General features: G+C 46.7%; 3 protein-coding genes across 3 annotated transcripts; all 3 read left to right on the plus strand.

The window, feature by feature from the left end:
* Window positions 1-4,115: 4,115 nt before the first annotated feature.
* On the plus strand, window positions 4,116-11,033 carry LOC117042164 (TNF receptor-associated factor 2-like). Its single transcript, XM_033141659.1, has 5 exons — window positions 4,116-4,332; window positions 7,069-7,123; window positions 7,952-8,050; window positions 9,802-9,918; window positions 10,057-11,033. The coding sequence occupies exons 1-5, from the start codon at window positions 4,184-4,186 to the stop codon at window positions 10,729-10,731; spliced, it is 1,095 nt and encodes a 364-aa protein (XP_032997550.1). The 5' UTR covers window positions 4,116-4,183; the 3' UTR covers window positions 10,732-11,033.
* A 1,396-nt stretch (window positions 11,034-12,429) lies between these two features.
* On the plus strand, window positions 12,430-16,575 carry LOC117042401 (uncharacterized protein K02A2.6-like). Its single transcript, XM_033141948.1, has one exon. It carries the CDS (start codon window positions 12,430-12,432, stop codon window positions 16,573-16,575), a length of 4,146 nt encoding a protein of 1,381 aa, XP_032997839.1.
* A 23,906-nt stretch (window positions 16,576-40,481) lies between these two features.
* TNF (tumor necrosis factor) lies at window positions 40,482-44,177 on the plus strand. The gene is made up of 5 exons (XM_033142592.1): window positions 40,482-40,697; window positions 41,481-41,511; window positions 42,140-42,142; window positions 42,612-42,677; window positions 43,583-44,177. The coding sequence occupies exons 1-5, from the start codon at window positions 40,515-40,517 to the stop codon at window positions 44,011-44,013; spliced, it is 714 nt and encodes a 237-aa protein (XP_032998483.1). The 5' UTR covers window positions 40,482-40,514; the 3' UTR covers window positions 44,014-44,177.
* The last annotated feature ends 26,972 nt before the right edge of the window (window positions 44,178-71,149 follow it).

A 71,149-nucleotide genomic window follows, 5' to 3' on the forward strand; every position in this document is an offset into this window, starting at 1 on the left:
ATACAATACAACATAACAATAATAATGTAACACAATAGCACACCTAAGGGACCGCCTCTCCTGGTATGTCCCGTGTAGGACCTTAAGGTCCTCAAATAATAATCTTTTGGAGGTCCCAAGCAACAAGGATGCTAGGTTGGCCTCAACTAGGGCCAGGGCCTTCTCGGTATTGGCCCCGACTTGGTGGAACAGTCTATCACAAGAGACCAGGGCCCTGCGGGATTTGGCATCTTTCCGCAGGGCCTGCAAGACGGAGCTGTTCCACCTGGCCTTTGGGTTGGTTTCTGTTTGATACTCATGCTTCATTCTTTTATTGGTGGGCTATTTGAAAATGAGACTGCAGTTTTAATTTTGAATTTGTATTTCAACCTGTATTTTTAAATTGACTGTTTTATGTTTTTGCTGTGATTTTAATTGGTGTTAGCTGCCCTGAGCCCGGTTTTTGGCTAGGAAGGGCGGGGTATAAATAAAATTTTATTATTATTATTATTATTATTATACCTCAACGTATATTGGAAGCAATTTTTTACGGAGCAGTGTTCATAAGAATATATAACCACTGCTGGTGGTTCTCAGGATTTCAGGAGCTAATACACGAAACAGTGTTAATACCAGATCACTGTCGGTTGTCTTACTGTTATTATATACAATATAAAAAATATACACCATTTTTATTGGCCGCCGTGGTGCTTGTTTTTGGTTTCTAGTTGAAAGATGTGGCAATGTGAAGACAACAAGGGGACCTGCTACTAGATTAAGGTTACCAGATTTTTTTCCAATGAATCCGGGACACTTTTCAACTTCAGTAGGAATGATTTTGTCAGTGGACTGATTTGTAAATCTGGAGACTGTCACTTATACTAGATATATCTTGTGATGGGGAGGCCAGAGGGCCGTAGCTCAGTGATAGAACATCTGCTTCTCAGGAAGAAGGTTGTGGGTTCAATCCCCGTTGCCTCTAGCAGGGGCGGAGCGAGGGAGGCGGGGGGGGGCGGTCCGCCCTGGGTACCGCCCTGCCCCCAAGATCGGGTCCTCCCTTGGCCTGCCGTCGACGCCTGCTTTCCTGCTGGCTTGGCGGAGGTGATGGACAGGTGGGGCCAGCGAGGAGGGTTGTCACCTCTCCCTCTCTGGCCCGCCCCTTGCTCTGCCCAGCGCCAAGCCGAGCGCTGAAAAAAGCTCTTTAAAAAAACGAGACTGTCTGTGGGCAGGTAGGGTCTCAGCCTGTGTACCAGATGGAGCTGGTAGACAGCCGCCCTGGATACAGAATTAACCTGCGCCTCCATGGACAGCTGTGAGTCCAAAATGACTCCCAGGCTGCACACCTGCTCCTTCAGGGGCACAGTTACCCCATTCAGGAATAGGGAGTCCTCCACACCTGCCTGCCTCCTGTCTCCCAAAAACAGTACTTCTGTCTCGTCAGGATTCAACCTCAATCTGTTAACCGCCATCCATCCTCCAACCGCCTCCAGGCACTCACACTGGACCTTCACCGCCTTCACTGGTTCTGATTTGAAAGAGAGGCAGAGCTGGGTATCATCCGCATACTGATGAACACCCAGCCCAAACCCCCTGATGATCTCTCCCAGTGGCTTCATATAGATATTAAAAAGCATCTGAAGTGTATCTGAAGAAGTGTGCATGCACACGAAAGCTTATACCAAGAACAAACTTAGTTGGTCTCTAAGGTGCTACTGGACAATTTTTTATATATATTTCACCTGATGTACATGACATGATTTGTTTCCCCGTGCCAACCTCCACTTCACCGAAGCTCTCATCTGCACACTTGCAAAAGCCACTTAATCACGACTTTTGTATTCTAATCAAAAGGATGATGGGTTGAGGGAAAGCGCATCCAACAGGAGAATTTTTCAAGAAGCTACAGGATACAGGTGGATTGTGGCGAATGTCATGTGTGAAAGTTTGCTGGAGCCATTATAAGCCACATTTGTGGCACGGAAAGTTGCTATTATTATTTATTAAATGGGCACACCGTCAATCATCCAAAGACCCCAGGGTAAAAATACAAAAGGAGAACACAAAACACACTTAACGCAACAAAGCAATAACCCCGGCTTCCACAAGCACATTTTAAAGGCCATAGGATGTGAATCAGCCGAAGGCTTGGTTATAGAGTTTTCACCCGGCATCTAAAGATACCTAACGAAGGTGCTAGCCAAGCCTCCCAGTGGCAAGATTTCAGCAGGAAGCAGCAAAACATACCCTGATCAGAAACTCAGAAGTACAGCCGCCCTGAAACTTTCTCAGGCGCAAACAAAGGTGCCAACTTGAAAAATATATTGAGGTGAGTGCATAGGTAAGTCCCGCCCTGCACAATCAATCACAAGACGTGGCACATGCCCCATCAACTGGAAGGGGGGCTGCCCCCTCAAATATATTATTGAGAGGGGGAATACCCCACCCATGGCCCCTAGAGTTGACTCTTCTGCGCAAAACAGTGCTTTTTCCCTTTTTCAAGGACGCGGGTGGTGCTGTGGGTTAAACCACAGAGCCTAGGGCTTGCCAATGAGAAGGTCGGCGGTTCGAATCCCCGCGACGGGGTGAGCTCCCATTGTTTGGTCCCTGCTCTTGCCAACCTAGCAGTTTGAAAACACGTCAAAGTGCAAGTAGATAAATAGGTACTGCTCTGACAGGAAGGTAAACAGTGTTTCCGTGCACTGCTCTGGTTCACCAGAAGCGGCTTAGTCATGCTGGCCGCATGACCCGGAAACCGTTCGCTGGCTCCCTCGGCCAATAAAGCGAGATGAGCGCCGCAACCCCAGAGTCATCCGCAACTGGACTTAATGGTCAGGGGTCCCTTTACCCTTCACCTTACTCAAGGATACACAGTATCAGCACCTTTTCTTTCAGAAGAAAAGCACTCATTACAAATAAACAGCATTGAAAGGTAGACCACTTGTAAGTGCCCTGATAATCCTCAAAAGATTCCATCAACAGCATCTCCAAAAAAAAATTACACATCACTTAGGAAGACAGGCAAACAAATGCCAGTGTACTGGAAGAAGCAAAGATCACCCGTGTTGAAGCGATGATTCTTCAACATAAACTTCGTTGGACTGGTCATGTTGCGCAGATACCTGACAATCGTCTTCCAAAGCAACTACTCTATTCTGAACTTAAAAATGGAAAGTGTGATGCTGATGGTCAACAAAAGAGATTCAAAGACTCTCTCAAGGCAAATCTAAAAAAATGTATAAACACTGACAACTGGGAAACACTGGCCTGGGAGCGCTCCAATTGGAGAACAGCCTTTGCCAAAGGTGTCATGGGTTTTGAAGATGCTCAAACTCAGGATGAAAGGGAGAAAAGTGCCAAGAGGAAGGCATGCTTGGCAAACCCTCACCGTGATCAACTCCCGCCCGGAAACCTAGGTCCCCACTGTGGAAGGATGTGTGGATCCAGAATTGGCCTCCACAGTCACTTACGGACTCATTGTTAAAACCGTGTTTATGGAAGACAATCTTCCTCGGCTACAAGCAATCGCCAAAGAAGAAGAACTTTCAGAATGGAAATTGTCATTACTGTATTACTATTTTTAAAAAGGGCACCTTGCAGTGTGTGAGTGCGCTGTAAATCTTTGTATAACTTGGCAAATCCTTCAAGCACCATATAAATAACACTTTCCCCTTAGCCCACGACGCTGATGCAGGTTACACCTGCATTTCTGGAAAGGCACCAGGCCAGCTGCTCTCATCACGGTTTTTCTTTCTTTTTCCCTTCCAGTAACAAATAATAATAATAACAGCAGTATTCTCCTGTGCAATTTCTCCTCACTGCGGCCCAGTTTGCCTTTTCCCCTCCTATCCCTCCCCTTGCGTTTTCGCAATCCCTTTCCGCGCTTTCCCTCCCTTCAGCCTCGCTCTCCTCAGGGGCATTTCCCGCGCGGAGCCAGCCGGGACCCGGCTCTCCTGGTTGCGCGCGTGCCCGCACAGAACTGCGTCACCGCGTTGACCCGCAGCTGGCACGTTCGGGGAGAATCTCTGATGACTCAGCGGCGGGATTCCCTCGCGCGCCCTTCGCTGACTCACGCCCGGCTCGTCCTATAAAAGCCTCGCGCCGGCTGCTGCCTGCCAGACCCATTTTTTCCCCCTTTCCTGGTCGCTTTTCGTGTGGATTTTATTCTCTCTCGGGACAGAAGCTAGAGCGAAGCCACTTGGCAAGGATGGGAAAGCTCCGGGGCTCCGTGATGCCCGTGGATCTGCTTGGCAACGCCGGATTGCTCTGCCAGGCGTGCGGGTTCCTCCTCTGCAACCCACAGCAAGCCGAGTGTGGGCACCGTTACTGCAGGGGATGCGTGAAGAGGCTGTTCAGGTCAGTGGCAGAAAAATAAAAATAAAAAGTGCTCCCGGGCTGTTAAAGGGCAAAGGCGGGGGATTCGCGATTCCCCCTCTCCATGATGTTGCTAGACTACAGGTCCCATCATCCGTGATCATTAGTCATGCTGGACAAGGTCTCATGGGAGTTGGAGTCCCCTAATCGTAGCTGGAGGCTTCTCAGATTTTAGGGTCACCTGTCCAGGATTCGTGGGGCTTAGAATAACAGAACCGTATAGTTGGAAGGGACCTGGGGGGGGGCATCATCTCCAGTGTTTCCCAACCTTGGGTCTCCAGCTGTTTTTGGACTACAACTCCCATCATCCCTAGCTAGCAAGACCAGTGGTCAGAGATGATGGGAATTGTAGTCCAAAAGCAGCTGGAGACGCAAAGTTGGGAAACCCTGATCTAGTCCAAGCTTCCTCAACCTCTGCCCTCCAGATGTTTTGAGACTACAATTCCCATCACCCCTGACCACTGGTCCTGCTAGCTAGGGATCATGGCAGTTGTAGGCCAAAAACATCTGGAGGGCCGAGGTTGAGGAAGCCTGATCTAGTCCATCCAGTAGCAAGGCAGGGGTCTTTTTCCCAACGTGGGGCTCGAACCTATGACCCTGAGATTAAGTCTCACGCTCTACTGACTGAGCCATAACTACATTCATTGGCATTTAATTGGCAAGCCAGAGCAGCTTCCTTCATTTCATTGGGTTAGCTGGATAAATTGATCTCCTATCTTCCTGCCTACCTTCTGGTTATGATGGGCATATAGAAACTGCCCCAATACCAGCTGTGAGGGAGTACCAGTGGGAGGGGTCTGCTGCCTTCCTGCCCCTTTTTGTGTGGGTCTCTGAAGCATCTGATTTTCCACTTTGGGAAATCGGAGGTCATAGAGCCTTGGCCTGACCCTGGCTATTCCTGTGTTTTGTATTTCCTGGGAACGAAGCACCCACTTTTATTGGAATTACAGTGTTTTTAGGCTGCAACCCTTAATTGGCCAGTTTCAATTGGCAATCACATATATGTGATGCATTCTAGAAATGTAATTTAAAAACAAGACTCGCTTTGTTTCTTTCAATAGGATCAGGGTGTGAGAGAGTCAGGTTCCTCTCCAGTTTGCAATATTCCAGTTTGCTTTTTTGTTTTCTCGGGGGGGGGGGGTAGATGCCAAGCCATATTGGCACAGCTGTGTTTATTCCTTGAGCACCTCAAATGTTGTTGTTGTTGTTGTTTGTTGTTGTTGTTGTCATATTCTGATTCAGCTGTGCTTGTGTGTAAGCAAGATGTTGACTCCGGGTAGTGTAGGAGGCCTGTGGCTCTGAATTATGCTGGCGGCACCTGCTGGCGCAGCGAGTGATTGCAGCATTTGTAAATCTGAGCTGCGCTAAAGTGTCTTGGGGAGCTGATTCCACCCTGCAGTGTCCATGAGAGCTTCTGAGCCCTCTGTCCTTATGCACCCCACTTCACCTCCTGCAAAACTGATCCGGGGTTCAAATGCCACTCAGTCATGAAGCTCACTTGGTGATCTTGAGCGACTCAGTTCAGCCGTAACTATCTTACATAATTGTTGCGGGTATAGAACAGGGGCCGAGATAGGGAACCATGACGCACGCTGCCCTGAGCTTCTTGGAGAAGTGCAGGATAGGAGTATAGCATCTAGATCAAGGGAAGTAATAGTACCACTGTATTCTGCTCTGGTCAGACCTCACCTGGAATACTGTGTCCAGTTCTGGGCACCACAGTTCAAGAAGGATACTGACAAGCTGGAATGTGTCCAGAGGAGGGCAACCAAAATGGTCAAAGGCCTGGAAACGATGCCTTATGAGGAACGGCTTAGGGAGCTGGGTATGTTTAGCCTGGAGAAGAGAAGGTTAAGGGGTGATATGATAGCCATGTTCAAATATATAAAAGGATGTCATATAGAGGAGGGAGAAAGGTTGTTTTCTGCTGCTCCAGAGAAGTGGACACGGGGCAATGGATTAAAATTACAAGAAAGAAGATTCCACCTAAACATTAGGAAGAACTTCCTGACAGTGAGAGCTGTTGGACAGTGGAATTTGCTGCCAAGGAGTGTGGTGGAGTCTCCTCCTTTGGAGGTCTTTAAGTGGAGGCTTGACAGCCATCTGTCAGGAATGCTTTGGTGGTGTTTCCTGCTTGGCAGGGGGTTGGACTGGATGGCCCTTGTGGTCTCTTCCAACTCTATGATTCTATGATTCTAGGATATAAATGTGACAAATGAGTATATAATGCACTATATCCACAAAACTAATGACTAACCAATGGATGGCATTAATCTTGATGATGAACGACTGCTTCGCATATGTGGGGTGGAAGAATAAATTAGCAGAGGACACAAGGAAGAGAAGATGGAAATAGTTATGTTTCAAATGTATCAAATATGTGTTTCTTTTATTTTCAATTGGTTTTTTTTAAATGCAGATGTGTTTTATTAATTATTATCATTTATTGAATTTATATGCTGCCCTATACCCTATTCCCTGGCAGGAAGGGTGGGATGTATATTTAATGAATAAAATTTGGAGGGGGTGTGTGTATGAAAGAGAGAGAGAGAAAGAGATTCAAAATGTACTTTTAAGAGGGGGAAGCCCATGTTAGTAGTCCCCTGCAGGAAAAGAGGCTTGTGGTGCCTTTAAAGACTAGAATATTTATTACGGCTTAAGCTTTCTGTTTCTCAGGGTTCATCCTGCTCAATTTCCTGTCCTTTTTCTCCCTCCCAGGGACACAGACAGGATGGCTTGCCGGACTTGTAAAAAGGGACTGAGCCCCAAACAGGTGAGTTGTAGTAACATGATGTTCTGGAACAAGAGTCGTTTGGGTTTTCCTGGGCTTTTGGTTCTTAAAGTTGTTGTTGTTGTTGTTGTTGTTGTTGCCATCTTGGCAAATCTCAGTCAATCACGGACTATATTCTGAAAAGAAATATGAACAAATTCCTATCCCCACAAATAACCCAGAGATGCATTTTAAATAAAAGGACACATTCTACTCGTGTAAAAACTCGCTGATTCTTGGACAGTCCACGGGCTGCATTTAGAAGGCATCTTAGTCATACTGGCCACATGACCCGGAAGTTGTACATCAGCTCCCTCGGCCAGTAAAGCGAGATGAGCGCCGCAACCCCAGAGTCGTCCGCGACTGGACCTAATGGTCAGGGGGCCCCTTTACCTTTATGAAGGCCAGAAATCTCGCCCTCCTGTCTACTAGGAACATGATGCAAGAGAGATATAGACAGCAAAACAAAAACAGAAACAGAAAAAAAAACACATGACGTCCCTTTGGAGTTAAGAGTGAATCCTGGGTTCAAAAGAGTTCACAACTGTCGCCCTAGGGAGGGAGATGGGAATCACAATTTGCGGTGGCTGCTTTTCAGCACTTTGCCATAATTTGAGGGCGATGTGTTTAAGGCAGACTTCGCCAACCTGGTGCCCGCCTGGTCTGCAGGGTCTGATGGGAGTTGTAGTTCGAAACGTCAGTCAGGCACCCGGTCAGCAAAGGATGGTTAGAGGTAATGTGTAGTGTATTGGTAGAGATAACCGTGACGGGTCAGAATCGGCGGCCAACATATTGACTCCTTCTTTACTTTCTCTCTCTCTCTCTCTCCAGTTCCACACTGACAAAGCGGCAGAGAACGACGCTCTAGCCACACAAGTCGCCTGCCCGAACTTTGACTGCGCTTGGACGGGGACCCTGAAATCGTACCAGGTACAGTGGTTTTAAATGAAGAGAATCGCTCCCCTCTGCCTGCCAGTACGCAGTGCAGAAGACCAGGGATGAAACGGGAGCACAAAGCTCTTAGGGTGCCCTCTTGCGGCAATTGCGGGCATTTGACAAAACATATGCAGAACAGTTGGAAGAAATTGTCACTGGGAGGAAAAGTGAAAGAGGAAAGGAGGAAAGGAGAAAGAAGCCCATAGTTGAGCTGCTCTGATATTATTGATCTGACTCTTCCTTCTGCGATCCTGTTCAGGGTTCTAGCCAGCCAGTCGCCCCAGTGGTCCATTTTTTTTCTTTCGCAACTTGCTGTTCTATTATGTTGTGAACGGATTTAATACAGATTTAATAAAAACAACCAAACAAATCATTCTGTGGGCAACTCAGCATATTCAGTGCAGCGGTACCTCTGGTTACAGATGCTTCAGGTTACAGACTCCGCTAACCCGGAAGCAGTACCTTGGGTTAAGAACTTTACCTCAGGATGAGAACAGAAATCGCACGGCGGCAGCAGCGGGAGGCCCCATTAGCTAAAGTGGTACCTCAGGTTAAGAACGGTTTCAGGTTAAGAATGGACCTCCAGAACAAATTAAGTTCTTAACCTGAGGTACCACTGTACTTCCATATTTATTTATTTATTTCGTAAAACCTCAGGGTTCTCCCACAGTGAGGCCATTTTGAGTACATTTCTGTCAGCAGCACTCACCACCTAAGTTTGCTTTTAGAGGGAATTGATGAGAATAATTATGATCGTTTTTGTAATTGAAAATTAATATTAATATATAATAATAATAATAATAATAATAATAATAATAATAATAATAATAATTGTGATCAGTTCACTGGGGACTCCAGTCAAACAACAGGCTGCAAACTGAATAAACAAAAAAACAAAACAGAAAATTGTATTAGTAAGACAATGATAATAATATAAGTAGTAGGGAGTTCTCTCCCCCCCACCCCTGTTTTATTCTCAATTATTATTATTTTGTTACAACCCAGTGTATATTTTATCAACAAACCAAAAAATAGAGCAGTTGAGCAGAATATTCCCTGAATGTTTTTCCCCCCATATACTGGTATCTCTGTAAGTAAAATGGCTGCAGACTTCCTCTTTTAAAAAAATCAAAATTTAGGAAAGCAACTTGGGTATGTGCACTAGATTTAAACAGGTTTATTGCTGCTTCCCTTGGAACTGTTGGGTAGTAGTAGTAGTAATAATAATAATAATAATAATTAGTAATTAATAACTAATAATGATAACTTTTATTATTTATACCCTGCCCATCTGGCTGCGTTTCCCCAGCCACTCTGGGTGGCTCCCAACAGAATTAAAAGCACAATAAAACATCAAACGTTAAAAACTTCCCTAAATTTCCTTGACATCTGAAGGGAGGGCGTTCCACAGGGTGGGCACCACTACCGAGAAGGCCCTCTGCCTGGTTCCTTGTAGCCTCACTTCTCTCAGTGAGGGAACCGCCAGAAGGCCCTCAGAGCTGGACCTCAGTGTCCGGGCTGGATGATGGGGGCAAGGGAAGCAGAGTTAGGAATTCCTAAAAAGCATATCTTACCACCCTCATCAAAATGCTGTTCCCAACAACAGAAAGTGATACAAAGCCAGTATGTTTTGTAGCATATAGATATGCCCTTTGCAGGGTTCAGAACATGAGGTAATCTAGGATCCTGTAGTCGGCAGCAAACAACCTTTGCTCATTTTCCCGGCCCTGTTCTTTTTGCTTTAGGAGCACGCTTGCCCCCCTGTGGCCCAGCCTGGAACTCCAAAGAAGGCTCCCTTGGCCCTTGGAGATCTAAACGTTGAGGAGAGAGAACCCTGCTGGAGTGTCAATAACACAGTCATGGTAAGTCATGTCAAGAGAACCTGCATGGCGAGGGTATATAAGCCAAGCTCAGGGCCCGTTATGGGGCTGCGCCCAGAAATGGAGGAATATGCCCTGGTGGGAAACCCTCCCTTTAAACTCTCCCCTCTCTCTCTCTAGGGTGGCCCTTCCATGAATGTGGAAGCCGTCCAGATGCGGGTGGAGGCGTTGGAGCTGACGGTGGTGTCTCTGCGCCGACAGCTGAATAGCCAGACGGCTGCGGTGAAGTCCCTCCAGCGCTGCTGCTCCCACTATGAGAAGCTCTTGAGGGTCTCTCAGGAAGTGTGCGCCATGCCGAAAGCGTCTGGAGAACAAGTGTCGCCGGAGCTGGCCAGCACCGACGGGACCTTGGTGTGGAAGGTGGAGAACTTCTCCAAACTCCAGAAGGATGCCAAAGCCGGGAAGAAGCGTTCTGTTTACTCCCCGGCCTTTGCCACTCATCCGTTCGGGTACCATCTCTGCGTCCGGCTCTACCCCGACGGAGATGGCATTGGCCAGGGGGGGCATGTCTCGCTTTTCCTCGCCTTGGCCAAGGGGCCCTATGACGATGTCCTGCCTTGGCCTTTCCGGCAGAAGGTCACCTTCTCTCTCTTGGACCCCACGCAGAGGAAGTCCCCTGTCATGGATACTTTCCTCCCAGATCCCCACAGCGTCTCCTTCCACCAGCCGCGGCAAAGGCTCAATGTGGCCAGCGGGAGTCCCCTCTTCGTCAGCCATCTTGAGATTCCCGATTACCTCAAAGACGACACGCTCTACCTCAAAGTAGTGGTGGATAATGCGGGGATAGAAATCTGAGGACGGGAGACACTGGGGCAAGAGAACAGGGTTATTTTCTGTCCCCTCAGTCACACTTTTGTGGTTTTTCCCTTCTCCCAAACGCCTTCTAACTATTTTTGAAGCTCTTCACCTCTTGTCATCAAATCCCTACCCCTTTCTCCACACCACCAATTGTGTCCGCTACAGTTCCCATTCTGAAATGGGCAGTGAACTACCTCTCTAGGAAACCTAAATCTTCACATAACAGTGCTGTGGATCGTGCAATATCCATCCCTCATCCAAACTCAGGTGGAATTTTTTTAGTCTTTGTGATTCCCCGCCCCCCCCCCCCACTTCTGAAGAGTTGCTGATAAATGTATGGAAAATGGTGGAGTGTCTGGATCGGCCTTTCAGAGGTCTTGAGCGTGGTATACTGTAACGCAAACACTGGCCACTGGATACCATCGATTGCATAATTTATTCAAGTTGCAGAATTGGAGTTTTCATACTCAGCTGCTTCGGATCTTTTAAAAATGCAGTTCACTGGAAAAGACGCGGAAGGCCTGAAGATTTCCTTCCAATGCCTCATCGCAATGCCATCCCACTCTGCAGTTTGCGAGTGATTGGGGAGCCGCAAATTTAGAATTTGTTACTGCTGTGGAGTTTGCCGCGCGTTTTTGTGTTTACCTGCTGTAGCTCAGCAGGCTACAGTTGAAAGCGATGCTTTGAAATATTATATATTTGTATTTATTGTTAATCAGTGCTACCGCACTTTTTTTAAAGACAAGGGGGGGATTCACAATCATAATTAAGGATTGTATCTTCGAACGTGACAATTTTTTTCTACCTCACTTATTTATTGATGAGAATGTTGGTATTTATTATGGAAACTGAAATATTAAAACATTATTTATTCAACGGATGGCTGCTTACGCTGGTTTGTTCAGCGGGTGGGGGAAAAATGCCTAGTGAAGTAATAAGAATAAATAATAATAATTTCCCCAACCTTCACTTACGGTCACAGGGTGGGACACAACAACATTAAAAACGGTTTTAAAACAACTTACAAACCCAGAAATTAGGTGGGTCCTGTTATAAAAATTAGGTTCAACCCCAGAAGGGAGTCCACGAACCCGGGGGAGAGCCTTAGTAGGGCTCCCCTCCTCTCAAGAGCACTTATGAATAAAATAGAGACGATACAGAATCTCCCAAAGCAAAGTGATAGCCCTTTATTAGAAACTGCTGCAGCAGGGTGTCTTGCAAGCAAAAGACCTCTAACAAAGGCGCGCAAGCTCCTATATAGACTTTTGAAATTGCCCCCCCTCCAGCTCAAGACCACCCCTCCATACATCAGAATTACATCACAAATTGGGAGGGTCTGATTGTTGTGTATTAAGCAATAACACAGTCTAGATGTTAGCATAACGTATTGTGTTGTATTACAGTCTTTATTTGAATGTACTAGTTACAGCGGGAACAGCAACCATTTGCTGAGGCAGGGAGCAGAATTTGGATCCTCTGCTGGATTGGTTCCCACAGGAGGGAAGCCGTGCCATTGGTTCCCGCCAAAATGTATCTCTCTCCACTAGATAACTGTTTCTACATAAACCCCAGTTTTCCCCATTCCCTTTGAGTTCTGCCAGCACCAGAAATAAAGAAATGTTGTACCTACTTCTTGCCTCCAGTCATTGACGACACTACATTCTGGCGACGAAGGTGGGATCCGGCTTGCCGTAAATGGAGGACAGTGATCGGCATCCGGAGTCAGCAGAAGAGGAGGAAGAAGTCGTAAACGCTCCTGATCACGCCATGGCAGGAAGTAAGATAATTGAGCCGTTCAAACCGGGAGCCGCAGAGGCTTGGGATTCCTATCTCCAACGTTTTGGTTTTGCTGCTGCCGCGCAAGGGATCACCAACAGCGACAGGAAGAAGGCTGTTTTTCTGAGTTGCTGCGGTGCCGAAGTTTTCGAGTTGGCCCGAGGGTTGGTGGCTCCTCTCACGCTAGAAACAGCGACGCTGGCGCAGATAACAGACCAACTTATGAGGCACCTGGCCCCAGCAGCAACTAAGACAACACGCCGCATAGAGTTCCATAATAGAAGGCAGAAGGATGGCGAATCGGTTTCCATGTTCCTTGCTGAGCTGAAGGTCCTGGCGAGGCAATGTCAGTTCGTGGCTCTTGAGGAGGCACTGCTTGACCAGTTCATTGGCGGCCTGAGCAGCAGTAAGGCCCGCCGTCGAATCGCTGCAAAGGAAGAGGTGGATCTAGCAACGGCAGTGCGCGAGGCCTTAGCCACAGAGACCGCAGAGGGGGAAAAGCTGAAATCCCCACAACGAAGCACCAGGCCGGCAGCAGAAACAGCCCACGCTATGTGCAGCCAGGAGTCCAGCCCGTCCCAGAGTCCATCCTGCGCCGTTGGATCCCTGGGGGCTGGTTCATCGGGAACAAAGGGAAGAAAACTAGAATGCCCCGGTTGTGGGGGCGCGCACGAACGTCGGAAGTGCCGGTTCCGGAATGTCATGTGCCGCATTTGCGGGAAAATGGGCCATATTGCTCGGGTATGCAGGTCGGCTACCGGGGGAACATCAGGATCCCCACGATCGTCCCGGCGACAGGAAAACTCATCGGCACACGTTGTGGACGACTGCAACTACCTCACCGAGATTGAGGGCAAGACTGTTCAGTTTCCTGCTCAGGGGAAGGCATCAATCCAGGTCAGCATTGAGGGCCACCCTTGCCAGATGGAGGTAGATTCTGGGTCCGGATTCACGATTGTCTCTGACAAAACAGCGAGGTCGTTTTTTTTAGGGGGTAAGCTTCCTCCATTGGAGCCTTTCCCCGCCACATTACAATCGTACTCGGCCTGCCGGATACACATCCTTGGAATGTGTTCCGTCAACGTAAGTTTTAAAAACAAAAGGGCTGTGCTTAAGCTGGTGATTGCCAAGGGAAAGCGCACTAGCCTATTGGGAACAGACTGGTTTCCTGCTTTAGGGCTGGGCATATCTGGGTTGAACGCCATAACGATATCCCCAAACACATTCGAGAAGCTTTATGAGGAGTTTACACCATTATTTGATGGCAGTCTGGGGTGCTATAAAGGGCCTCCCATTAATTTTGAGTTGGACCAAGGGGTGACTCCAGTCCGCCTTAAACCAAGACGAGTACCATTTGCCCTGCAGCCCAAGATAGAGGCAGAACTCGACAAACTAGTCCAGCAAAAAGTATTGGAACCAGTTGACTCAGCGAGGTGGGAAACCCCAATAGTGACCCCGCTAAAGGCAAACGGGGAAGTGCGTATCTGCACAGACTATAAATGCACAATAAATAAGGCAATTCGGGGAAATTCTTACCCCATTCCAGTGGTGTCGCAACTGCTAGCAAAGTTGGCGGGAGGTAAGGTATTTGCAAAAATTGATCTTGCCCAGGCGTACCAGCAGTTACCTGTAACTCCCCAGACCGCAGAGGCTCAGACTATTGTAACCCACAAAGGAACATTTAAGGTAAACCAATTGCAATTTGGAGTAAGTGTAGCTCCGGGAATATTCCAGGGCATTATGGAAAGGTTATTAAGGGAAGTACCGGGCACCCTCGTGTATTTTGATGATGTCCTAATATCGGGGAGGAACCCCCACGAGTTGGAAAGCCGCATCAGACAGGTGCTTCACAAGTTCCAGGAAGCTGGACTCCATCTAAAGAAGGAGAAGTGTATTTTTGGGGTTCCTACAGTGGATTTCCTCGGTTACACCATTGATGCTGAGAGAGTGCACCCCATGGAAAGCAAGGTTAGGGCCATCGCTAATGCACCCAAACCCAGTAACAAAACGGAACTCCAATCATTTTTGGGTCTGGTAAACTTTTACCATGCGTTTTTACCGCACAAAGCAGCGGTGGCAGAGCCCTTGCACAGGCTTCTGCAGAAGAAGTGCGTCTGGCATTGGGGAAAGCCGCAACAAAAGGCTTTCGAAACCATCAGGGGAATGTTGTCTGCTGAGAGTGTTTTGGCACATTATGACGAAACGAAGCCCCTCGTACTTGCTTGTGATGCATCGCAATATGGGTTGGGAGCTGTGCTCAGCCACAGAGAGGCGGATGGGTCAGACAGACCCATCTCATTCTATTCAAGGACTCTTACATCCGCCGAGAGGAACTACGCGCAGATTGACAGAGAGGCATTGGCTGTGGTAGCGGGGGTTAAGAAATTCTATGACTATGTGTATGGGCGATCGTTCCTAATCGAAACGGACCACAAGCCATTACTAGGCCTGTTTAACCCCAGCAAACAAACTCCTCAAATCCTGTCTCCTAGAATGCTCAGATGGTCGATCTTTTTAAATGGGTTCCAATATAAAATATGTCATGTGAAAGGGAAATTGCTCTGCCATGCAGACGCCCTCAGCCGGCTGCCACTCCAGGGAACTGGTGATTGTGATCCAGCACCAGCCGAACAGGTCACGATGTTGGAAACACTGCCAGGCGCTCCTGTGTCCGCGGAAGAAGTGGCGGCCAGGACGCGTAAGGACCCCACACTCTCCCGAGTCCTCGCCTGGGTAGGGAGGGGGTGGCCCAGTGGGGGCCAAGAAGAAAAATTCCGCCCATTCGTAATGCGGCAGCATGAGTTGTCACTTCATAAGGGGTGCATACTGTGGGGGGACAGGGTGATCATTCCTAACCCCCTGAGGAATCGCATTCTAGAGACCTTGCACATGGGGCACCCGGGAATGGTCAGAATGAAATCCCTGGCACGTTGTTATGTGTGGTGGCCAGGGATGGATAAGGAAATAGAAATGTGGGTACACACGTGCAAAACATGCCAAGAGGTTCGACCTGAGGTTCCCGGGGCACCTATTCATTGGTGGGAACAGTCAAAGGCGCCATGGAACCGTATTCATATAGACTTCGCGGGCCCCTTTCAAGGGAAAACATTTTTGGTTGTGGTCGACGCATACTCGAAATGGTTGGAGGTAGCCTTAGTTTCCAGTCCCACATCAGCAGCCGTTATCAAAGTTTTAAGGCGTTTGTTTGCCACGCATGGTCTGCCAGGAACAGTGGTGTCAGACAATGGGGCAGCATTCGTGTCAAATGAGTTCAGAGGTTTCCTTGCTGACAATTTCATACGAGGAGTGACCTCTGCCCCTTTTCACCCCTCCTCTAATGGTCAAGCAGAACGAATGGTGCGAACCGCAAAAGGGGCTATTTCACGTCTGCTGGAGGGTGACTGGGCAGCCCGGATAGCTCGTATGCTATTCTTGCAGCACGCCACACCCTGCACAGCCACAGGAAAATCACCAGCTGAGCTGCTGTTAGGCCGAAGGTTGGTGACAGTCCTGGACTTTGTGCATCCAGATAGGATGCCCTCGCGTCCTGCACGGGAGCCACCCCCACCTGAAGGGGATAGAACGAGACACTTTAATCCGGAGGATCTCGTGTGGGTGAGAAATTATGCCAGAGGTCCGATTTGGGTTCCGGGAGTCATTTCACGGGCCACCGGCCCCGTGTCATATCATGTCACGTTATCACAAGGTCAGGTCTGGCGCAGGCATGTGGATCAGCTGAGACGCAGGATACCCAGCCGGAGTGATGCCGAGGAACCTAACGCCTCTGCAGTAAATGGGGAGTCGCCATCCCCGAGCCAGGTAGAGACACCTGCACTGGGTACTGCCCCGCCAGGGCAGTCAGACGGTGCACTAACCGCTGAAAACACAGAGATGGCGGAAGAAAATGAGCTGGGGGAACCTTTAGCAGGGACAGGGGTAGCCAATACACCCGAGGAGATCCCTCAGCCGTCAATTCCTCAGATCACAACACCAGAGGTGAGACGATCGGGTAGAGATCGCAGGAAGCCACAGTTCCTGAAAGACTTCGTGTGTCATTCCCGCTAAGCGTGGGGGGGGGGTGTTGTGTATTAAGCAATAACACAGTCTAGATGTTAGCATAACGTATTGTGTTGTATTACAGTCTTTATTTGAATGTACTAGTTACAGCGGGAACAGCAACCATTTGCTGAGGCAGGGAGCAGAATTTGGATCCTCTGCTGGATTGGTTCCCACAGGAGGGAAGCCGTGCCATTGGTTCCCGCCAAAATGTATCTCTCTCCACTAGATAACTGTTTCTACATAAACCCCAGTTTTCCCCATTCCCTTTGAGTTCTGCCAGCACCAGAAATAAAGAAATGTTGTACCTACTTCTTGCCTCCAGTCATTGACGACACTACACTGATAGCAGTGATCTGAGCATCTTGGACCCTGCCCCCATGTCTCCTCTTGCCCTCCACCAAAAACCCATCAAGTGAAACAAAAGATATTTACATTTCCCTATTTCCCAGCCAAGTTAATCACACCCTTTTGTCTGACACTCAGGTATCAGGATGCCAGAGATTATCACTCAGGCAGAGGGCTGCTGAGTAGCTGGAGGGGCAACCCCCCCTTTTGTTCCTGAGACAAAGAAATACTTGGTCAGTTGGGAGTCAGAATGGAGTGAGGCCTGTCTTCCTGTGCTGTTTTTTCAGACATGTGGCCTTATTTGTTTTGGTACATTAATAACAATATATATAAATAAAATACCTTAAAATTCTTACAACAGTCCTAAAAGTATATATCTCAAGTGTCAAACGCCAGGTTAAAGAGGTACATCCTCAGCATTTGCCCAAAGCTGTATTGAATAATGAAGATATGAGATGCAGCTCTGTCTGCATACCAGGGCAGTGAGGCAAACTCTGAGGAGACAGCAGTGCTCTCTGAAACCCATTAATCTTCCACCTGCAACTATGGCAACTCCACAATGTCCTGGACCGGAGAGCCCCCTAGAGGCCACCACTTGTATCCAAGGCCAGACATGTGCAATATTGGTGTCGTTGGGATCCGCCTGCCTTGAGAGACAATGGAGTGCGCCTTTGGGGGGTGAAGTCAAACCGCTGTGTCGCCAGGACCGAAGTGGCCTCCCTGGGGCGCAAGCCTGGGCAGTGTGTTAGGAGGTCCTGGGCTACCCAGCCAACAAGACCCCCTTCTCGGCCTCACTGTCATGCACTGGCTGGATGCAGAGGAGGGAGGGGGGTGTTATGTATGGGAACCAATAGGAGCTGTTCAACCACCTTACAGGGCCCACCTCCTGGCGCGACCTAGCCAATTACAGAAGAGCTAGGAGGGCGAACACTCCTATCAGAAACAAGCTAACTAAGGACTCTCTTCCCTGAACACAGTTTTAGGCGGGAGCAAGTCAGTCTGGCTCGGGCAGGCTCACACGCAGCATGGGTTGTTCTTGAGTTCTAGTTCCGTTGTTAATAATAAAGGACATTTGGAACCAACGCTGCCTCTGCCTCTTATCCTAGCTGAGTACTTAACAGGGGGGAAGGCACAAGCTGGGAAATGCCGAAGGGAAAGAAGGCTCGGAGCCGGGGATTGGTGGTCCCATCACCTCCTGGCAAATAGAAGGGGAAGAAATGGAGGCAGTGAGAGATTTCACTTTCTTGGGTTCCATGATCACTGCAGATGGTGACAGCAGTCACGAAATTAGAAGACGCCTGCTTCTTGGGAGGAAAGCAATGACAAACCTAAACAGCATCTTAAAAAGCAAAGACATCACCTTGCCGACAAAGGTCCGTATAGTTAAAGCTATGGTTTTCCCAGCAGTGATGTACGGAAGTGAGAGCTGGACCATCAAGAAGGCTGATCGCCGAAGAATTGATGCTTTTGAATTATGGTGCTGGAGGAGACTCTTGAGAGTCCCATGGATTGCAAGAAGATCAAACTTATCCATCCTTAAAGAAATCAGCCCTGAGTGCTCACTGGAAGGGCAGATCCTGAAGTTGAGGCTCCAGTACTTTGGCCACCTCATGAGAAGAGAAGACTCCCTGGAAAAGACCCTGATGTTGGGAAAGATGGAGGGCACAAGGAGAAGGGGACGACAGAGGATGAGATGGTTGGACAGTGTTCTCGAAGCGACTGGCAAGAGTTTGGCCAAACTGCGGGAGGCAGTGGAGGATAGGCGTGCCTGGCGTGCTCTGGTCCATGGGGTCACGAAGAGTCGGACACGACTGAACGACTGAACAACAACAACAAAAAGATAATATCAAGAATGTATAACCTATTATTGGAGTGGAATTTAAAAGATGAAGTTATAAAGGAACCAACAATAAAATGGTCACAGGACCTGGGTAAAACAATTTATTTAGAAAATTGGGAAAGATTATGAACCCCTAGATATAAACTTTACCGCTTGCTATTTGATAAGAGAAAATATCATGAAAATGTGCCACCGATGGTATGTTACACCAGTGAAACTGGCCAAAATATATAAAAATTATTCAAATAAATGCTGGAGATGTAATGCAGAAGTTGGAACCCTAATTCATATGTGGTGGGGATGTAGGCTAATAAAACAGTTTTGGATAAGAATTCATGAGGAATTGAAACAAAAAAATTTAAATTACAATTCATAAAAAACCAGAAGCATACTTATTTGGATTATTAACAGATGAGATTCCTAAAAACAAGAAGAATATATTTTTATATGGAACAGCTGCGGCAAGATTACTAATCGCAAAAAATTGGAAGACAACAATAGTGCCAGAGTTATCGGAATGGAGATCAAAAATCTGTGAATTCATGAATATGGCAAAATTAACAGCGTCTGTGAGAGGAGGTTCCACTCAGAAGGTCAATAAAGAATGGGAACGTGTCGAAACATACATGGGAAAGTTTGGAAAGGTAAATTAATTATTAGTAAATAATATTAACGGTATATTGCAAGGTAAACGAATAACAATAAGAAATGATTGAATTTAGTGAAGGTGTCTAAACAACACAGCAGAATTAGATAATATACGAACAATACGATTGCATATAGATGAGGGAAGTAGGGAGGAGGGGGAGGGGGAAGAAATATCAAAGATTAAAATAATATAGGATGTTGTATGGGTATTTTTTGTTGATCTGTATGTTTCTTTTTCCTCTCTCTTTCTGTCTGTATGCTTTGTTATGTTTATCAATAAAGATAATTTTTTAAAATAAAAAAGCACGGGGTGCAAACACCATCAATTTCCACCAGGGGGCAGGAGTGACTCCAGATTTAAAATACTGCCATGACCTTTTCAAAACAAAAAATTTTTTTTTACATATGTACACCAGGGGACAGCAGCGACCAAGATTTAAATGCAAGAATCCTCTTCTGCAAATGAAAGTAATATATGCAAACATGTATTCATACAAATAGCCTTTGCTTATTAGATTTCCCCCATTTCTAGATATTCCTCTCATTTCCACCACCCAGTGAAATACAAAATCGTGCATTTTATTAAGAGCAGCATTTATGGAAAATAAAATATTTACCCCACCCCAATGAGCTGCAGAACAAGTTGGAAAAATGTAACTTTACCGGTTTGTATCTGAATTGGATTTAAAATTGTTTTAAAATATGGAATTGTTTTTAATTGTGTGGGTTTTTGTTTTTTAAAAATATATGATACAGTCGTACCTTGGTTTTCGAACAGAATGCGTTCGGCTTCTGAGGCAAAGTTCACAAACCGGAACACCTACTTCTGGGTTTGCAACGTTTGAGTTCCAAGTTGTTTGTGAACTAAGCTGTTCGGAAACCAAGTTATGACTGTAGTTTTTCAGTGTCAGAAGCTGAAGAGGCAACAGGGTTTATTTAGTGAGCAAGAAGAGGTTGTATGTCCTGACCCCCTGGCCAGTGTGCCAAATTCAAGGGTGAACCAGCCCAAGCAAAGTCCAAAGTCCTAAGGCTGAAGGTCAGGAAATGAGTTTCTGGGTCAATTCAAGTCCAAAGTCAGGATGCAAGTACAGTCCCGTGGAGGTCCAGGAGCTGTGGTCCATCAACATGGGCAGATGAGCAGACGCAGGATCTCAGCTCTGCTGCCCTCTTATGCTATGCCTGCTGACTAAAACATCTGGGCTTGATGAGGCAGGTGACCCTCACCTGCTCCCAGCCTACTCCAGTTAAGGAATCACACAGCTCCTCCCAGAACTAGTGAGCTCCACCTGGTCAGTGAGTGAATTGGCCTGTGGGCTCTCGCCTGCCTCTGTCTCCTGGAATGCCCCATCTGCTCCGCCTCAGAGCCCACTGTGTGCATGGAGAGAGGGGCTCCTCTGACTCTGGCGATGGGTCCTACTCCTTTGGCTCCTGCGCACCGACCTCCATCCCCTCGTCCTCCCCTGTCCTCTCCTATTTCCTACACCAACATCTCCTTCACCATCCCCAGGTTGCCCTGGTGTGTCCCTTCGTCAGGATCTACTTCATCCTCATCCTCCTCCCCGTATTCATGACCCCGTGGCAGAGAGCAGTCCGGAAGCGGAGGCTGGAGAGGAAGGGAAGCCAAGAGGCCGGGATGAGAAAGGCTAGTGAGGAAGCCAGGCTGTCTCCCCCTCCTGCAGCAACCAGCTCCCCTCACCCCTGGTCTCCCAGAACCAGAAGAGGGATGAAGAGGGTGGAGCAAAGATTGGCAAAACAAAGGCGTCTCAGATTGCTTTGGAAAGGAACCACAGGAGGAGGAGACCAGCTGGTCCATTGACCTGATCTTACGTTCTTACGTTGAGTCGCAAATAAAAAGAGGAATAGACAGGATATGTTTATTGCCTCTGAGTGTGGAGGCAGAACATCATGGCTAGTAGCCATTAAGAGCCTTATCTTCTGTGAATTGATCCAGTCAAAGACTCAAAGCCACTTACAAACACTACGGCCTAAACGGCTTCGGCCCTGTATACCTGTTAGGATGCTGTCAGCGGCTCCCAGCTGGTTGCCCAGGAAAGTATAAAGACAAGGGAAAGTTTCTTACAGTCCTTCTTTGTTTCAAACTTTACAGAGAGGAGGAGGAGAAGGAGAAGGAGAAGAGTTTGGATTTGATATCCCGCTTTATGACTACCCGAAGGAGTCTCAAAGCGGCTCACATTCTCCTTTCCCTTCCTCCCCCAAAACAAACGCTCTGTGAGGTGAGTGGGGCTCAGAGACCTTCAGAGAAGTGTGACTAGCCCAAGGTCACCCAGCAGCTGCACGTGGAGGAGTGGAGACGCGAACCCGGTTCACCAGATTACGAGTCTATCGCTCTTTAACCACTACACCACACTGGCTCTATAAAGAGTCTGTAGAAACCAGCCGCTTGGATAATGGCGTTGTCCTGAGTGAATCTCTCCCACTTCTTCATTCATCATTCTCATTGTCTCCCCTATGGGTGCTGCTAAGTGCTCTCTGTCTTCAAGCTCTTTGCTCTCCTACTTTTAAGGCTCTCTGGGTTCTGGGAGATGGGTCTGGAATGCTTTCCAATGACAACATGTCAGCCGGGTGTTGCTCTGGCTCTCCCATTATTTCCCAACTTTCTCCCTCCTCTGCCTCTGAGCTGTGACCTCCCTCAAACCCCTGTTGTCTTCCTCTTCTTCCTCCCTGGAAGGGTCAGGATGGGGAGGCGATCTCCACCATTCCTCCTCTGCCCAGTCCCTGACAAATACCCGAAGGAGCGTCTCCACCTCCATCATTCAGCCCGGACACTGAGGTCCAGCACCGAGGACCTTCTGGCGGTTCCCTCACTGTGAGAAGTGAAGCTACAGGGAACCAGGCAGAGGGTCTTCTCGGTGGTGGCACCTGCCCTGTGGAACGCCCTCCCCTCAGATGTCAAAGAAATAAACAGCTATCTGACTTTTAAAAGACACCTGAAGGCAGCCCTGTTCAGGGAAGATTTTAGTGTGTAATGTTATGTTGTGTTTTTACCACTTTTTGTTGGGAGCCGCCCAGGGTGGCTGCGGCAACCCAGTCCAGATGAGCGACATATAAATATATTATTATTATTATTATTATTATTATTATTATTATTATTATTATTATTATTATTATTACAGAAGTACTAGCACCTCTTGCAATTTTGAAGGTGTGTTATATAATATATAACACACCTACAAAATTCCAAGTGATGCTAGTACTTCTGTAATAATAATAATAATAATAATAATAAGAAGAAGAAGAAGAAGAAGAAGAAGAAGTAACAACAACATCTATTTGAAACTAGGGGTCACCCGTGCATTCCTTATGCTTCCCTCTCCCTCTTAATCGGTGTCTGAAATCAGTGAAACTAGCAAATTGGATCTGAATTCAGAGAAAGTGGAAGCAGTGATGGGAGAGAGGAAGGCTGACTGAGAAAGAGGCACGGGGCACTTTGGAAAGCCCTGTGCAGCTGCAGCCTTGCGGAGCAGGTGGCTGAGGGAAGGCAAGCAAGCAAGGGCTCTTGTGTGCGTTTGTGTGTGTGACTTTGCTGCTTCCCTGCCCTCACCTCCCGAGGCAGTTGCCACATTTTGCCTCATGAAAGAGCCGGCCTTGTTGAGTCAGAGTGGACAGCATTAATTCACAGGGCGGTTTGAGAAGCGCAAGGACGACGTTTCACACTTTCCATTGTGACTCCGGCGAATTTCTCAGGGAGGTGTTAAAACACGTCTCCGTAATCTATACGAGTCTTCCCCATATGTTGGTACATTGTTAAATGAATCCAGGAACAGGCTAACTGAATGAAAATGATTTGTATAGGTAATTAAACACACCCAGTAATGAGGATCGCTATCAGAATCATTACCACATTCATTTTGAGGTTCACTTATAGGAATCCAAGGCTGTCCAACGCACAAGCGATAAAACTCCTTATGTTTAGATATATGTTGATAGTTTTACCGCTTTTGCGTTGGACATCCTTGGACCCCTTTGGGAGAAAGCCAGTGTGGTTTAGTGGTTAAGAGTGGTAGAGTCGTAATCTGGGGAACCGGGTTCGTGTCTCCACTCCTCCACATGCAGCTGCCGGGTGACCTTGGGCTAGTCACACTTCTTTGAAGTCTCTCAGCCCCACTCACTTCACAGAGTGTTTGTTGTGGGGGAGGAAGGGAAAGGAGATTGTTAGCTGCTTTGAGACTCCTTCGGGTAGTGATAAAGCGGGATATCAAATCCAAACTCCTCCTCCTCCTCCTCCTCCTCCTCCCCCTCCCCTCCCCCTCTTCTACTACTACTACTAGCAGTTTCAGGAGGAAAGGGAGACAGGGATGATGTACAGCTGAATAAGGAAATGCCTAGTTATGAGATAGTGGAGGAGGAGGGAGATAATCTTCATTTATTTATTTATTTATTTATTTATTTATTTATTTATTTATTTCATAGCCCCATTCAGAGGACAATCCAAACCAAAGATCTGCTGGGATGAATGACTTAGAATCCGGAAGATATCTGACTCCGCTGTCTGGTTTCTGGCACAGTCAGGCTACAATAGAGCCTTCCATCATGCTGGTGAAACACTTTTTAGACATTCATCATTTCATGACACGGTCATTCAGGTCCTCCCTCCCCCGCCAGAATTAGGCCGGTAACCCCACTCCAAAATGGATCTTGTGACAGGAGTAATTTATGCTGTCTTAATTTGAGGGGGGGGAGGAGGAGGAAGTGGTTGAAATCCAACTTTCCTCATCTTCCTGGGCTTTCCTCCCCATTCCTTCCAGATCTGTGCAACGCACCAAGAATCAGACTAGCAAACCCCACCCCACCCCACACCGATTTCATCTGGAAGTTCTGTCGCTTTGCAGTAGTACAACGAATTATTACCAGTCCTGTGCACGAGGCCCTTGTATTTTGATTGCCTTAAAAAAACAACAAAGAAACACCCTTGAATGTCCTAATTATAGCTCTTCCTGTCAAAGTTAGGGAGAGGCCAGGGTTGAGACAGCAGGAAGCCGCGGAGAACCTGGAGGACAGCTGCTCTTCAGCTTTCTCTACTGAGTGGGTGTCTGCAGGTTTCTCCAGAGAAACCAGGAAGCAGAAGTGAAGGAGCATCACTTCCTCAGAGGCTAAAAATAAAGCTTTGGGTGATGGTGGTAGCTTGCCCATGTTGAACAATCAAGGAGAAGCCTCGTTTCTTCAGAGGTGCAGTTATGTAATATTAGATCCTGGGTTTATGATTTAATCTCCCTGCCCACTCTCCCTTTGAATTGTCACGCGCACTACTTCATGTAATTCACAATGTGGTACAACAGCCCTGCCTTATTGTTTTTTTTGGGGGTGGGGTGGGGTGGGACACACCCTCCTGCGCATTTGGCTCATTTCTTCTTCTTTGGCGATCACTCGTAGCCAAATAAGATTGTCTTCCATAAACACGGTTTTAACAATGAGTCCGTAAGTGACTGTGGAGGCCAATTCTGGATCCACACATCCTTCCACAGTGGGGACATAGGTTTCCAGGCAGGAATTGATCACAGTGAGGGTTTGCCAAGCGTGCCTTCCTCTTAGCACATTTCTCCCTTGAGTCCTGAATTTGGTAAAGGCCGTTCCCCAACTGCAGCGCTCGCAGGCCAGTGTTTCCCAGTTGTCGGTGTTTATATAGATTTGCCTTGAGAGAGTCTTTAACCCTCTTTGGTGTGGGAATGTTTAGGGATACAGGAGAGGATATATTGTTTATTATATCCTATTCCAACTTGTGTTAACAAGTCCCAGAACTTAGCAGAGTTTTCATTCCCCTTTTTAAACACACACAGCGGATAGCTTGCTCAGGTTCGCTAGAAACTCTATTATAATACTGTCCTGGTATTTTCACCTTCTAACTCCCTCCTAAAATAAGACACGACACACAGTCTTCTATAAAAGTATAAAGAGTTTACTTACAAGTATCATCTGTTCACAATCGGATCCCAGAAGGCAGACTTTTAGCTTTGAAAATATAATGTACATTAGGAGACTATTCCTTAAGGGCGATAACTCCTTCTCCTCTCTTGGCTGGAGGCCAAGAGAGCATCTTGCCTAAGCACATGTTGCTCTGTTGAAAGCAAGTTGAAAAGAGAGAGAGATGGAGTCTAGTCCCTGTGCTTTTGTCTTTTACCTGCACAGGTGAGGCCACACCCACCTCTGGTTACGCAGAGGAAGCCTGTCCCAGCTCAGGAGAAACAGACATCCCCTTTCTATGTCCACTCTAGGGATGTTGTACTTGACTGCTCCCATGTTTCACATCCCACATTTTGTTGGCCACCGGCATTAGGCTTCCCATTTTTAAGTTCGGAATAGAGTAGTTGCTTTGGAAGACACAGGGCGGGTGCCAATACAGAGAAGGCCCTGTGCCTGGTTCCCTGTAACCTCACTTCTCACAGAGAGGGAACCACCAGAAGGCCCTCGGAGCTGGACCTCAGTGTCTGGGCTGAACAATGGGGGTGGAGATGCTCCTTCAGGTATACTGGGCTGTGGTTTGCTGATGTGGAGGTTCTCTGCCATGCTGCATTTGAAATGATTTGCTACTGGAACTTGTGCTGGTGACCATGCTTTGGATTGCCAAAGGGCAGGATGACACCATGGGGGTGGGGAGGGAAATGGAGCAAAGACAACCCTTTGATGGAGGGGGGATGACAACCATTGAAGGAAGACAAGAAGTGCATCTAAATGTGAGACCGTATTTGCAAGCCTCACTTCACGCCGTTGTGACCGCAGCTAAAAAATACAATAAGACCGGTAAGCAAATTAAGTCAACTCTAGCTTAAACATCGAAACTATAAAAAAAAAGGTAAAAGGAACGAGAGGCTGTTTCCAAAGGGAGATACAAAACTGTACTCTTCCAAATAAGGACTGGCGCCTAAGACCAACAAGTTGGAGTTCCAGAGTGGAAGGCAGGAGAGGATGAAGCAGAAGGAAGCACAGAGCAAGGGGACTGGAAGGAGAAGGAGGAGGAGGAGGAGAAGAAGAAGAAGAAGAAGAAGAAGAAGAAGAAGAAGAAGAAGAAGAAGAAGAAGAGGAGTTTGGATTTGATATCCCGCTTTTCACTACCCGAAGGAGTCTCAAAGCGGCTAACATTCTCCTTTCCCTTCCTCCCCCACAACAAACACTCTGTGAGGTGAGTGGGGCTGAGAGACTCCAGAGAAGTGTGACTAGCCCAAGGTCACCCAGCAGCTGCATGTGGAGGAGAGGAGACGCGAACCCAGTTCACCAGATTACGAGTCTACCGCTCTTAACCACTAAACCACACTGGCACTACACCACACTGGAGGTGGGTGCAAGGCCTCCCTCCCAAGGTAGCCACACAATCCCCCCCCCTCAGGCAAAGTGAGCAAGGACAGGATGAGATGGAGAAGAGGGGAGGCGTGAAGAAAGATGTACAGTGGTACCTCAGTTTTCGAGCGCCTCGGAAGCTGAACGTTTCCGTTTTTGAACGCCGAAAACACAGAAGTAATTGCTTCCATTTTCAAACGCGCCTCGGAAGTCGAACGGCTTCTGCTGCATGTTTTTCAATTTTCTCCATAGACTTTGCCGACCGCCCTTTGTGTCTCAGTTGTCGAATGTTTTGGAAGTCAAACAGTCTTCCAGGATGGATTACGTTTGACAACCAAGGTACCACTGTATATATTTGCTTTGATAAGCTGAAACGATGCCGCCCCCTGCATTTCAAACCAACTTTCCTCTTTGCCGTGGTCACCTTCTGAGGCCCTTCTCTGAAAACCTCCACAGCCTGAGGTGAGGAGGGGACAGGGTTTTTTTCAGTGGTTGCACCCCACCTCCAGAATTTCCTCACTGGGGTGGCTCACCTCCTTTGATAAAAAACCTCTTTGAGTGCTGTTATTTGATTGATTGTTTGTTTGTTTGGTCTGTTTCAATTACACCGAAAATAAATGTTATGAAATAAAAACAAAACAAGTAAACATCTCACACTTTTTAATTTTCTCAGGTTGTTTAATTTTTCTTGGGCTTTCATTTCAACGTGCAGGTTGGTGTTTTTTTTAAAAATACCATTTTACTGTTTTTACTCCTGTTGTTGACTTCAGTTTCTATTGAAGCAGAAGATGTATGTTCTGTTGATGTAATACTACAGTATATAAAAATCAATATAGGAACATATATAGTCCAGTATCCAGTTCTCACAGGGGCTGACAAGATGCCTGTGGGAAGCCCAAAAGCGCACACACACACGACAAAATTGCCTTAGCACCAGTGATAGTGGCTGCTAAACAGGAGCCCTCTCACATACCAGTAGCCTTAAATGAGGAGGATCCATCTTCAACCCCAGCCAGTGCTACATGTAATAATATGTCTGCTTTCTGATTCCTTTTGCTTCTTTCCCCTTTCTTTGTATCTTATTTCTCACACACACACACACACACACACACACACACACACACAAACTTTCTGGCTCTTTCCCCTTCTCTCCCCATTTTCTGCCCAGCTTTGTGCTTTTTCTTTCTTAATAGCCATAGTTGTTTCCCAGTTTCTGTTTCGGTCATTTGCCCTTGGGTTACCCTAGCAAGGGGGACGAAGGATCTCCTCGGGCAAATAGAAAATGGAATTCAGAAGAGGGAAGAGAGAAAAGCTTATGAGAATCAAGCAACCACTCCTTTGTGCCCAGATAACCGGTTTATAGAGTGTTCATCCTGACTGTTTTGCACAAACTCTGTCGGAGGTTATATGAGGCGCACTGTTAATTTGTTCTTTTTTTTTCTCTGTGGAGGTTATACAACACCCTCTGTTTATAGATCACTCCTCTGGATTTGTTTGCACCGAGCTGATATGACTTCCCATCAGTGGATTGTTATCCCACACCTTCTACAGCATTTCCTCATTGCCTTCCTGCGCTTTCCCCATCACTTTCCTTACAGCAAAAGTCTGCTTGGCGGAAATGATGCGGTGTCTCCTCCACTCTCCTAGACATACTGTATGCTTAATTAGGGGTGGTTCCCCCCTCCCCAATAAATAAACAAACAAACAAACAAACAAACAAATAAATAAATAAATCCACCTCTGAACTAATTTGAGACTGGATCCAGAGCAGGGTGAGTGGTACACAGGTTGGACCAGAGTGGGTCAGCTTAATTGGGGCCCCTTGGATTGGTGCCATAAGGAGGATTTAGAGAGGGCTGTGAACAACTTTATCTGTAACATCACTTTTATCTGCTGCGTTTATTATTATTATTATTATTATTATTGTTGTTGTTGTTGTTGTTGTTGTTGTTATTGTTATTGTTACTTTTTCATTTATTCTTCTGCTTATTTAGGGTTGCCAGACACCTGGATTTCCCCAGACATATCCATGCTTTGGACGTCGGAAACTGCGTCTGGGCGGGAATCGCTTTAATGTCTCCCAAAACTTTCCCTTCAGATGGCAACCAGACTGAAACTGCCAGACCTGACGCCAGACCGAAACTGCCTTCTTCAAATGTGCAGATATGACTTATAAAATTAAACAGTGTAAAGATGAATTCATGGTCGTAGAGGGAAGTGATAACTCTGTGGTGAAGCACCCGCTTTGCATGCAGAGCTCCCAGGTTCAGTCTCTTCCAAGTGGGGCTGGGAGATCTAAGTACTGTAAGGCTCTCTGGAATCCACTGCTAGAGCCACTCCTGATCAGCACAGACATTCCTGAGCTCGATGGAGCAATGGTTTGACTCAGTATAAGGAAGTTTCCTATAACAGACCTATCAGTGGCTATAAACACTAAGCCATGTTGGCTAAATGGACCGTCCATGTGCAGATGCCAGAATCGGGGTCAGATAACAGGAACGGAGAGTTCCCCGGGAAGAGGGATTGGCCGATAAACCACTCTGGGAATTGTAGCTCTTTGAGGAGAATAGAGGTCTCCAAAGGAGTCTTAGCACCCTTCACAAACTGCAGCTCCCAAGATTCTTTGGGGGGAAGCCATGACTGTTTAAAGTGGTATAATACTGCTTTAAATGTGTGGTGCGGATGGGACCAGACCATACCCTTTTTATGGACAATACCATTTAGACAGTACGGATATAGAGAGATCAGTGGTCTGGCTCTGTACAATATATGGCGACTTCCTAAGCTCCATTTGTACACAGGAAAATGTCTGAACCAGAAGTAGGCAACCTAAGCCCCGTGGGCCGCTTGGTCATTTAGCCAGCCCACGAGCCGCCCCTGAACCGAGCCGCCCGCTTGGCGAGTCCCTGCGCGCTGTGCTAAACCGACACAGTGCGGTGCGGGGACTCGCTTCTGCGGCGCCGGAAATCGTGTCTGCAGATGCCTAAAATCATGTCTACACGGTCGCCGGAAATCGCGTCTGCGCAGACACAGACGCCAGAAATCACGTCTGCACAGACGCTGACGCTGGAAATCGCGGGCGTGTGCACTCATGCGCACAAATGATCCGGCCCACAAAGGGATCTCTGCTGGAGTGAACCGGCCCAGGCGAGGTAAACCTTGCCGACCCCTGGTCTGAACGGTCCTTCCTTGAAAACACAAACTGTAGAATTGCAGTTGCCATTGATACCGGCAGAGGGTGATATTTTGCCATGTCAGCTACCTTCCTACACCTCCGTAGATTAACGATAGAGGCGACACCAGTGCTTAATTCATGAAGAGAGATGCCTGGGGCCCAGATCCTCTTGAGAAGTTCATACTCTGTGACTTAGAAAACTCTCGTCTCCCGCTCACAAACAGATGGCGCCTGGTTGGGATTGCTCAGTGGTGACGTGGAAAGTGGCTCTAGGCTCCTTATCGCTGCCCATGTTCCTGAACGAAGCACCAGCCTACAAGATAGGTTCAAATCAGGGGTAGCCAACGTGGCACCCTCAATGCGTTGCAGAGTCCCTTGGGCGGAGACAGGAGGGAGAATGACTGAGGTCATGTACGCACCATGCATTGCAAGCACATTCAAAGTACACAATTGCCCTAAAAGAATCCTGCAGTTTGTGAAGAGGGCTGGGAACTGCAGCTCTGTGAGGGGAAAACTACAGTTCCCATGGTTCTTTGGGAGACACCGTGTGCTTTTCACGTGTGGTGTGCACACAGCCAAGAGTGCCTTGTCAGTGATGACTCCCTGCTTCTGGGATTGACAGGCCTGGCACCCAGTTTGTCATCATTTCAAGGTCAGGCCAAGACTGCTTCCTTCTTCCAGGCCTTCCGATTCTTACTCTTGGTATGGTTTGTGCTGCTGTTGCCGTTTAAACTGTATTGATCTCCTTCCCAGTCTATCAATCAGAACTGTCATCTACCCATCTATCTACCTGATGTTTAAAAATGGTAGTTGCCCTGGGAGTACTTTGCATTGAAGGTGGGATAGATCAGTGTTGAAAATAATGGTGAATATATATATATATTTAACCCCTCTTGTTGCATAAGGAGATGATATAAATGATTGCACTATTATGGAATGCAGAATTTCGCCCTTGTGTAGTTGGGATTTCTGCATGGGCTCAGCCAATTCCCTTTGTGTGTAAAGGTCTCTCTCTCTCTCTCTCTCTCTCTCTGTGTGTGTGTGTGTGTGTGTGTGTGTAAGCTCAGACGCACCCTTTAGTCTAGTCCTCCCCTTTGGATAGACATCATCACTTGAGGGATCATAGCCCATATTTATCGTTTCTATAGAAAAGTGATATCCACACTATACAGACCCAGCCCTACCAACAATTCTGGGAAGTGCAGTTTTCCCATGCCAGAGCTACAATTCCCAGCACCCTTAACAAACTGCAGCCCCCAGGATTCTTCGGAGGGAGAAAATGGAATGGAACTGACCAAAAGACTTGAAGAATGCCGAGGGGGGGTATCAAATAATGGAGCAGAAAGTGGTTTTCTAAAGAGAATTTTGGGGCTGGTCCTACCATTAGGAAGAGCTAACCAGCCACCTCAGGAGAAGCCCATTTTGGGTGTCACAAAAAGGAAGCCGGTTGTTGATTATTTACTTTACCACTGTTGTGTTTTTATTGGGAGGGAGAGGCGCTTGAGGGAATATTCTGCCTCAGGTGGCAAAATAACTTTGGCCAGCCATACATACCTTGACTTGGAGCATGTGCTGTTTTGCCTCAGGCAGTGAAACTTCTCCTCCGTTTCGGTTTCCAAACCTTTAGAAAAACAGAGGGCAGTTTGGAATCGCCAGGGTGAAATTGAAAGTATGAACTTCCCCGCTGCCCTGACAAGACAAATGTGAAAACCAAGAAAGGGCTAAAATTCCTGCGGTGAGGTAATTGTAGTAGAACGGCTGGGATTTTTTCGGCCTTGGCAAACCCAAGATGGCAAAATGAGTGATTTATTTCTACACCCAGGCTGACTTCTGCAGCCTTTGCTATTCTCATTGCGCACTTCCACAGTGGCAGTCGTAATGCCCGTCACTTCAGTCCCATTGTGTTCAGTGGAGCATACTGGCTTCTGAGAAAGCGTGGCGAGAATTTGCAGTGCTCGGGAGAGCTTGCCTAGGTCACGACTGCTCAAATGCGGTCATGGGTTGGTAGCCAATGCAGGGGAACAACAACCCTGTGAGGTAGTTTAGGTTGAGAGACTGTGTCTGGCCCAAGGCCAAATTTCAAAACGTAACCATCACCCATTTTTTTGTGACGATGTGCCCAATGCTCGCATCGTACGGGATGCCCCCCTTAGCTACGATTTGTTTGTTTTAAAAAAAGGCTGTGAGGGGTTTATAATGTGACTAAAATTAGAGGAGGTGAGGGGTGGGCCTTAGGGATTTCATTACACTCTGCTTGTGAAACATGGACCACTTATAAATGCCAACTCTTTCAAAGATTCCATCAACGGCATCTCCGAAAAATTTTACACATCGTTTGGGAAGACAGGCGAACTAATACCTGTGTACTGGAAGAAGCAAAGATCACCAGTGTTGAAGCAACATCAACTTCGTTGGACTGGTCAAGTTGTGCGGATGCCTGATTATCGTCTTCCAAAGCAACTACGCTATTCTGAACTTAAGAATGGAAAGCGTAATGCTGGTGGTCAACAAAAGAGGTTCAAAGACTGTCTCAAGGCAAATCTAAAAAAATGTAGTATAAACACCAACAATTGGGAAACACTTGCCTGCAAGCACTCCAACTGGAGAACAGCCTTTACCAAAGGTGTCATGGGCTTTGAAAACAAAATCGAAAATTCTTTCTAGTAGCACCTTAGAGACCAACTGAGTTTGTTCCTGGTATGACTCAGGACGCAAGGGAGAAACGCGCTAAGAGGAAGGCACGCTTGGCAAACCCTCACCGTGATCAACTCCCACCCAGAAACCATTGTCCCCACTGTGGAAGGACATATGGATCCAGAATTCGCCTCCACAGTCACTTACGGGCTCATTGTTAAAACTGTGTTTATGGAAGACAATCTTTCTTGGCTACTAATGATCACCAAAGAAGAAGAAGACACTCTCCTAATTTTAGCATGGTCTTAGACAATTTATTTAAATACCACATATCCTACATGGGCTTCAAACCCTCGGTGATCTAGGGACTCCCCTGCATGCAAAGACAGGCTCCGAAGGATTGAGCGACGAGACAAAGAGGAGGAGGAGGAGGAGGAGGAGGAGGAGGAGGAGGAGGAGGAGGAGGAGTTTGGATTTGATACCCCGCTTTTCACTACCCGAAGGAGTCTCAAAGCAACTAACATTCTCCTTTCCCTTCCTCCCCCACAACAAACACTCTGTGAGGTGAGTGGGGCTGAGAGACTTCAGAGAAGTGTGACTAGCCTAAAGTCACCCAGCAGCTGCATGTGGAGGAGCGGGGAAGCGAACCCGGTCCCCCAGATTACGAGTCTACTGCTCTTAACCACTACACCACACTGGCTCTCATGGGCCCAATGTTCAAGAAGGCAGCTTCTGCACGTCCTGTAAAGGGAAGCGAGGGTTAGTTGGGGAAACTCTCAGAATAAGGAAAACACTGATCCTACACATTCGCTGCCTTGTGGGATATCTTAGGGAGAGGAAATGGCTAAGGAGTAAACCCTACACAAATCCAGAGTGGGGTCCTTAAGACGGTTGGATGGTGCCTTGTACGCCTCCTTATAGCAAGTCCTGCAGCCAAGCTGGTCCCAAACGTTTTACTCTGCTTTCCTTTGGACCACATCAGTGAGGCTGAGAGGGGTGGTGGTCTTGTCCTCTGGGCAGCCCAAGACCTCCATAAGCACTGCCCAGGCTTGCGCCCTGGGGAGGTCACTTTGGTGCTGCTAATGCAGTGGCTGGCTTTACCTCCGGAGGCGCACTCCATTGTCTCTTGAGACAGACGGATGCCAACAGTTCCCCAACAATTGTCAAGGTGGCTTCTAAGCGGTTTAAAAACAACCACAAAACAGTAGCAGCAGCAGCAGCAATAAACGAACAAAGCAATTTTGCCAAAACATCAAACGTCTGCAATTAATATCAACAATAAAACAAGCCCGTTAAAACGGCGCAACCATTGGAAGACTCAAAACAACAATTTAAAACAAGGCAAGTTCAAGTTGGGAGATCCAAGCATGTCAAAATGTTGGGTGTGAAAAATGGCGTCAGGGAGAAACAGTAGGTTTCCCAAAAGGCTCAACGGGTGTCAGAAGAAGAAGAAGAAGAAGAGTTTGGATTTGATATCCCGCTTTATCACTACCCGAAGGAGTCTCAAAGCGGCTAACATTCTCCTTTCCCTTCCTCCCCCCACAACAAACACTCTGTGAGGTGAGTGGGGCTGAGAGACTTCAGAGAAGTGTGACTAGCCCAAGGTCACCCAGCAGCTGCATGTGGAGGAGCGGAGACACGAACCCGGTTCCCCAGATTACGAGTCTACCGCTCTTAACCACTACACCATGCTGGCTCTCAGGAATTTAATTTTTGGAAATGTGGCAACCCTACTGATTTGATCCTGGGATTTCCCACTTTTCCTTAGGACTTCCCTATTTCCACCGGAGAAATGTTGGAGGGTATGTGAGGATATGTAACAAAAAAAAGCATAACATCACTATAACGTAACACTAAATAAACAGTGAAGAGTTTGTTTAACATGTATGAACATTGAAGTGAGTGTGAAACTCACCACCCTTGAAGCCCACTGGCTGATACTTAGACCTAGTACTCATCCCAGACATGAGTGGACATTTAGCTCTGGGCTGAATCACTTCAGACTTCAGGTAGATGACATAATGCTCCTTCATAGAGAACAAGCATATCTAGCCTTTTCCTGATGTGCTAGTTTTCCGTGCGAGAGGGTTTTGTTGTTGTTTTGTTGTTGTTGTTTTTTACGGGAGGAAGTCTGTATGTAGAAGCACTGAGCTCTCACTTGCAGCCTGGAAGAAGACGGCCCAGTTCTAAATTGGAATTAGGCCAGAGAGATGGGAACATCCAAGTTCCTGGTGGATTCCTTAGCCGGGCAGGTAATCCCAACATGTGCTTCCTGAGTCAAAAAAAAACCCAGGACAATTTCCACTTCAGTTTCAGTGACCTGTACAGTCCTTGGCCATTTCCACTTCTTGTTATCTTCTACTTTCCTATGCTGGAGAGACAACTTCCTTTCCTACAGACGCTCTCAGGTGTTAAGGCCCCTTTTGGTAGTTTCATCTCCTAGGAATTCCCTCCTTCATTGTACGGTTTTTGTGATAAGCCAATTTCAATTCAAACTTTATTTGCGTAGCCGACTGGCCATAGCATCTAAAAGACAAACACCAACAAAAATACAACTAATATGGTTACCAATAAAACCTTATAACCTATTAAAACTCAAGGTAATAGCTCCTTGGAACTTAGCATAAATAGTAAAATAATAATAATGATAATAATAATAATATCCTATGCTGGGAATCCGGATGACAACACTGTTGTCGTTCAGATAGCAGCTCTCAATCTCATTGCTCTCTCGATAAATCTGGCAACCTTCTCTGTTATCGAGCTGTTCTGGTCGGCTAGAAGTGAAAACAATTTGGCTTCACAAGAGCGGCCCGGGATGGCAGATAGGAGCGGCGTGATGGTCTCATCCCTCAGGTCTTTATATAGGGGGCAGGACAAGAGTACGTGTGACACAGTCTCTACATAGCCGGATCCACAGGGGTTTGTGATAAGCCAATGATGCGCCTCCGCACCCTCGCCCTGGGACCCACCCCATCCTTCTGGTTGGAAGTTGTTTCCACCGATTTTAATCTTGTCTACTTATGCTGTTGTAACCCACCCTGATGACGACGACCCCGATGCTAATAATAAAAAGGGTGGGAGGTTTAATAACATTCAGACCCACCCAAAACTTTGTGAATCTAGTGAGGACATCTCCCACTCCTTTCTAGGTTATGCGAGCAGCCTAGACGCAAACTTCTCTCTTGCTATGCTTCAGCCCCTGTCAAACAGACACCTCCAGGACCAGATATGTACATTACCAACCAAGGAGCAAATTCTGCTCTGGGATCTAAGAAAATACAAGCCAGACTTCAAAAAAAACAACAACTTTGGGTTGGGTTGGATGAGCTTTTGTTCTACTGGATTCTTATTACAGTGGAACCCCGGATTGTGCACACCCCGGGTTGTGGATGTTCGAGTTAAGAACGCCTGCAACCTGGAAGCGTTTCTGGCACACACACAACCCGCGCGCAACTCCCGGATGCGCAGAAGTGCTCAAATCACGCTACTTCCAGGTTTTTTGGGGGGTTGGGTGTTCGCGTTACACACGTCCGTGTCACGTAGAGCAATCCGAAATGGATTGCATGCGTAACATGGGGTGCCACTATACTTATATAGCTTAGGAGGCAACAACACATGATTTATATTGGGGGCGGGGTAGGGAGGGAGTATATTTTTTCTCTTTCCTTTTGTATCTGTTTGCTGAATATGTAAAAAGCGATGGTTTACTTGCTGTACAGTGGTACGTCTGGTTAAGAACTTAATCTGTTCTGGAGGTCCGTTCTTAACCTGAAAAACTGTTCTTAACCCGAGGTACCGCGCAATTTCTGTTCTCATCCTGAGGTAAATTTATTAACCCGAGGTACTACTTCCGGGTTAGCGGAGTCTGTAAGCTGAAGCGTTTGTAACCTGAAGCGTTTGTAACCACTGTATTTATATTGTGGTGGCCTATTGGCTTTGACCAATGAATTTTATTCTGGTGGTGATGGTGACAGACACCCTGTCTAACGCCCACCAAGTCTCCTGATTCTAACATCCTGAGATGCAGGGGGTGGCCCTGGTGAGAGAAGGGCAAGGCCTGCTGTTACCTCATCTGCGTACATACCATACGTTTAAAGCACACACACACACACACACACACACACACACTATCCTGAGAACAGTAACAGAGCTCCCGGGGGCATTGGAAAGGTGCTTTATGGAGCATTAATTTCTTTCTACCCTTCCCATCTTCTGATTCAGGGCCACCTCAATACATTTTGGCGCCTGAGGCAAACCACAAAAGGGCGTCCCCCTCCCTGCCAGGGAAGGAAGGGATGATTGAAGATCTACATCGGGGTTTGCTGCCCCCGTGGATCGTGCCACCTGAGGCAATCGCCTTGCCCCGCCTCATGGGTGAACTGGTCCTGTTCTGATTAGTCTGGGATTTTGCTTTGGGGAAGGGGTCTGAAGAGAAACCGAAATGATGCATATAATAGGTAAAGAAAAGGTAAAGGTAAAGGACCCCTGGACATGTAAGTCCAGTCACAAGGCGACTATGGGGTGGTGGCGCTCATCTTGCTTTCAGGCCGAGGGAGCCGGTGTTCGTCTGGCTTTCCGGCTCATGTGGCCAGCATGACTAAACTGCTTCTGGTGCAACGGGACACTGTGACAGAAACCAGAGCACATGGTACCTATTTATCTACTTGCACTGGTGTGCTTTCGAACTGCTACGTTGGCAGAAGCTGGGACAGAGCAACGGGACCTCACCCCCATCGCGGGGATTCAAACCGCTGACCTTCCGATCAGCAAGCCCAAGAGGCTCAGTGGTTTAGACCACAGCGCCACCCACTCCCCTTAAATGCATATAATATACCCGTGCCAGACAGCCACTGATTCCAAAAAAGGCTTTTTGAACCTGTCTGTTTTATGGGCAGGTTCTGAACACTCTTCTGCTTCCACGCAGCAGTTAAAAGAAAAAGAAAAAAGTATCCCTAGACGGTTAAGTCCAGTCAAAGGCGACTATGGGGCGCAGTTCAGAGAGAACTCGCTGTTCCTCAGGCATGCAGGTTTTGTGCAATGGATATTGGATAATTCTGATGAAAACAGAAAAAGGAGCAGAAATTGCAGTTCATTATTCGCATCAGAACTGGAATGGAAATCAATCCAGCAAATACGATCAATACTACTTGTTTTAGTTGCTTTCAGTCAGCAAACGATACATAATTGATTGTGCCCCCCCTTTTTTCAATGTATTTGCACTGAAATGAATCAAGTTGGAACAACATCATGGCAACATACTTTATGCAAATGATATAAATCACGCAAATTTCCTAATTTTGTCACAGTGGGCAGTGTGAGAATAACAGAAGGCGAACCGCAGGGGAACAGAAGCAGCACTGCGACGAACACAGGGCGGAAGGGAAAGCGATGCCTTCTTACATCTGTAGCATCTGCAAAATGTCATCTTCATCATAATGGCATCCCATAGTCCCCTCCCCACCATTTAATCCAGATTTAATGTTTCTGCGGGATTTGTTTTTTTTACATAGGAGCTTGATGAAGTGCTGTGTGGATGATGCTGGGCAAAGCCTGCATGCACGGAGAGCACCATTTGCACAATAATTTGCCAGGTTGAAGCGCCTCTAGTAAAGAGCATTACTGTACATATAACTCAGCCTTGCATCAAAACTAAGTTCAGAGCAGTTTGCGAGGTTAAAAAGAAGAAGACAGAATCACAAGGATGGGACTAGGAAGCTAAGCAGGTCTGGGGTTGGTCAGGGTCTGGATGGGAGACCTCCAGGCAGAGGGCCTTGGGCTCCATAATCAAAGATTGCGAGGAGGTGAAAATTAGTAAGCAAACAAATGAATACATAAAACATAAACAAGCACCTGTGCGGTGCCGGTGTATTGCCTTCATCCAATGTACGGCTTGCAGCAGGGGTGCCAACCTGAATAAAAGATTTGGGGTGGCCCAGGTAAGCTCCACCTGGCACAATTCATCACATGATGCTGCGCATACATGCCATTTGAATGGCAATGCCCATCAACTTTCGGGGAGGGCGGCCCCCTCAAATATTTTATGGGGGGTCTGAAGGGACCTCGGCCCCTAGATGTTGGCTCCTATGGCTTGCAGCACCTTTTAGATGTGGGAAATGTCAAAAGGAGTGGGGGGGGAAATGACTCAATGCCCCGCCCAACCGGGCTTCTCCCTTTTAAAGGCATGAGATCTGACCTCAGGCCTCATGTGCCACGTTCCACCCCTGCCCCTGGAAGTTTGGGGGCTCGTGACCCAGGAGAGGGCATTCTCTGTGGCAGCCCGTAAGCTGTGGAATCCCCACAGAGATGCATGTGGCACCTCTCTGTTGCGAAATGCTGAAGACCCACCTCTTTGCCTCTGGCCTTGTTTTAAATAATTACAATACTGTTGTTGTTGTTATTATTATTATTATTATTATTATTATTATTATTATTATTATTATTATTTGCAACCTGTCCTGGGACCTTGTGGCTGATGATGATGATGATAATGTTAATGTGTGGTTTGTAGCTAACACCATTCTCTCAATGGTAGGGCAAAACAGTTTGCTCCTTGAACACGGGAATCTGCTAAACACCAAGTCGAGCTGTTTTCTCTCTAAGCTAGTACTGCCTATCCTGGCTGGAAGCCAGGGTGTTGTGTGTGTGTGTGTGTGTAGGGGTCCTACCCTTCACTTCAAATCACCAGCACCCAGGCCCTTGCAGAGCCAGGCAGAGGCCCGGACCAGGTAGATAATGTGCCCCCCCTTTTTTACCCTGTGGATCTCCAAAGTCTTATAAATAAGTAAGTATATAAATAATTTTCACAAAAGTCATGCTGACAAATAATTTTATTTCAAGGCTTGAACTGTATCTGCATATAAAGACAAAATGGAAAATATAGATATACTATACAATAGTGCTTTTTAAAAAATACATAGGGGAAAGGATTATTTTAAGTTGTTGTTGTTCAGTCGTTCAGTCGTGTCCGACTCTTTGTGACCCCATGGACCAGAGCACGCCAGGCACGCCTATCCTTCACTGCCTCCCGCAGTTTGGCCAAACTCATGTTAGTAGCTTCGAGAATACTGTCCAACCATCTCATCCTCTGTCGTCCCCTTCTCCTTGTGCCCTCCATCTTTCCCAACATCAGGGTCTTTTCCAGGGAGTCTTCTGTTCTCATGAGGTGGCCAAAGTACTGGAGCCTCAACTTCAGGATCTGTCCTTCTAGTGAGCACTCAGGGCCGATTTCCTTGAGAATGGATAGGTTTGATCTTCTTGCAGTCCATGGTGCTCTCAATTTAAGTATTTACATTTAACTAATGGTGAGCGATTGTGAATATGCTGACCGAGGCCCCCTTTGGAATCGGAGGCCCCGGGGCCCAGGTGGCCCATATGACACCCGCCCCCTGCCAGCACCAACACCACGCTGCTGCCACAGAGAGCCTTTTTTGGGGGATGCCCCTTTAAGCAGCTGGCTTCCTATTACCAGTTTCCTCTCTCTGTTACAGCCTTTTTCCTCTTCCTCTTGGGAGCCTCGCTCTGTGGGCGGGCGGGGAAGTTTGAATGGCTGTCCCAGAAAGAGTTTAAAAGGCAGAGCCAGCAGCAGCCCTGAAGTACTCGCTCTCCTCTCCAACAAGCTCCAGAGGAAGTAAAGGAGGGTCGAAGGAGGCAGGCAGACACGCAGAGAGGAACCGGCGCTCATTCACAAAGCGAACTCAAGCCACAGAAGAGCAGGAGCGACACACACACCTGCTGCGACAACTATTTTTTCCTTAGCTGGCAGAACCCTCCGAACGGGTGTAGCTTTTGGCAAAAGTCCGCTCGCTAGGTTGCCTCGCGAAAGCGCCTCTTGAATCAGCTGCTTTTGCCTCTTTTTGATCTAAACTCGTGGCTGAAATCCGCCTGGCGAAAAAAAAAATTGCCCGTCGCTTTCCACCTGTTGATTTGAAACCCTTCCTGGATCCTTCCACCTCGTGCCAAGCGACGGCGGCAGCAGCAGCGCATCTCTTGACCGAAACGCACCGGCCAGCCATGAGCTCCGAGCATTTGGTGTACGACGTGGAGAAAGGGAGCAACGTGGTCGTGGTGCGCGAAAAGCCGCAGGAAGAAAACCGCTGGAAATGCCTCAGCATCTGTTCCCTCCTGCTGCTGCTGGGCGCCACCTTCGTCTTTGCGCTTTTGCAATTTGGCGCTTTCAAGCAGTCCGAATCCCAGGTAAGGGACATTCGTATCTCTGCGCGTCTCTCTCTCTGTGTGTGTGCGGGAGAGGTGGAAAGAGATCAGGGGTTGGTCGGTCTTCTTTAGTAAAAATATTCGCTGGGTTTGCATGAAATTTGCGAAGACGTTCTAAATCCCCAGAGAAGGGAGGGAATGCTTATCACCGTCACTGAATGATGAAAAGAGGAGATACAAATGGATTAAAATAAACGAATGAAAAATAAAATAAATAGCTCAGAGTTGTTGGCAATCACCACCACAACGACCAATGAATTCGCGCTATTTTAATTCGAGTTGGTCCCCCTCCCCAACAAGTCCATTGATGGGTGCTGAAAGATTTAGGGACACACTGAATGCGTCAAGTTGATTAGGAGCGCCGTTGCCTTCTAAAAGTTTTAAAAGTTAAGGGCTTTTAAAATTAAGGATCCCACGGCGAATTAAAAATAATAATAACCAAGATTATGATATTCGAATTTAATTAAATAAAAAAAAATGGTTACAATTGGTGATCTGCTTGAACTCAGCCCACCACCACCTCTGGGGCTTATCACCAAACATGTGCCCGTTGCATCTCTGCAGGGTAGTTAATGTGCACTTAGCTCTTTTTTACTCTGTAGTTCTGCCTATTTGGAAAGCTGTGTTAATCTTACACCCCAAACATGCCTCCGACATATCGGACTTTTCTAGCTCCTGCTCATTTTGCACTATCACTCACTATATTGTTCATTGTTGTTGCTACAAATGTATTTACCCTGTTTCCCCATTTCTTTCTTTGTCCAGGACTCTAAGGAAAACGGAAGCCCATTTTCTGGTAAGTTCTTCCTAACGGCAATTTTTTTTTTCTTAAGAGAAACCTCCCCATTCTGTCAGGGCAATGGATTTCGGGGTGCAAGGACTTTGGCTCAGTTTTAAAGCACATGGCTTCCCCCCAAAGGATCATGGGGACTGTAGTTTACTCTTAAAAAGCTACAATCCTTGCCCCCTTTAACAAAGTACAGTTCTCAGGAGTCTTAGGAGGATTGCCATGTGCTTTCAGCATATGCTGTGTACAGCAGCCTCTCTGATTCTCAAAACCAATGTCCACGTTTGGCAACTGCTCAGAGAGGCACCATGTGCTTATCATATGCCTTTTGCACCATGTTACACTTGCTGGGTCTTGGGGTTGTAGTCAAATGCACATTCGATCCCACAAGCCTGAGGTCCCCCAGGGCTAGACCATCAGTACTGCAAGTGCCTAAAATGCTGGTTCTCCAACCAACTGAAAATGCTGCAGTAGCAGAAACAAAATAAAAAAAATTCTTTCCAGTAGCACCTTAGAGACCAACTGAGTTTGTTCTTGGTATGAGCTTTCGTGTGCATGCACACTTCTTCAGATACACTGAAACAGAAGTCACCAGATCCTTAAATATAGTGAGGGAGTGGGGAGGGGTATTACTCAGAAGGTGGGAATGGGTGATCAGCTGATAGGTGTGGAAAACCTGTTGACGGCTGCAATTAGTCTTGCAGGGAAAGGCAAGGGGTGAGATGGCTAAAGATAGCTTTGTCATGTATAATGAGATAAGAATCCAATGTCTTTGTTCAGACCAGGCTTCTCCATAGTTTTAAGTTTGGTGATTAGTTGCAATTCAGCCACTTCTCTTTCCAGTCTATTTCTGAAATTTCTTTGTATTAAGACAGCTACTTTGAGATCTTTTATGGAATGTCAATCTCCCATACCAAGAACAAACTCAGTTGGTCTCTAAGGTGCTACTGGAAAGAATTTTTTTTATTTTGTTTCGACTATGGCAGACCAACACGGCTACCTACCTGTAGCTGCAGTAGCAGGTTAGCCCAGCCCCGTGTGGGATCCTTAAAGCAAGGAAGTTGAGAAGATGCATTGTCTCACCACCTGTCCTCTTTTTGTCTTTGCAGGAGGGTTGCCACAGACAATGAAAGTGCAAGCCTTGATGTCCAGGAAACCAGCTGCCCATGCCCTAGGTGAGAGGGATTTTCTAAGCTGCTTGAAAGGGGTTTGTTGCGAGCAAATGATCACAGAGTTGTTGAGCATATGAAGTGCTTTAAAATATTGGCCCAGTTGGGTTAGGATAACAGGTGATGGCTGGTCGAAACTTAGCCATTGAACTTCCATTTGAATCTGGGTTCCCCACAGCCTGACTCATCAGTTAATCCAGGCCTCCTGCAAAATCAGGCACTGAAACATATCCACCAAACAGGGACATCCTATTCCATACCCTCCAGCATTTCTCTGATGAAAATGGGGGGGGTGTCCTATTCCATACCCTCCTACATTTCTTTGGTGGAAATGGGGACGTCATACCATACCCTCCAACATTTCTCCAATGAAGATAGGGACACCCAGGGCTTTTTTTTCAATTGGAACTCACCAGAACTCAGTTCTGGTAGCTCTCAGGTGGGCGCCATTGTCGTTCCAAGAGGACAAAGGAGGGGTTCGTGGTGAGTTCTGGTACCTCGTTTCTAGAAAAATAGCACTGAGGACATCCCATGGAAAAGCGTGACATTCCGGGATCAAATCAGAAATTGGAACGGCTTCTGTAAATCCGGGACTGTCCCTGGAAAATAGGGACACTTAGCATTCCGTTAAGCCTCTCTGAGACACCAAAGCTTGGCCTTTCTCCCATGTAGTTGCTGCCAGAGTTTTGTGGGGCCACACACACACACACACACTCACACTCACAGGTTAATGTGGTTTTGCCCAATGGCCTGTCATTGCAAGGATTGGACTTCTGCTCTCCGCTCCACCAAAGCGCTAGGTCAAACCAAAGTTGCCCTCAGGGGACTAACACTGAAACTTTGTAGGCTGAAGCATCTTAGCACATGTCGACGAACCTTTGATGCTGACTGGTTTCCTCCTCCTTCTGCAGCTTCCCGAGCACACGGCCAGCAATTGTTCTGGACCACAGACGTGGCGCCCTCCATACTTGAGAACGGCATGAAGCTGGACAAAAGCGACAACTCCCTTGTGGTGCCTTCGACCGGACTCTATTTCGTCTACTCCCAGGTCATGTTCCATAGCGACACCTGCCCGGAATCCCCTTTGCTGCTCAGCCACACCATCTCGTGGTTTTCCTCGCAGTTCAACAAGAACGTGGAATTGCTGAAGTCCATCAAGTCCGCTTGCGAGCGCGGAAGAAGCGCCCAGGGCCACAAGAGTTTGTGGTTCGAATCCATTTACCAGGGGGCTGTCTTCAGGTTGAACAAAGGGGACCGCCTGTGGTCCAAAACCGAATCACCTCAGTATCTGGACTTCGCCCAACAGGGACAGATATACTTTGGGATCGTTGCCATGGAGTAAAGAAAAAAAGAAATAAAGACTCTCCTTCTGTGCCATAGTTACAACTCACTTGCTCCTCCTACTCCGGCCTCCGCCATTCAAAATACAAATTTGAGGATGAGAAACAAGAGACTGAACCCTGAATTGGCACCCCAGTGAAGGAGGTTACTTCTGCTATGGAAAGATAGGACACAGTGTTACCTGTTGTTGTTGTTGTTGTTGTTGTTGTTGTTGTTGTTGTTTATTTTTAATCAACCCTATTTATTTATTTATTTATTTATTTATTTATATTTATATTTATATAGCCAGTGGGCGAGTGTGGTTGGAAGTCTGAAAGTCTGTGGGATGCGTGCTTCTTTCGTCACACCAATTCAGAAAAAAAGATGAAATATAGATAATCCAGTAGAACCAAGGGTGTGGGTTTGTGAGTGTGCTTGTGTGTGTGTGTGTGTGTGTGTGAGAGAGAGAAAGGGAGAGAGAAGTGGTTCTGTGAGCTGTAAGTGAATACCAAAAATAAGGGGAATTGTGCTCCTTTGAACCCAGCTCCAGAAACTCGGATCAGCTGTATATATATATACCATGTATATCTGTTAGTAATTGAATATACCGGTGTAATTATGTATGTTACATGGACTGCTCCTGAATTTTACGGGAGGGTGGCCCTGCGGGCAAAATCCTCTCCCAGTTTACCGAGAAAGAGAGGATAAAAATTCTCTTTGTTGGTAATGTTTACATCGAAGATGTAATCTGACACCAGAGTACCTGAGCTGTTATGATTTTGCCCACTCTCGTGGCACATAGCGTATTTCATGTTGAAATCTTGCACGTGTTGCCACAAAAGCGGCGATATCAAAAGGGAAATAATACCTTGTGATGTGATTTTTTAAAAACAAACAATGTTGCTGATTTATTTATTTATTTATTTATGTGGATATTTATTTTGCTGTATTCTCCTTTTTTTGCACATTGCGGAGAAACTGCAACTGTTATTATAAGTTGGTTGTGTAACCTTTAAATGAGTCCAAGAAATAAAACTGAGATACTATTTAATTTAAAGAAAAACCACCCACCCTTTTTGACTCCTTGAAATGAATGAACGGATCGTTTCTGAGCTAGAGCTACAGCAAAACACAAGTTTCATGACCGTAAATAGATTTAACATAAAAAGTATGAAATGAATATTGCAAAACACCAGCAATAAAACATCAGTTATTCAGCCTACTGTCTACTTAAATGATGGAGAACCCATGAACCTCCAGGTATTTTGGACTCCCATCAGCCCCAGCCAGCATGACCAATGGTTAGGTCTGATAGAAGTTTAACAACAATGCCATAGCTACTTGTAACTGAGCCTGGAGTAAACCATATATTGTGCACCCTATCGCTACTGATATCTACTTAAATTAGGATAAGGAGTTGGTGGCACTGTGGTCTAAACCACTGAGACTCTTGGGCTTACTTATCAGAAGGTCCGCAGTTTGAATCCCCATGACAGGGTGAGCTCCTGTTGCTCTGTCCCAGCTTCTGCCAACCTAGCAGTTTGAAAGCACGCCAGTGCAAGTAGATAAATAGGTAGCGCTGTGGCAGGAAGGTAAATGGCGTTTCCATGCTCTCTGGCTTCTGCCACAGTGTCCTGTTGCACCAAAAGCGGTTTAGTCATACTGGCCACATGACCCGGAAAGCTGTCTGTGGACAAACGCCGGCTCTCTCAGCCTGAAAGCAAGATGAGCACCACAAGCCCATAGTCACCTTTGACTGGACTTAACCGTCCTGGGGTCCTTTACCTTTTTACCTACCGGCACTTAAATTAGAAACACAGATTCAGAATTAGACTGGAATAAGAAAAGTTACCAGGTAATATTTTTGGCTTGGTAGGGCTGCAAATTTTAAGCTTGCTGTTTTCATCACTTTGGGACTTTAGGAAAGTGTGTTATTACACCTGTGTAGACTGCCATGGTCTCCTCATTAAACTGCTTGGAGTTTTTTTTTACAATCGAGCAGCAGACCCTCCAGTCCCCCTATTTTCCAGGGACATTCCTGAATTAGATAAGCCACCCTGGTTTCTGATTTGATCCTGGAATGTCCCAATTTTCCTTAGGATGTCCCTATTTTCATTGGAGAAATGTTGGAGGGTATGGAGTAATCCAACCACCGAGGCGTCTGAAGGAAATCCTGTATAGGGAAGTATTTAAAAAAAGTTTGATGTTATATTATGTGTTTATATATGTTGGGAGCTGCCCAGATGTGGCTGGGGCAACCCAGTCAGATGAGCGGGGTATAAATAGTAAAATTATCATTATGGAATGGGATGTCCCTATTTTCATCGGAGAAATGTTGGAGGGTATGAAGTGGTACATAAATTTTATGAAATAAATGAATTCAACAAGGCCAAATACCAAACAATGTAAAAATGTTCCTCAAAGTAGGAAAAACATCCTCCTGCTTCTCTGGTTATCAGAACGTGCAAAAAGTTACGAGGAGATGTGGCTTTCAAGGAAACAGCTCTGAGCATGCTCATTATGCTGGACTCTGCTACAAAGCTTTCCGATATAGTGGCTGTTAGATAGCCATCAAAACAACAGAGAAGAAGCCTGAGCAATGGGCTGAAAAGCCAGCAGCCTTCCTAATGTTCTATTCTAATATTCAGTTGTTATACTTTTAGAATGGTTTTTCTGCCCAGAGATACCGGTATGTGGGAGAGATATCTTTGTCATAACTCGAGATCTTAAGGCCTTGTGGGAGCAGAAAAAAGGGGGAACCATTCTATTCCTATTTTTCTCTCCCCCCCCACCTTATTTATTACAAAACTTGGGGGGAAGGAACCTGGCTTCCCACCCAAAGTTTTGAGTTAGGATTGACTGAATGGTGCTCGAGCTCATTGGTCAGAGACAGAAATGCCTTGACAAGCTTCTGTAAGTTCACTGAAGTATAAACTGTGGGGGGGACAGGAAAGGCCGTGTGGATTTAAGATTTTTTGGGGAGGGAGGATTAAAATAAATTAATACTTGACACTCTCATTGGGGGATGTGCCCGTTTAAGCCTCCAGGAATTATAATATCTGACTATGGTTTCATGAAGGCAAGTTAAAGGTAAAGGTAAAGGGACCCCTGACCATCAGGTCCAGTCGTGTCCGACTCTGGGGTTGCGGCGCTCATCTCGCTTTATTGGCCGAGGGAGCCGGTGTACAGCTTCTGGGTCATGTGGTCAGCATGACTAAGCTGCTTCTGGCGAACAAGAGCAGCGCACGGAAATGCTGTTTGCCTTCCTGCTGGAGCGGTACCTATTTATCTACTTGCACTTTGACATGCTTTCGAACTGCTAGGTGGGCAGGAGCTGGGACTGAGCAATGGGAGCTCACCCCATCGCGGGGATTCGAACCGCCGACCTTCTGATCAGCAAGCCCTAGGTTCTGTGGTTTAACCTGCAGAGCCACCCATGTCCCGAAGACAAGTTTGTTGCTGTTCAGTCGTTCAGTTGTGTCCGACTCTTCGTGACCCCATAGACCAGAGCACGCCAGGCACGCCTATCCTTCACTGCCTCTCGCAGTTTGGCCAAACTCATGTTAGTAGCTTTAAGAACACTGTCCAACCATCTCATCCTCTGTTGTCCCCTTCTTTTTGTGCTCTCCATCTTTCCCAACATCAGGGTCTTTTCTAGGGAGACTTCTCTTCTCATGAGGTGGCCAAAGTACTGGAGCCTCAACTTCAGGATCTGTCCTTCTAGTGAGCACTCAGGGCTGATTTCTTTAAGAATGGATAGGTTTGATCTTCATGCAGTCCATGGCACTCTCAAGAGTCTCCTCCAGCACCATAATTCAAAAGCATCAATTCTTCGGCGATCAGCCTTCTTGATGGTCCAGCTCTCACTTCCGTACATCACTACTGGGAAAACCATAGCTTTAACTATACGGACCTTTGTCGGCAAGGTGATGTCTTTGCTTTTTAAGATGCTGTCTAAGCTCCAATAAACACCCCACTGTCACAAAATCGCATTATTGCAATTTATTATGACATGATAAATATGAGTTAAACAGCATGGCATAGTATACAACATAGCCCTAATGTGAATTGGTTTTAAATATTTTGTAAGTGGCTTGGAAATCTCTGGCTTGGAAGCAGCTAACAAATCTAATTGATGGGGCTGGTGATGGTGAGACTTATATCTAGGAGTGGAAGGAGGCAGCCAGAGACTTCTGCCTTGCCCTGGGTTAGTCCCAGTCATAGAACCATGGAATCATAGAATTGTAGAGTTCAGCTTCTATGTTAGTCATCTCACTTTTCTATTTTGGCTGAAACAAATGTATTGTTCTTGGTTGGCACCTAAATACTTAAATGAAATGAAGGTCTATCCACATCTCGTTTAGCAGAACCGATCTCTTTTAAGATCATCTCCTTTTCATCCTGACTAGAGAATGGTTGTACCTGTTTTCTTTAAATTGCGTTTAGTTAAGAGCTTTCAATATCTCGCATTTCAGGTTCTGAGCTCTTGTTGGGCGGATCCTTGGTGCTCTGCCTGAATCACTCGTGATGTTCAGTGGGAAATTTGCCGCCCATGGATTTCTCACTGTGGGAATTCCCTGAAGTTTTGATCGCTCTTTGAAGATCAGAAAGGCTCTCGAAAACCAAAACCAAGAGGCATGCAAGTACCCATTTCCTTTTCTGAAGGCTCGAGTTCCGATTTCCCTAATTTGTGATAAATATAGACCTTGCATAGAAGGGAGCTTCCTCCCCCCCCCCTGCAAACCTTTGTATTCTAAGGCTGGCTTAGAAACATTGGCAGAAGAAGCACACAATGCATGTTGCGTACGTATGTCTTTTCATGTGTGTTTTAGGGCCCCGAGCCGCATCTAACTGTATCAAACACATGGCTTCCAGTTACAGATAACAAATCTTTCAGTTTCAGTTTCACATTTTTTTTTTCAGTTTTAAATTTAATTCTCCACATTTCTGCAGCAATTTGCATTAAAAAAAAACCAACAACCTCGTGCAAATTTGTCATCATTTGCGAGGCCAGGCGGAGTCCCCCGGGGAGCCCCTGAGGGAAATAATGACACATGACAACGTTCTATGGGATTAAATTGGCCTGATTCTGCCCCCTTTTTATATAATTTTTTTAAATACTCTCTAAAACATTTCATAATTTCCTCTGGTTTATCTATTATTTATCCATCTTCTTTAATTTGGTCTATTACTCTTTCTTTCTGCTTCTTTTTTAATTGCCAGGCTAGCATTTTGCTGGGTTTGTTTGCGAATTCAAATACTCTTTGCTTTGACCATCTTATATTGTTCTGAATTTCAACATTTAATGCTGAGGAGTATTGAGTTTGCAATAAATTGATTTTTTCTGCTATTTTTTTATTTTTGGGATCTTTTGCTAATAATTTTTCATTATTCACTAATTCTGCTTTTATCTTTTCTATATTTTCTTCATATACTCTTTTTTTCCTTGCCATTTGTTGTATATAATAACCTCTAATATAGGCTTTACTGGCATCCCACCTTGTTCTTATATCTGTATCTTGAGGTCTATTAATTTCAAAAAATTCCTTTATCAATTCTTGTGCTTTTTTCACTACCTTTTCATCATTTAATATTTTCTCATTTAATCTCCATCTCCTATTTTTCCTATATCCACTCACTAACAAGGAAGACCTTGGCTCAGGCATTGGGCGTTTATCCTTCCCAGCCCCCCAGCCGGGGTTCTGGGTAACTTCAGGGTTATCCAGCATGAGTGGGGAGTGGGCTAGCTCTGGAGAACATATGTTCAAGCAGATAGCCCCCCCCCATTCGCCACCACTGGAGGGGGAGGGCAGTGACGATCTCGGGGCGTATGGTCAATGCCTCCCCCTGAGACCCCTTTAACGGGAACCCTGTTATCAACGCCGCAATGGGGGTGGGGGTCACCGCCCCACCCCCACCCCAATTTTGTAGATGACTAAAGGATTCTGCCCAAGGCCTGCAACCGCCAAAGTTGTGACGAATTGCTACAGGCAAAACCTGCCAATGCAGGGAAAGTCCTTTCTGACCCTTCAACAGCGACCTTGACATAGCAGCGCCTGCGTGCCTGTGTGGCTGTGGAAAAAAGGTGGTTAACCTGCAAAGTAACGTCAATTGAGTGGAGGGTGGGGAAGCTCTGAATCCAACGGCCGCTTCCCAGGTATGACTCCACTTCTATTGTGTGCACTGCATAATCCCTCCTTCTACCTGGCCAATCCCCCCCCCCGGCAACACCTCCCCAGCCGGGATTGGGCAGCTGCTAGAGTAAGTGGAGTCCACAGGTATCCAACCTGGGAAGGTGGTGCCAGGCCCAACTGCCAGGAGCTGCACTGAAAGATACTCGGAGTCGAGTGTGAATTTCATGCTCTTTATTCAGCTCATAGTAGTGAGGAATGCAGTTCCCCCAAAATGTTTGCTTTATATACACTATTTACACAATGGGCCCCACGTGATTGGCTAATTCCGGGATACTCCTGTGTGCCAATCGGAGTGCGGATTCACTTCCACCTGGAGCTGGATTGGGTGGCTCCTGCGGACCAATCAGACTGCTGCAATCTCAATCCTATTGTTCTGGGACCAATCAGACTGCTGCAGTTTGGATCCTATTCAACTCAGTACATAACATGCACCGTGATCCAAGGGGGCTACTCGCGACCACGCAAAATGCGCACCCCATTTGATGTGGGGAACGTTCATTTTGTGTGAATTTTGTCTAATAAAGACACCCAAACATGCAGTTTTGCCTCATATACAGATTTATAAGCAATTTCCCCCATTATGCACTGTTGAATGCTAATTTTGGCACACTTTCTCTGAGTATAGGCATGCTTGCACACATCGTGCGGCTGGAGGACTGCTTTGCAAAATTCAGAGAAGTGTGGGTGTTTGAAGGCTAGCTGCGTTTCAGATCGCGTCTTGGTTTGAGAAGTATGATTTAGGTAGTTTCTTCTTAAAAGCCAGTCAAAAGAGAATCCACCCCCCCCCCCCAATTATCTATTCCTAGCAGGGATGCTCAGCCAAACAGGCACCTACCGTGTTCAGTGGTGGAGCTTCATGCTTCAGCACTGAGGGGTGGAGAGCAGGTGGGGGCGTGGCTGGTGTGCATCCCAGGGGCATGGTGCATGTTCTGGGGGCGTGATGCGCAACCCGCAGGGGCATGACACGCATCCCAGGGGCGTGGCACGCCACCTGTGGGGGCGTGGTGCCCAGCGCGGGGGGGGGCAACCATGATGGCACCCCACTGGGATTGTGCTGCCGGGGGCAGTGCACTCCCCCTGCCCCCCTCTTCCTCCGCCAGTGACCCTGTTATAAGTTGTCTGATACTAAATCAGGTCATTCATCCATCTAGGAACATAGGATGATGCCTTATACTGAGTCAGTCCATTGGTCCATCTAGCTCAGTACTGTTTACACCAGAGGAAGCCGACACCAGAGAGCTGGCTCAATATATTTTGGCACCTGAGGTGAACCACAAAATGGCTTCTCCCTAGGGAAGAAGAGGTAAGTGAAGATCCACATTGGGAACAAGGGGTGGGGTGGGGAAATCAAATCAACCATTCTCGATGGTTGAAGTGGGACTCAAAAGCTGACACAGGAGCGGGGGAAGGGGCTCCCTGTGAATCAAACTGGCGGGGGCGGGTGCAGAGCCCAGGGAACCCTAAAGGGCAGCCCCCCACCATTTCCTCCCCAGAGGGGGGAGGAGATCAGCAGTTTCTCCTATTCACCGAGAGGCTGCTGTAGAAGTGGCCTTGGGACAAGGGCTGCTGAGGAGGTGGAAGATCCGGCGTTCAAGAAGACGGCCTCAGCCGTTGCTGCTGTAGCAGCAGTGGGTGGGGCATTCCTTGGAGGCTGTATCTGTGGGATGTGAAACACGGGAGCAGTCAAATACAACATTGCTAGAGTGGACATAGAAGGGGAACTCTAGGCCAGCCAGTCTGGAACTTGCTGTTTATTCTGGGCTGGGATGGGCCTCTGTGTAACTGGAGATGGGTGTGGCCTCACCTGGGCAGGTAAACAAAAGCACCAAGCTGACCACCATATTTCTCTTTTTTGGACGACGCTCTCAAAGAAGCAGCCAAGAGAGGACAAAGGGGCTTCCTCTCATATGGAGATAGTCTCCACATGTATACTATTTTCTAAGCTATGTATACTATTTTCTGCCTTCTGGGATCCTTTTGTGAACAGAATGCTCTATGTAAGTAAACTCTTTTTAAGCTTTTATAGAAGACTGTGTAGTGTCTTATTTTGAGAGGGATTAGAAGGGGGAAATGCCAGGATGTTTATTAGAGGTTCTAGTGAACCTGAGCAAGCTATCCACTGTGTGTGTGTTTAAAAGGGGGAATGTTAACTCTGCTGATATTGTTGAACTTGTAAACACAAGTTGGAATAGGATGTATTAAACAATATATCCTCTCCTGCATCCCTAAAACATTCCCACAGTATCTGCCCCTGTGAATTCTGCCGCCTGAGGCAGAAAGGTTCTTAGCCTATGAGGAACATCGCAATGGGATTTTGTGCGCAAATGCAAACTTGCAGCCGCTTCAGCTTCACGCACAGAAGATGGCTTCTGCACGCAGATTCGTTTTGCCAGACTGGGCTCTCTGCGTAACATTTGCTCCATTTGAAACTGCTGTCATCCTCTCCCGGTGGGGGAGATGTACAAACCCACATCCTGCCCATCGTACACAGGAGGTATGAAAAGACGGTTGTGAGAGTCTCTCTTGCATTCCCATTGTCCCTTGTATTGCGGTGAAATTTTCTTCGCCTTCTCAAGGAAAGCTGCCTTCAGGCGAAAAGATTCACTGGATGATTCCCCACCACACACACACACACACACAGCTTGCAGGAAATACTTGGTATCATGTTTCCTGATGGGAGGGGAAGAAACTGTGTAATTTGACTTTTCTGCTGAAGCTAGGCAGCACAAGAGCTTGCAATGCCGGAGGCAAAACCAACTAGACAACTTGTACTTTCCTTTGAAGGCAGTTCACAATCTGGCTGCATTAAGCTGCTTCTGACCTGGTTACCAGAGGGCATAAGAAACTACTTTCTCATACCAGGTCAGATTTGGTTTCAGCACCTGGTATCCTTGAATAGACCAGGCTCAAGTGCTGTGGGAATCCCCACAACTGATGCCCACGTGAAGTCCTCTTTTCACTTTAAAAATATATATATTTAAAATATATTTTAAAATAACTGTCACCACACCAGTGTTGAGAGACTACCGACCAGCAACTTTGAACCCAGTACAGTGGTACCTCGGGTTAAGTACTTAATTCGTTCCGGAGGTCCGTTCTTAACCTGAAACTGTTCTTAACCTGAAGCATCACTTTAGCTAATGGGACCTCCTGCTGAAGCTGCGCCGCCAGAGCACGATTTCTATTCTTAAGCGGAGTTCTTAACCTGAAGCGTACTTAAACCGAGGTAGCACTGTACTCTGGAATTAGAGTAATTTGTAAGCACTGCAGGGGTGAAAAGGCGTTTTTGTGGCACCACATGGCCTCCCCCCATAATGCAAAATTATAGCAGCCCTGCTATGTTGGCCACCACCCCACAAGTCCGGGATGGGTGCCAGGAGCAGGTTAGTAATAACTCACACGGCATCGTCAGTGAAGTTAACTCTTTATTCAAATTAACAAACAGCTCAGGAGGCCAGGCCAAGTGAGCAAACAACTCTTGCTGGTAGATCTTGCCCCTATGAGTCAGTTGCGGGGACTGAAGGCCCCCACCTCCCCTCAGTTGCCTAAGAAGTCTCCTCCTCTTCTGGGCCCTTCCCAAGCAATCTGAGACTCCACCAATGTACCTGTCTCTGCTCCGCTCTCTTCATACCTCTGCTGGTCTTGGAGAAGAAGAAGAAGAAGAAGAAGAAGAAGAAGAAGAAGAAGAAGAAGAAGAGTTTGGATTTGATATCCCGCTTTTCACTACCCGAAGGAGTCTCAAAGCGGCCAACATTCTCCTTTCCCTTCCTCCCCCACAACAAACACTCTGTGAGGTGAGTAGGGCTGAGAGACTTCAGCGAAGTGTGACTAGCCCAAGGTCACCCAGCAGCTGCATGTGAAGGAGCAGAGACGTGAACCCGGTTCACCAGATTATGAGTCCATCGCTCTTAACCACTACACCACACTGCCTCTCAATGGAGCCCAAAGGGCAGAGGAGCTTGTTGCAGCAGGTGTGAGGAGACACCCATGATTTTTCACCAACCTGACTCATCTCTGTCTCTTGGCCTCCCTCACCTCCAGCCTCTGCTTCTGCCTCTGTTTCTGGACTGCTCTCTGCCACAGCTTCTTCCTGCTCTCCAAACCCTGTTACCTCTTCAGCTTCTGACACCTCCTCTTCCCAGTCTGCTCCCTCTTCTCCCTCTGACTACTCATGGTCATCCTACCACCAATCCCCGGGCTCTGAGCCTTCTTCCCTTGGGGGTTCCCCGGCTGGTGCCTCCTACCACTCTTCTGCATCCAACGACACCACCTCCTTCCAAATGCTCTGGACCTCCTGGGCGGTGGGCGCACAACTCAGGTGGTGACTGTAAGCTCCTCAGTGACAGAGAACTGAAATACTAATTAAAATGATGAATTATGTTTATATCCTGCATTTCAATGGGAGTCCTCAAAGCAGCAGGGAACGCGCTTAAGACCCAACAAGAACCAAGAGCCATGCGCTCACAAAACCAAACAGCCAACCCCAAAGAGGAAGGAACCGGCATTAGCTGTTCCTTCCGACAGGGCAGAGATGTTATCTGCTGGTCATGTGGTGGAAAGGTGACAGTCCAAAGGAAGTAGGTAGGGCTGCCATGTGTCCTCTTTTTCCAGGACACATCCTCTTTTTCATTTTAAATTTGCCAAAATGTCTCTGGCAGCAGCAGCAGCAGCAGCAGCAGTAGTAGTAGTAGTAGTAGTTCAGTCGTTCAGTCGTGTCCGACTCTTCGTGACCCCATGGACCAGAGCACGCCAGGCACCCCTATCCTTCACTGCCTCTCGCAGTTTGGCCAAACTCATGTTAGTAGCTTCGAGAACACTGTCCAACCATCTCATCCTCTGTCGTCCCCTTCTCCTTGTGCCCTCCATCTTTCCCAACATCAGGGTCTTTTCTAAGGAGTCTTCTCTTCCCATGAGGTGGCCAAAGTACTGGAGCCTCAACTTCAGGATCTGTCCTTCTAGTGAGCACTCAGGGCTGATTTCTTTGAGAATGGATAGGTTTGATCTTCTTGTAGTCCATGGGACTCTCAAGAGTCTCCTAAAGCACTATAATTCAAAAGCATCAATTCTTTGGCGATCAGCCTTCTTTATGGTCCAGCTCTCACTTCCGTACATTACTACTGGGAAAACCATAGCTTTAACTATATGGACCTTTGTCGGTAGTAGTAGTAGTAGTAGTAGTAATAATAATAATAATAATAATAATAATAATAATAATAATAATACTCTGCCCATCTGGCTGGGTTTCCCTAGCCACTCTGGGCAGCTCCCAATAGAATATTAAAAACACAATAAATACAACAGCAAACATTAAAAACTTCCCTAAACATGGCTGCCTTCAGACGTCTTCTAAAAGTCAGGTAGTTGTTTATTTCCTTGACATATGATGGGAGGGCGTTGCACAGGGCGGGAGCCACCACCAAGAAGGCCCTCTGCCTGATTCCCTGTAGCTTTACTTCTCACAGTGAGGGAACCACCAGAAGGCCCTCGGCACTAGGCCTCAGTGTCCGGGTTTAACGATGGGGGTGGAGACGCTCCTTCAGGTATACTTTCTGGAGGAGACATAGACATAACTGGCGTTTGAAGTCTTGCTTTCCTCCTCTCTTCTCCTGCCCCACTCAGCAATATATCACAGCTTCTATAGCCTACATATAGGAGAGGTATTTAAAATGAGAGTCGCCGTAGCGTCCTCTTTTTTGCTCCTCGGAATATGGCAACCCTAGAAGCAGGCCCTGATCTGGTTTTTGCCTCTCTCCATTTCTCCTTCTGGCTTGGTCTAAGGCAGTGGTCCCATGCTGGAGCTACGCCATCGGAGCAACTGCAGGATATGCTGCATAGCCCCATTACGCTGATGGAACACCAGGTGAGCTGCCTCAGAGGATGTGACTGGAGGTGGAAGGGCTGAAAGAGGTTGGTGTCCTCATGGGTAGATGGCGCAAGCTTGAGCAACACACTCGCATCATGCTCTGCATCCCTCCAGCCCACATCCCCATCAATGGCACAACTTCACACCAAACTAGCGGCTGGTTAAAGGAATTTCCCTCAATGAGGAGGGGGAAGAGAGAGAGAGAGAGAACAAAAAACATGGCAACGGCTACCCCACTCACATTGCTATGACAAAGCATAGGGGGAAGCTGACTGGTCATGCGGGTTGCCAGAGAAAGGAGGAGGGCCAAAGGGATTTGTAGGAGAATATAGGAGCAGGCTATTGGCTCATGTGGGTGGTGGCACTCCTTCTGATTGGCTTAGCTGTGCCTGTGTATATGTGTGGGTGGGTGTTTGTATGTATGTAGGGGGTTCCCTCGCTGTGTGGGAGAGCAGATGACCAGTTCCAGTTTCTTTACTGTACCTTTCAAACTTTACTGTGCACTGCTTAAGGACTATAATGCAAAGTGGTATATAGATGGTCACAGAGTCTAGGGCTTGCCGATCATAAGGTTGGCGGTTCGAATCCCAGCGACGGGGTGAGCTCCCGTTGCTCTTTCCCAGCTCCTGCCAACCTAGCAGTTCGAAAGCACGTCAAGTGCAAGTAGATAAATAGGGACCGCTCCAGCGGGAAGGTAAACAGCGTTTCTGTGCGGTGCTCTGGTTCGGCAGAAGCGGCTTAGTCATGCTGGCCACATGACCCGGAAGCTGTCTGCGGACAAACAACCAGCTCCCTCAGCCTATAGAGCAAGATGAGCGTGCAACCCCAGAGTCGTCTGCGACTGGACCTAACGGTCAGGGGTACCTTTACCTTTACCTTTAAGGTGATAAAAAGCTTTTTGGGAGATGATATATAATGAACTGGGAAAAAAATGTTTGAAATAACTTTTGTTAAAAAAACCAGAAGCCTTTTTAATTAGGAATTATAGATACCGACATTCCAAAGGAGCAGAAAAGACTTTTTATGTACGTGACAACAGCCGCACTGATGATACTAGCCTAGAGATGGAAAGAAGAAAGAGTCCCTACCAGAGAGGAATGGCAAACTAGGTTGTTGGACTACGCCGAAATGGCAAAGCTGACCGGAAAGCTCAGGAACCAAGAGAAGAAGAAGAAGAAGAAGAAGAAGAAGAAGAAGAAGAAGAAGAAGAAGAAGAAGAGGAGGAGGAGTTTGGATTTGATATCCCGCTTTATCACTCCCCTTAAGGAGTCTCAAAGCGGCTCACAATCTCCTTTCCCTTCCTCCCCCACAACAAACACTCTGTGAGGTGAGTGGGGCTGAGAGACTTCAAAGAAGTGTGACTAGCCCAAGGTCACCCAGCAGCTGCATGTGGAGGAGCGGGGAAGCGAACCCAGTTCACCAGATTACGAATCCACTGCTCATAACCGCTAACACCACACTTGACAAAAAAACGTCAAGAAAGAATGGGGGGGGGGAATTATGATTTATTTAGGAGACCACTGTAAACAGATGAAAACATCAGCAGGATTCTAATCGCACTTGTAATGTAACAAATCTGATGGATAATATGGACAGATATAGATTATGATGTAATATGCAGTTGGAAACATTGACATTAGGACCCACGGAGGGGATGGGGGGAAGTTGCGAGATTCAGAGAAGTCTCTGTATATGGAAATGTATTTGGCTTTGTTATAAATTGATACTTGAAAAATCCAATAAAAACGATGACAAAAAAAGAAAACACAACCACACACACACACACACACACACACACACACTATATAAATGGTTGAAACAGTAGTAAGTAAGTAAGTAAGTAAGTAAGTAAGTAAGTAAGTAAGTAAATATATAGTGGTATCCAAATAAACAGTGAGAGGCAGTGAGAGATTTCACTTTCTTGGGTTCCATGATCACTGCAGATGGTGACAGCAGTCACGAAATTAGAAGACGCCTGCTTCTTGGGAGAAAAGCAATGACAAACCTAGACAGCATCTTAAAAAGCAAAGACATCACCTTGCCGACAAAGGTCCCTATAGTTAAAGCTATGGTTTTCCCAGTAGTAATGTACGGAAGTGAGAGCTGGACCATCAAGAAGGCTGATTGCCGAAGAATTGATGCTTTTGAATTATGGTGCTGGAGGAGACTCTTGAGAGTCCCATGGACTGCAAGAAGATCAAACCTATCCATTCTCAAGGAAATCAGCCCTGAGTGCTCACTAGAAGGACAGATCCTGAAGTTGAGGCTCCAGTACTTTGGCCACCTCATGAGAAGAGAAGACTCCCTAGAAAAAGACCCTGATGTTGGGAAAGATGGAGGGCACAAGGAGAAGGGGACGACAGAGGATGAGATGGTTGGACAGTGTTCTCGAAGCTACTAACATGAGTTTGGCCAAACTGCGAGAGGCAGTGAAGGATAGGCGTGCCTGGCGTGCTCTGGTCCATGGGGTCACGAAGAGTCGGACACGACTGAACGACTGAACAACAACAACAACAAATCCAAATAAACAGATCTGCTAGTTCCACTTGTGTAACAGAATGTCCCCTGCCTCTCTCCTCCCCCTTCCAAATCTTCTCTGGAAGTTGAAGATTTAGGGGCAGAACAGCTTGTGGTTGTAGTTGAAAAATGTCCCACCTAGCCACCGAGGTCCCCTGAGCCCCCAGGGCCAGCGCTGAAGCCAGGAGCACCCCCCCCCAGACTTTGCACCTGCTCCTTCCAAGGCAGGCTGTCTCCCCACCTCCTGGACATGAGGACTCGGGGCACACAACGGCTCTGTCTTTTCAGGATTCAGTTTCGGTTTAGTTACCACTGGCAGAGGCCCTAACTATGTTTCCCATATATTATGTCAGGAGAATTGTAGAAGGGACCTTGAGGGTCATCTAGTCTTATCCCCCCCCCCCCGCAATGCAGGAACCTCAAGCATCTAAGACAGATGGATATTCAACCTCTGTTTCATCTGGTGCCTTAAAATGCGCTTGTGATTGTTGCTTGGCAAGTGGGGCATACACCTGGTGCCTTTTACACTTGGACCTCCATGCCAGCCCCACTGGGGTTTGGTTCCCCTTAGGAGCAACTTGTTCCAGAGGGCCATGTGTCCTCTCTGCTGGCTTCCTGCCAAGGGGCCTGTCTGGGTGCTACATTGCACAACCTCTCCTTCCTTCCTTCCTTCCTTCCTTCCTTCCTTCCTTCCTTCCTTCCTTCCCTTTGCGTGCATTGCTTAAGATGCATTGCTTACGAGTGGAGAAGGATGAATTTCTATGTTGGGGTGGTTGGTTCCCCCCCCCCCAATTTCTCATTTCCGCAATCTTACTTCAGTTTTCCACATTTCCGCAATTCTGTTTTAAAAACCCGTCCTCATGAGAATTCATCAGCAGTTTAGTGTGCATTTCTCACCATAGACACATTTTTGATGCAACTAGGACACACACGATTTCACCTGATACAATGCATTTCTCGCATGTTGTTGTCACTAATATGCACATTTACGAATACTTCCCCATAATATATGAACATCTGTACACATTGTTTGGTAGAACTGCACTGCAATGCTTGGAGAAGGGTGATTTTGAAAGCATGGCTGTCTTTTAATTTGTATACAGTGGTACCTCGGGTTAAGAACTTAATTCGTTCCGGAGGTCTGTTCTTAACCCGAAACTGTTCTTAACCTCAGGTACCACTTTAGCTAGTGGGGCCTCCCACTGCCGCCGCGCCATCGCCGCACAATTTCTGTTCTCATCCTGAAGCAAAGTTCTTAACCCAAGGTACTACTTCCGGGTTAGCGGAGTCTGTAACCTGAAGCGTCTGTAACCTGAAGTCTGTACCTGTAACAGGTACCACTGTATTGTTTGGGGATATGTGAATTAGGTAGATTTGCCTTTGAATGTGAACTGAATTGAATTCCTCTTCCATCGTAGCCAAGTAAGATTGTATTCCATAAACACGGTTTTAACAATGAGTCTGTAAGTGACTGTGGAGGCCAATTCTGGATCCACACGTGCTTCCACAGCGGGGACCAAGGCCAGATTTAGGATTGACGAGGCCCTTAGCTACTGAAGGTAATGGGGCCCTTTATATGTCCAGCTCTCCTTTGTCAACAACAAATTGTCGCTGTTTTTTTGTGTTGAATATATGCTATATGGTAATTTATGGACCTAATAGATATCTAATGCCATTTGCACACGTTGCCATGCAACCAGTCCATGCAGAATGTAGGCACCCTATATAAAGAAATGAGCAAACTAGTGATATTTTAGGGAGCAGGCCAGCAGGCGGGGCCCATTACTTACATCATAGGAGCCTACACAACACAAAACACTTTTGCTGTATGTCGGTTTTATTTTATTTGTTTTTTTATCTTATATTTTGGAAATGTGCATCCAGTTGTTTTTGTCCTTTAAAAAAAAATGGGCCCCCAAGAGAGTGGGGCCCTAAGCTATAACTTGTTTAGCTTATACGTAAATCCGGCTCTGGTGTCACCCATGTTGGTTTTTCAACCATCAAAACGGGCATTGCAAAGCACTGCCTTCTGATTGCCTTGGATGACTGGTGTGTTGCTTAATTGCCCTGGGAAATTTTCTAAGCTGCCTGGAAATGCCCTATAAGGACCTGTCAATTTATCAAGAAAAGAGCCTGTGGCATGTGGCTTTCCTTATCTGATCCCTGAAGAGGCCAGTGTGACTCATTAAAATGCCGGTTTCCTGCTCCAGGCCGCCGCAGTATGCACAACCATTCGTCCCAGCATTGTCATGGCATAGGCCATGAGTTCTGCTAGTCCTGACTACCTCATCCATCGTGATTTGAGTCACTTCCAGTGCTAGAAAGACGCTGCCTTGTGCAAGAACTCCAACGTAGAACTAAGATTGTCCTAAGATGCCAAAGGTGGAGTCAAAGGAGCCAGTGTGGTCTAGTGGTTAAGAGCAGTAGACTCATAATCTGGGGAACCGGGTTCGCGTCTCCGCTCCTCCACATGCAGCTGCTGGGTGACCTTGGGCTAGTCACACTTCTCTGAAGTCTCTCAGCCCCACTCACCTCACAGAGTGTTTGTTGTGGGGGAGGAAGGGAAAGGAGAATGTTAGCCGCTTTGAGACTCCTTCGGGTAGTGATAAAGGGGATATCAAATCCAAATTCCTCCTCCTTCTCCTCCTCCTCCTCCTCCTCCTCCTCCTCCTCTTCTTCTTCTTCTTCTTCTTCTTCTTCTTCTTCTTCTTCTTCTTCTTCTTCTTCTTCTTCTTCTTCTTCCTTAGCAGGCTGGGGCAGAGGCTGCTGAAATACTGGTGGCGAATTGATGAAAAATGAAGTTTTATATCAGGGTTTCCCAGACTTGGTTATCTAGCTGCTTTTGGACTACAACTCCCTGTACGCCACATTTCCCACGCCTCACCTCGATCAGAAGGACTTGGGCCCCCCCCATCGGAGCGGCGCCGGGGAGTGGGTCTTCTGTACATGGACTACAACTCCCATCATCCCTAGCTAGCAGGACCAGCGGTCAGGGATGATGGGAACTCTAGTTTTGTTTTGTTTTTTAAACTGCTGTAGACCCAGGTTTGGGGAAACCCTGCTTTATATGGTCTAAACCCTCTGCATAGCATTTCAGCTAAGCTGCAGGAAGCCTCTTGAAGGCCGTTACAAGATGGGACTGGATGCCCCCCCCACTCTTCAAGAGTTAACAGAACTCTCTTGCCCTAATGCTGAGAAGGATGTTAGCTTCAAGTTATGTTCCTTCACATGTGGTGGAAGTGTCTGTTGCTTAAAGATTTCTGGGCCCGGTTTTTTTCACCATCACCTGCCATCACGGGGCAACACCTGATGCCATGTTACTGTCGACAGAAAATGATATCGATCCAAAGCATAAAGAGTTGGTCCTCTTTCTTATGACATCAGCGAGACAAATAGTTGTTTCCGATTGTGGAAAAAACATCTCCTCCCACCATAGAAGTGGGACCTAATATGTGTGGAATGTAGCACTTACAGAACACTCAGATAACTATCTTTTGCAGATTACAGATTCAGTTCACATCCACAGGGTATATGTCAGTCTGTAGCATCAGGAAATTTCCCCTTAGTGGTTGCTGTGGCTGAGACAGAAATGAGATTACTGTATTATTGTTAACAAACTATATAAATCAGGCTATATGGTGCATAAAACCCAGATTGGCAAGCATTTACCTTTGCACTGTTTTATTTCTGTAAATTAAGTTTTATAACAAAAGAGAAAGAACGTACACAAACCAAAAACCACAGGGGTGATACACAAATGAGCAATAATGCTACATAACAGCCCATTTCGATGTTCTAATTTCACATGCCGGTAAAGGCAGAGAGTTAGCTGCACCCTTCATAGTGAAGTCAAACCGCTGGGTTAGCTTGGCTGCAGGAGTTGCTGGAAGGAGGCATACAAGGCACCAACCAGTCATATTAGAGATTCCAGGTCTTGTGAAATTTTCCATTTTTGCGCTGCAGAAATTCTAGCTGCGGCCAACAGCCTTGTTGTTGTTGTTGTTGTTTTAAATGCAAAACTTTGTCATCTGGCCACCCCACAGCTTCGGTAAAGACAGCTGTAGCGTCTTCTGAATGGTACTTCTTAAATATATTAGAAATTTATTGGCACATTTCAGTCTAAAGTTTACTTATTTGTGGGCACTTTTTTCTTTTTTAAAGGCTGGTTTCTGCATTCTGTCCTGCTTTGGACACTTATAGATATCCCATGAGTTTGCAGTGCAGTAGAGACGCGGGTGGGGCTTTGGGTTAAACCACAGAGCCTAGGGCTTGCTGATCAGAAGGTCAGCGGTTCAAATCCCCGCAACGGGGTGAGCTCCCGTTGCTCAGTCCCAGCTCCTGCCCACCTAGCAGTTCGAAAGCATGTCAGAAGTGCAAGTAGATAAATAGGTACCGCTGCAGCAGGAAGGTAAATGGCGTTTCCGTGCATTGCTCTGGTTCGCCAGAAGCAGCTTTGCCATGCTGGCCACATGACCTGGAAGCTGTACGCCGGCTCCCTCGGCCAGTAAAGCGAGATGAGCGCCGCAACCCTAGAATCGGACACGACTGGACCTAATGGTCAGGGGTCCCTTTACCTTTACCTTTAACTTGCCTTCATGAAACTGTAGTCAGATATTATAATTCCTGGAGGCTTAAATGGGCACATCCCCCAATGAGAGTGTCAAGTATTTATTTATTTTAATCCTCCCCAGATTTGGACACGACTGGACCTAAAGGTCAGGGGGCCCTTTATCTTTTCAGAGACACTTGGAGTGAGCAAGAGAGCGATGCAATGAAAAGAAAAAGAAAAAGAGGGAGGACTATAGAAGGTGGTAGAGCCCTTGCTTCTTATGCTCAACGTCGCAGGTTCAATCGCTAACATCTCCGGGTAGGGCTGTGAGGGACCCCTGCCCGAAACCCTGGAAAGCTGCTGCCAGTCAGTGTAGGCAATATTGAGCTAGATGGGCCAATGGGCCAATTCGGTATAATGCAGCTTCTTACATTCTAAAGTTTTCCTAACACATTTCACAGCAAATCACCCGGCCCCTCGGACATAAGCACAGGACCCCCGTAGCAAAAACTAAACACATCCATAAGATTTGAGCACACAGTGAGAGAGAGAACAAAAGGGAACACCAAGCTACACATCTGCAGTGTCATCGGAAAGTTAAGACTTTTCTTTTTTTTACAAGCTACAAGACACAAGCTACAAAATGTGGGCGCCTCAACCAGAGCTCTTGTTGTGGGGGCGATGATGAAACCATTTCCTTCCTCGTTTTAATTTAGTAACGAGCTGTGAGACCCAGCTCGGCCTCTCCGCCTAAGTTTCTTACATCAGCGACGGTTCCCTGAAGGTGGAAAGAGAGAGTCTCAGGGAGTTAGTTCTTAAAGAGATGCAGTGGAACCTCAGATGATTCGTTAAGCTGATGATTCGTTAAGTATTCTACACGCTTTTACGCTGTATTCGTGATGTTCCATAATGTTGTCCCCCCCCCCCTCTTTTGTTTGTAAGCCGCTTTAGGGTTTTTTTGAATAAAAAGCGGCATAGAAATAGAATCAATCAATCAATCAATCAATCAATCAAAAAGGGTTCACTGGCATCAACGTTCTTGCTCAGGCAGAGAGAGAGAGAGAGAGAGAGAGAGATTAACATTCCTGGGGAGCCTCAACACCCATTCCATTCCATCTGGGATTTCCCTCTGCTTGCTTGCTCATTCTCCTGTTTGTGTGTGTTTTTAGATTTCTTTCTTTTTTTACCTCTTACCTCGGGCAAAAGCGAAACTATTTATAGCTCTCATATTTCCCCAATGTGTGATTCAACCTACATGGCACTCAGCAGCCCCCAATCGCAGCCCTGCAGGCCCGTCTGAGTTAAAGGGCTGGAGTCCTCCTTGTACCTCAGGGGCTCGTCTTAGGCGCGAGAGGCAGACGCTTGTCATCGATTGTAGACCTGGGGCGCCTACACCTTTTGTTTCTCAGGGAAGGCAATAGGCGCTCGAGCACTTTCGGACGTACATCGCACATCCTCCTTGCTGCCAAATTAGGAAGGAGCTGCCAGAACCGAGACTGGGAGTTGAGAATTTGTCACCTCCGCCTCGTTGTCTGGGGAAAGTGCCCCGGATTGCCAATTAAACCAGATGAGCTGTCAGTGACCTCAGAGCCTCTAGCCAGATTGGCAGGTCCCATCATCTGGGCCTCCCTCAAAGAATGATGATGCACATTCACTGGGCACCTGAACAGAGATGCTCGTACCAGTCTTGTTTCTGGACTTCCCAGAGGCAGCTGGTATTGGCCACTGTGAAAACAGGATGCTGGAATAGATGGGACTTTGGCTTCATCCAGCTGCCGGACTCTTATTAACAATTCAATTCAATTCAATTTATTTATTGCATTAGCCATATGGCCATAGCACATAGTAAAAGACTGGCACAATTATACAAAGAATACAACAGATACAGTTAAAAGATTGGAGGTAAAATCGAGCCGGAAAATACAAATAAAATAAAGAGCAATAGCAGGGCATGACGACAGAGTCCATGTCAGGAAGATACATAGGACTAAGGCTAAGGGAAGTTAGCCAAAAAGGTGGTCCTGAGTTTCAGGGCCTGTAATATGTAGATAGCCACTCCACGCGAGATTAAGGGGTTGGCAGTCTTATTAACATGTCTTAGGTTTTCTATAGCTGTACGCACAACGGGCAGGACCAAAGAGCCAGAGGAATGTGCACTGCAGAGGGTTGGACTAGATGGGAGTCCCTTCCAACTCTATGATTCTGTGAATCTGATCTGTGGCGAGGTCCCAGATCACGCAGGTTGGACCCCAACTCACACATCCAGCTGCACAACTGGAAGCTCCGTCCAATTAATGTTTGTTTGTTTAGCGTCAATTTCAGATCACAACATTATAATATCAAAGCTGTTGTCGAGCGAGCTTATTTGTACATTTTAGACCAAAACTTCAACAAAGAATGGGCAGGAGTCCACTGTAAGCCGGTGAAAACATTAGCAGGATTTTAATAACCCTTGTAATGTAGCGAATACTATGGATATTATGGAAAGATATAAAATATGGACTATGAAATAATATGCAGTTGGGAGGGTGTACAATAGGACCCATGGAGGGGAAGGTGGGAAGTTCAGAGATTTGGAGAAATCTCTAAATATGGATATGTAATTTGGATTGTTATAATTTTATATTTGTAAAATCAAATAAACATTATAATTTTAAAAAAGGTTTTATGTGTATATTTTTTATGAATTGCATGTGGTTTTATATATGTTTGGGACACGGGTGGCGCTGTGGGTTAAACCACAGAGTCTAGGGCTTGCTGATCAGAAGGTCGGCGGTTCGAATCCCCGCGACGGGGTGAGCTCCCGTTGCTCGGTCCCAGCTCCTGCCAACCTAGCAGTTCAAAAGCACATCAAAGTACAAGTAGATAAATAGGTACCGCTCCAGAGGGAAGGTAAACGGCGTTTCCGTGCGCTGCTCTGGTTCACCAGAAGCGGCTTAGTTATGCTGGCCACATGACCCGGAAGCTGTACGCCGGCTCCCTTGGCCAGTAAAGCGAGATGAGTGCCGCAACCCCAGAGTCGGACACGACTGGACCTAATGGTCAGGGGTCCCTTTACCTTTTACCTTATTTATGTTTACATTTGGAGGTCTCTATGTAACCAGCTAACAAGTGCAATTGATGGTAATGATGATGATAATAACAATATCAAAATATATAAAATTGAAGTCTGTTTATCACAATGTTTGCTTCAGACAGAAATTATATAACAACCACATTATTAATACCTACTTCGGTTATTAATACCTACTGTGGATTCTTGGGGGGGAGGGGGAGCCAAGTTAAAGTGTTATAAATGTTCTTTCAATGTAGTATGGCATGGTTGTTGTGGTTGATTTATTTGGAAGCATGCAGAAGGTGTATCTCTTCTGTTAATCTGTATTCTAAACAAGCAGGAAGTTCAGTGGCAAGACAGTATTTAATTAGCATGTTTAAATTGGCGCTGACTAGACCTGGGATGACAGTGTTTCCTATTTCCCTTGGGTATTAGGAAACCACCCAGCACGGAATGCTCTGGTACTATTGTTTTAAATATGCAACATCCATAGATTGGCTCATCTCTCAGGCGCAAGGGAGCATAAAAGTGCTCCATCATCTACAGGACAGCCCCTCGAATATTTGAAGGCAGCAGAGTGGGAAGGGACCACGAGCATCATCTATTATTATTATTACTCCACCCGCCTGGGCGGTTTCCAACAAAATATTAAAAATACGATAAAACATCAAACATTAAAAACATCCCAAAACAGGGCTGCCTTCAGATGTCTTCTAAAAGTCAAAACAAAATAAAATAAAAAATTCCTTCCAGTAGCACCTTAGAGACCAACTAAGTTTGTTCTTGGTATGAGCTTTCGTGTGCATGCACACTTCTTCAGATACACTGAAACGGAAGTCACCAGACCCTTATATATAGTGAGAGAGTGGGGAGGGGTGTGACTCAGAAGGGTGGTGGGAATGGGTGATCAGCTGATAGGTGTGGAAAACCTGTTAACGACTGTTGACGACTGCAATTGGTCTTACAGGGAAAGGCAAGGGGTAAGACCTGTAAGGCCTGGCGTGCTCTGGTCCATGGGGTCACGAAGAGTCGGACACGACTGAACGACTGAACAACAACAAGACCTGTAAGACCAATTGCAGTCGTCATCAACAGGTTTTCCACACCTATCAGCGGTTGGAAACGTTGACATTAGAAAAGTGTGGGATTAACAGGAAGTTGTGTAAACACCCCACAAGCATCTCGGGAGGTTGAATGCTCATTGCCACATAACTGCCTTGCAAACAAAATAAGAAAGAATGCTCAGTAAGCGACTTAGGTCACTTCCAGGTGATCTGTTCATTGAGCATTCACCTTGATTTCCTTGTGGAGAGATCTGATGACACCAGCTATTTCAGAAGCGTTCATTTCTGTGTGGAGACTTGATGACATTGCATCAGAGGAAGTGTTGCCGCACACTTCCCAGTGCAATTCCCCAGTACTTTCCTTACTGCAAAAAGTCCGGTCTTCCAGGGAAGGAGGCTTGTTGCACAAGCACTCTGTGTTGGCTTTCGTTGCGTGACCTCAATTTGCTGGGATTTGTTTGTGATTGAATCCCGCCTGAAAACAGTGGCAGTCTGAAAGCCACAGGCCCCCCCTCCCCAAGTCTAACCACCGCATAAGATTTCTGCAAGCAAAGCAGGACAAATACTCAGTAAGCATATCACCTGGAAGAGGCCCTTCTATTTTCGTCTCAGTGGCTCGTTTCAGCTGACCCACATTTCTCCTTGGCTCGGGGCTTCCCATTCATAGTACAGTGGAACCTCAGAACTCAAACGGCTCCGTTCTAGAACATTTTGGCTCCTGAATGCCGAAAACCTGGAAGTAAGTGCTCCGGTTTTCAATCATTCCTCAGAACACGAACGTCCGACATGGCTTCCGCTGTACAAAAACCTACCTGTCGGGCAATTGGAAGCTGCGTCTCAGAACTCGAACTTTTCAGAAAACAGTCTCTCTCTCTCTCTCTCTCTCTCTCTCTCTCTCTCTCTCTCTATCACACACACACACACACACACACACACACACACACACTAGTACCTCGTGTTATATAACCTCCAGTTACGGAAACTTCAGGTTACGGCCGCAGCAAACCCGGAACTGTACTTCTGGGTTTCGCTGCTTGCGCATGCGCAGAAGTGTTCTGCGCACTGTGCACATGCGCAGAAGCATTCTGCGCACACCATGCATGCGCAGAAACGCTCTATTGCGCTGTTTGCGTGCGCAGAAGTGGTGCCTCTAGTTACAGAACCCCAAAACGAATTATACAGGTACCACTGTATATACACATACAGTACAGAAAATAAAAAAATAGCACAGCGCTATTAAAAGGCCTTTCCTTTAAAACAAAAACAAAAAACCAGTCAGTTCTCAAAGGCCTGTCAGACTGAAACAGCCTTTCACCTGCTGGCAGAAGGACCACAAGGAGGGACCACAAGGAGGGAGCCAGTTTAGCTTATCCAGGATGGGCATTTCAAAGCCTGGGAGCGGCCACCACCAAGAAGGTCCTCTCCTGTGTCCCCACCAAGTGAGGCTGGCGACATGGAGAGAAGGGCTTCTTCCTGATCTCCATGAATTACTGGGGCCCTGTGTTTAACTGAAGGAAAGACACTTCCCAGGGCTGGATTTATTCTTTATTAATCCATATAGGAGTACGAGATATTTAAAGCAGGGGTGTGTTAGCTGTGGCCTTCCATATCGTGTTGGACTCCAACTCCCATCAGCCCCGGTCAACATGGACAATGGTCAGAGATGATGGGAGCTGTTGTTCTACTGGGGATGGGCATACCCATTAAAGTGTGTGCCAGTTCTGCGTGAGAAGACAGGACCAAGTTCATCCTATCCTGCTTCCGGGCATATTTCGAATGGAACATCCTTGAAAACCCACGTAGAAACACTTCTGTTTGTTAAGCAGTACTTACCACTGTAACTGTTACCATGCAAGCTGAGGGTTGCACTGCATGGTCTGTTCCTCAAAAACATACACAGAAACCCACCCACAAAACTATTTTAAATTTATAAAAATTGGTCATCGAGCCTCCCACAATCTGGAGCAAATAGCACACGCGTTGACTGCAGAGACAGGAAGTACCCCGGGGAGTAATTTTCAAGGGGGATTTTTTCAAGGGGAATTGTGAGGGGAAAACATGGTGTAGCCCCTGCGAGAAATGCTTTTGTTAAAAAAAAAATAACCCAGTGTCACATTTGTATATTGCACCTAAAACGTTTTATTTGCAGCTGTAAAGCTGAGTCCGGGATATCACCAAGTCCCTTCACACCCCAGGGGATTTGTTGTGTCTGCATTTGAAGTGGGGGGGGGGCAAGGCAGCTGCTTGCATTGCTGGCTGATTTTTAAAAGTGTCAAAGCAAAAATGTGTGTGTGTGTGTGTGTAATATATGTATATTCAGTGGTACCTTGGTTCTCAAACTTAATCCATTCCGGAAGTCCGTTCCAAAACCAAAGCGTTCCAAAACCAAGCCGCGCTTTCCCATAGAAAGGAATGCAAAATGGATTAATCCGTTCCAGACTTTTAAAAACAACCCCTAAAACAGCAATTTAACATGAATTTTACTATCTAACGGGACCATTGAGCCATAAAACGAAAGCAAGAAACAATGTACTGCAGTCACACAGTCAATCCATCAATCAGTAGCTGAACTGGGTTCCACACAGTCACAAAAACAAACAAAAAAAGAGCCGCAAAAACAAAAACGCAAAATAAATAGCAAAAACAGACAGACCTCAGCGTAACACTCTAAACAGAAGTGTGACACTCAAATCGGAAGCGTAACACTCAAAATGGAGCATGTCCGGCTTCCGAAAAAATGTTCGCAAACCGAAACACTTACTTCTGGGTTTGCAGTGTTTGGGTTTCAAGTTGTTTGTGTACCAAGGCGTTTGAGAACCAAGGTGTTTTGTATTGATTCAAGGGTTATCATATCTGTATTACTATTGTCTGTATTCACATTACGGGAAAGTAACTGCCTTCCTGTTCCAGAAGGAACAGCTACTATTGGTTCATTCAAGTTGCTGTATATGGATCCTCAGTCTAATTGGTTCCCACCAAAAGGCAGCTTTTGATTGCTTGAGATTGTTCCCTCCAAAATGTATCCTTTCTAGCCAGTCTTCTGTTCCTATAAATGTAGCTTCCCTTTCCTCAGTCCCCCAGTCTTGTTTGCCTGAATAAAGAGTGTTACATGAAGAAGCTGTCTCCTGCCTGCTATGTCAGAGAGCTGAAGTCACTTGCTGAAATCAATATCCCCACGCTACAACACAAGGTGCCACTGTACATGAATGGAGGCCATGTTGCAACCTTTGAACAACCTTGAACTGGGACATAATTCACCTAGAGAATCAGGCAATCTGACTTTTGTGGATTCCTCCCCCAGCAGTAAGCCCAGCCACATCTGGGAGTTACCATGTTGCCTACTCAATTTAAAGAAATGAATGGAAGTTAGAGGTAGAATGTGGGGGTAGCCAGCAGATGGGACGGCCAATAATCCTGGAGATCCCACTCCCACTGCGCCGTGAAAAGGTCCGCTGGCTACGGTCTGAAGGGAGTTCGTCGTGAGTTCTGAAGGTTGCCTCGTGAATCCAAGGGTTTCTGCAGCGGTCCGGAGGTTCCGGGGGTCTCCGGGTGAAAAGATAGGCTAGGCAAAGTGATGGCCAAAAATTAGACGGCCAAAATAAAGGCTTTAGAAGTAAAAGAAATAAGCACAAGGAGACTGCAGTCTGGTGAAGAAGAAGCTCTTGACTGCCCTGAGCGGCGGGTTTCACTTTCAGTTTCTATCTTGGCTTGTCCGCAATGATGTTCTCTCTAGCTTGTCTCGCGCTTTCTCCACACACGCTGCAAGGAGCTAGGGCTATTTATTGAATACTCAAACAACGTCATAACAAGTACAATAACCAATCACAACCTTACACTGGCTAATTACCGCGCCTTTTTGTCTGCAGGATCTTTAACCCTTTCCTTCCATGGTGGAAGGACACCTAAAATAAACCCA

The sequence above is a fragment of the Lacerta agilis genome, chromosome 2, assembly GCF_009819535.1.
Source record: "Lacerta agilis isolate rLacAgi1 chromosome 2, rLacAgi1.pri, whole genome shotgun sequence".
Taxonomy (NCBI): domain Eukaryota; kingdom Metazoa; phylum Chordata; class Lepidosauria; order Squamata; family Lacertidae; genus Lacerta; species Lacerta agilis.

Coding starts and splice junctions, on each gene's coding strand:
- LOC117042164 (XM_033141659.1), top strand. CDS start 4,184: ATGGGAAAGCTCCGGGGCTCCGTGATGCCCGTGGATCTGCTTGGCAAC. Junction 4,333..7,068: donor TGCGTGAAGAGGCTGTTCAG/GTCAGTGGCAGA, acceptor TCTCCCTCCCAG/GGACACAGACAGGATGGCTT. Junction 8,051..9,801: donor GGACCCTGAAATCGTACCAG/GTACAGTGGTTT, acceptor TTTTTGCTTTAG/GAGCACGCTTGCCCCCCTGT.
- LOC117042401 (XM_033141948.1), top strand. CDS start 12,430: ATGGAGGACAGTGATCGGCATCCGGAGTCAGCAGAAGAGGAGGAAGAA.
- TNF (XM_033142592.1), top strand. CDS start 40,515: ATGAGCTCCGAGCATTTGGTGTACGACGTGGAGAAAGGGAGCAACGTG. Junction 40,698..41,480: donor TCAAGCAGTCCGAATCCCAG/GTAAGGGACATT, acceptor TTCTTTGTCCAG/GACTCTAAGGAAAACGGAAG. Junction 42,678..43,582: donor ACCAGCTGCCCATGCCCTAG/GTGAGAGGGATT, acceptor CTCCTTCTGCAG/CTTCCCGAGCACACGGCCAG.